This window comes from Arachis ipaensis, chromosome B1 (genome assembly GCF_059453495.1).
Source record: "Arachis ipaensis isolate K30076 ecotype BB chromosome B1, ASM5945349v1, whole genome shotgun sequence".
Lineage (NCBI taxonomy): Eukaryota > Viridiplantae > Streptophyta > Magnoliopsida > Fabales > Fabaceae > Arachis > Arachis ipaensis.
In genome coordinates this window covers 125,985,687-126,047,967 of record NC_142436.1, presented here as the reverse complement: position 1 = coordinate 126,047,967, position 62,281 = coordinate 125,985,687, and the positions used below count along the sequence as shown (strand labels likewise).

General features: G+C 37.5%; 1 long non-coding RNA gene and 2 other non-coding genes across 3 annotated transcripts; 2 read left to right on the top strand and 1 right to left on the bottom strand.

Annotated features, from left to right (window-relative positions):
* Positions 1-8,848: 8,848 nt before the first annotated feature.
* Positions 8,849-8,956, top strand: LOC148578277 (small nucleolar RNA R71). The gene has a single exon (XR_015902913.1). It is a non-coding gene; the product is annotated as a small nucleolar RNA R71 (small nucleolar RNA).
* Positions 8,957-30,921: 21,965 nt separating this feature from the next.
* Positions 30,922-31,028, bottom strand: LOC148578276 (small nucleolar RNA R71). The gene has a single exon (XR_015903126.1). It is a non-coding gene; the product is annotated as a small nucleolar RNA R71 (small nucleolar RNA).
* Positions 31,029-39,071: 8,043 nt separating this feature from the next.
* Positions 39,072-44,932, top strand: LOC107633358 (uncharacterized). Its single transcript, XR_001618723.3, has 3 exons — positions 39,072-40,127; positions 42,182-42,342; positions 44,301-44,932. It is a non-coding gene; the product is annotated as an uncharacterized LOC107633358 (long non-coding RNA).
* The last annotated feature ends 17,349 nt before the right edge of the window (positions 44,933-62,281 follow it).

Sequence of the window (62,281 nt, the reverse complement as noted above, 5' to 3'; positions counted from 1 at the left end):
TCTCACTGTGGTGACCAAACGTTCTCTGTGATCCATGCAATTGAGCATGATACCAATCCGTGTACTTCGAGGTGAAGCGTGGAACCTTATTGAACCTTGTGCACCAGCTCTGAGTACGAGCCATTTCCCTCTTACTCTTAAAGCCGCAGAGAGCTCTAAGCTGGCCATCTGTTTCTAGCAAACCGTATTCAAGTGAATAAGTGAAGTTATAAGTTAAGGATTGTACCCACTTGAAGCTTGTATTAGGTGGTAATGGCCTTGGGATAGGTGTTTTTGGTGGTTCTGCAAGTTCCGTTTTCTTGTGCTCTTCTGTGAATTCCTCCACTTCTTTGCAAAGATCTTCAATTGTATATGTGTCCTGGCCAAAGTCGTCTATGTCTTCCTCATCACTTGAGTCATAGATTGGAGGTTGAGAGAAATCTACCTCCACATCATCTTCATATTCACTTAGGGAAGATTTTTCGTTCTCATAGAATTCACTTGCGGATGCAAGTTCATCACCAAGAGAGCTAGACTTGTGACTATCATCATCAAGGGAATTTGCTCCTTGGATTATTCCGTCTGATTCCTCATAAACGACTTGCCTTGGAGATTGTACAGTATCCTCCTTAGCATCAACTGTAGCATCCTGGACGGAGTTTTCCTCAATTATGGATTCCCATGGAGGTTCAGCATCTCCTAGATCTTCAACCAACTCTTCTTCTTAAACAAAGACAGCTTCTTCTAATTGTTCTAGTACAAATTCATTTTCTGTCTTATCCACTGAAGTTTCTGGTAGCGCCTTCATGCTACACTCTTCATTGGGCTGTCCACATGGAGCTGTGGCTGATCCTTGTGTATTTGAGCGCCTAGAAGCCCATTGAATTATCGCTTGCTCCAGTTGTTGAATGGTTGTTTGAAATTTAATTACTGTTTCCCTTAGGCGATCCTCTGCTTCTCGGGTTGCTGGACTTGGACATGATACAAAGGAAAGTGGTGGTGATTGGGGGTGATTGGATTGGTATTGGGGTAAGGAAGGATCATATGGTGGCGAATGGTGAAGAGAAGCTTGTGAGTGTGGTGGTTCGAGGTTATGTTGAAAGGATGGTTTATATGCACGGGGTGGGGTTTGTTGGTAGCTACAAGGTTGTCCACCATGTCTTTCAGCTGGGTATGCACTGTAGAATGGTCTTTGTCCAGGATATCTCGGAGGGTGTTGCTGCCAAAAGGGTTGATTAGATCCTCTTGGTTTCATCCATCCTTGATTGGTCTGACCTTGATGCACATTCCTGCTGTAACTTCTATTTCCTTTAACAATATTAGAACCAAACTCAAAGCCAGAGGGGTGAGAGTTCATAGTAGCAAATAAAGATAAAAAGGAAAAACAAAAATAAATAAACAAGCAAAAGAAAAATATTTACAATAACCAATAACAAGGCTCACGTTAGCAGTTCCCCGGCAACGGCGCCATTTTGACGTCGGGGTTTTTACCAGTAAAGAGATTCATAGAAACAGTTGCGTTGTAGATATAGTCTCTAAACCGACAAAAATCCCTTCGTACAAACGTTTTGGGTGTCACAAGGAACAAACCCCTTTAAAAATTGTTAACCGAGTATTCAAACCTCGGGTCGTCTTCTCAAGGAACTGCGAGGAAGTATGTTCTTATTATTGGCTATAAAGGTTGTAATCGGGGTTTAGAAGATGAGAAGCAAGTAATTTAAATGACAAGTAAAGTAAATGGTAATTAAAATAAATAAATACTGTAAAGCAGGCTTTTGGCAAGGTAAGAGAAGTTGGAGGTCCAACGTAGTTATCTCTCTCAACTATAATGAAAGTTGAATCTAAACTCCACTTGGTCAACCTTTACTAGCGCAAAGGAAAGTCAGGGGACTAATTAAATTGACCTTTGAATCCTATTTATTTCCTAAGAAAAGGTTGGGATTACTTAAGTTCAGCTCAATTAGCAAGATAACGATTATCAGTTATGTTGAGTTTAATAACTGTTGAGTTACTGAATTCTTAACCAGGACCAAAAGGGGAAAGAGTAAAATTGCTGGAATAATAAAAATATCCTTAGATGGGAAGCAATGGTAACTTAAATCAAAAGAACAATCATAAACTGAAAATACCTCAATTATTATTAATTCAAATAACAGTCTGTAGCATGGAAGAAATTCATAAATTCAGTGATCAATTCAAGTGCTGGAATAAATAAAGGTAAAAGGAAGCTAAAACAAAGGAACGTAAAACCTGGATTGAGAGTCACTCTTAAAACAAGAAGAAATCCTAAATCCTAAGAGAGAGAGAGAGAGAAGATCTCACTCCTAACTAAATCTAAATCATTGAAAAATAAAAATATGCGAGCTCCCTTTGAATGGATGCATTCCCACACTTTATAACCTCTGGTCTATGCTGTATGTACTTGGATCTGGGCCAAAAAGGGCTTCAGAATTCGCTGGGGCGTATTCTGTAAATTCTGATACGTGGCCTCTGTCACGCGTCCGCGTGGGTCACGCGGTCGCGTCGTTTGGAGCTTTTCCTTACCACGCGGTCGCGTCAGTCATGCGACCGCGTCATGTGCATTCTTCTTAAAGCGCGCGGTCGCGTCAGTCATGCGGCCGCGTCGCTGCATCTTCGCTTCTGGCACGCGATCGCGTGAATACCAGTTTCCTTAAAGCTCCGTTTTGCTTTCTCCTTCCATTTTAGTATGTTTCCTTCTCCATCCTTTAAGTCATTCTGCCTTAGAAAATCTGAACCTACTCAACACACTAATCACGGCATCGAATGGAAATAAAGGTAATTAAAATAACTAATTTTTAAAGCTTAGGAAACATGTTTTTTCACAATATGACATAATAAGGAAGGGAAAGTAACACCATGCAATTAATGTGAATAAGTAGGTGAAGAATTGTATAAATTACTGAAATTAAGCACAAAAGAACTCATGAAATATGGGTTTATCAATACCACAGATAAGGTTTAGACTTTTCGGATTCTCATGAATGCCGCCATCAATCTAGCTTATACCACGAAGATTCTGATTAAGAGATCCAAGAGATAATCATTCAATCGAAGGTAGAACGGAAGTGCTTGTCAGGCACGCATTCATAGGGAATGATGATGATTGTCATGTTCATCACATTCATGTTGAAGTGCGAATGAATATCTTAGAAGCGAAATAAGTTGAATTGAATATAAAACAGTAGTACTTTGTATTAATTCATGAGGAACAGCAGAGCTCCACACCTTAATCTATGGAGTGTAGAAACTCTACTGTTGAAAATACATAAGTGAAAGGTCCAGGCATGGCCGAATGGCCAGCCCCCAAAACGTGATCACAGGATCAAAAATACAATCCAGGATGTCTAATACAATAGTAAAAAGTTCTATTTATAATAAACTAGCCACTAGGGTTTACAGAAGTAAGTAATTGATGCATAAATCCACTTCCGGGGCCCACTTGGTGTGTGCTTGGACTGAGCTTTAGCTTTCCACGTGCAGAGGCTTCTTTTGGAGTTAAACGCCAGGTTGTAACGTGTTTTTGGCGTTCAACTCTGGTTTGTGACGTGTTTCTGGCGTTTAACTCCAGACAGCAGCATAGAACTGGCGTGCAACACCCTTTTACGTCATCTAAACTCGGCCAAAGTATAAACTATTATATATTGCTGGAAAGCCCTAGATGTCTACTTTCTAACGCAATTGGAAGCGCACCATTTTGAGTTTTGTAGCTCCAGAAAATCCACTTCGAGTGCAGGAAGGTCAGAATCCAACAGCATCAGCAGTCCTTCTTCATCCTCTGAATCTGATTTTTGCTCAAGTCCCTCAATTTCAGCCAGAAAATACCTGAAATCACAGAAAAACACACAAACTCATAGTAAAGTCCAGAAATGTGAATTTAACATAAAAACTAATAAAAACATCCCTAAAAGTGACTAGATTCTACTAAAAACATACTAAAAACAATGCCAAAAAGCGTATAAATTATCCGCTCATCACAACACCAAACTTAAATTGTTGCTTGTCCCCAAGCAACTGAAAATCAAATAGGATAAAAAGAAGAGAATATACTATAAATTCCAAACTATCAATGAAACATAGCTCCAATCAGATGAGCGGGACTTGTAGCTTTTTGCCTCTTGAATAGTTTTGGCATCTCACTTTATCCATTGAGGTTCAGAATGATTGGTATCTATAGGAACTCAGAGTTCAGATAGTGTTATTGATTCTCCTAGTTCAGTATGTTGATTCTTGAACACAGCTACTTTATGAGTCTTGGCCGTGGCCCTAAGCACTTTGTTTTCCAGTATTACCACCGGATACATAAATGCCACAGACACATAATTGGGTGAACCTTTTCAGATTGTGTCTTAGCTTTGCTAAAGTCCCCAATTAGAGGTGTCCAGGGTTCTTAAGCATACTCTTCTTTTGCTTTGGACCTTGACTTTAACCGCTCAGTCTCAAGTTTTCACTTGACACCTTCACGCCACAAGCACATGGTTAGGGACAGCTTAGTTTAGCCGCTTAGGCCAGGATTTTATTCCTTTAGGCCCTCCTATCCACTGATGCTCAAAGTCTTGGGATCCTTTTTATTTACCCTTGCCTTTTGGTTTTAAGGGTTATTGGCTTTTTGCTCTTGCCTTTTGGTTTTAAGAGATTTTGGCTTTTTCTACTTGCTTTTTCTTTTTCTATTTTTTTTTCGCCCTTTTTTTTTCTGCAAGTTTTGTTCTTTGCTGCTTTTTCTTGCTTCAAGAATCATTTTTATGATTTTTCAGATTATCAAATAACATGTCTCCTTGTCATCATTCTTTCAAGAGCCAACATATTTAACATTCTTAAACAACAACTTCAAAAGACATATGCACTGTTCAAGCATTCATTCAGAAAACAAGAAGCATTATCACCACATCAATATAATCAAACTAAGTTCAAGGATAAATTCGAAACTCATGTACTTCTTGTTCTTTTGAATTAAAACATTTTTCATTTAAGAGAGGTGATGGATTCATAGGACATTCATAACTTTAAGACATAGTTACTAACTACTAATGATCATGTAATAAGACACAAACATAGGTAAGCACTTAACACAGAAAACGAAAAACAGAGAATGTAAGAACAAGGAATGAATCCACCTTAGTGATGGTGGCGTTTCCTTCTTGAGGAACCAATGATGTCCTTGAGCTCTTCTATGTCTCTTCCTTGTCTTTATTGCTCCTCCCTCATTGCTTTTTGATCTTCTCTAATTTCATGAAGGATGATGGAGTTCTCTTGATGTTCCACCCTTAATTGTCCCATGTTGGAACTTAATTCTCCTAGGGAGGTGTTGATTTGCTCCCAATAGTTTTGTGGAGGAAAATGCATTTGAGGCATCTCCGGGATCTCATGGTGATGAGCTTCATGCGTCTCTTGAGCTCCATGAATGGGCTCTCTTGTTTGCTCCATCCTTTTCTTAGTGATGGGCTTCTCTTCCTCAATGGGAATGTCTCCTTCTATGTCAATCCCAGCCGAATTGCATAGATGGCAAATGAGGTGAGGAAAAGCTAACCTTGCCATAGTGGAGGACTTGTCAGCCACCTTGTAGAGTTCTTGAGGTATAATCTCATGAACCTCCACTTCTTCTCCAATCATGATGCTATGGATCATGATGGCCCGGTCTATAGTAACTTCAGACCGGTTGCTAGTGGAAATGATTGAGCGTTGAATGAACTCCAACCATCCTCTAGCTACAGGCTTAAGGTCCAGTCTTCTCAGTTGAACCAGTTTGCCTTTTGAGTCAATCTTCCATTGAGCTCCTTCCACACATATGTCCATGAGGACTTGGTCCAACCTTTGATCAAAGTTGACTCTCCTTTTGTAGGGGCGTGCGTTCTCTTCCATCATTGGTAAGTTGAACGCCAACCTTACATTTTCCGAACTAAAATCTAAGTAATTCCCCCGAACCATGGTGAGATAATTCTTTGGGTTCGGGTTCTTACTTTGATCATGGTTCCTTGTGATCCATGCATTAGCATAGAACTCTTGAACCATTAGAGTTCCGACTTGTTGGATGGGGTTTGTTAGAACTTCCCAACCTCTTCTATGGATCTCATGTCGGATCTCTGGATACTCATTTCTCTTGAGTTTGAAAGGGACCTCGGGAATCACCTTCTTCTTGGCCACAACATCATAGAAGTGGTCTTGATGAGCTTTGGAGATGAATCTTTCCATCTCCCATGACTCGGAGGTGGAAGCTTTTGTCTTCCCTTTCCCTTTTCTAGAGGATTCTCCAGTCTTGGGTACCATCAATGGTAATGGAAAAACAAAAAGCTTATGCTTTTACCATACCAAACTTAGAATATTGCTCGCCCTCGAGCAAGAGAAGAAAGAATAGATGAAGAAGAAGAAGAAAATATGGAGGAGAGGAGGGAGAGGTGTATTCGGCCAAGAAGAGAAGAGAGGGTTGTGTTGTGTGAAAATGAGGAAGAATGGAGGGCTTTATATAGGGAGGGGAGGGGGATTAATTTCGGCCATATAGGGTGGGTTTGGGTGGGAAATTGATTTTGAATTTTGAAGGTAGGTGGAGTTTATGAGGTAGGTTTATGGGGAAGAGTGGATGGATGTGAGTGGTGAAGTAGTGATAGGGAAGAGAGATTGAGGTGATTGGTGAAGAGTTTTGGGGAAGAGTGTTTATTGGGAAGAGAGGATGAACATTGAGAAGAGGGAAGAGAGTGAGTGGTGGTAGGTGGGGATCCTGTGGAGTCTACAGATGCTGAGTTGATCCTGTGGGGTCCACAGATCCTGAGGTGTCAAGGATTTGCATCCCTGCACCCATTAGGCATGTAAAATGCCTTTGCATGCAATTCTGGCGTTTAAACGCCGAATTGATGCTTGTTCTGGGCGTTCAATGCCCAGATGCAGCATATTTCTGGCGTTCAGCGCCAGCTCTTCTTCACTGTGCATTTCTGCGCGTCTGAACGCCAGGATGCTGCTTGTTTCTGGCGTTCAACGCCAGAAACATGCTCTGTTCTGGCGTTGAACGCCAGACAGATGCTCCTTACTGGCGTTTAAACGCCAGTAAGTCCTTCCTCTAGGGTGTGATTTTTCTTCTGCTGTTTTTGATTCCGTTTTCAATTTTTATATTTATTTTGTGGCTCCACATGATCATGAACCTAATAAAACATGAAATAACAATAAAAATAAAATTAGATAAATAAAAATTGGGTTGCCTCCCAACAAGCGCTTCTTTAATGTCAATAGCTTGACAGTGGGCTCTCATGGAGCCTCACAGATGTTCAGAGCATTGTTGAGACTCCCCAACACCAAACTTAGAGTTTAACTGTGGAGGCTCTGGTTGACTCTGTTTTGAGAGAAGCTTATTGTGCCTTTTTTCCATATTTACAGAAGGATGCCCTTGAGTTTTAAACTCAAGGGAGTCCTCATTCAGTTGAAGGACTAATTTGCCTCTGTCAACATCAATCACAGCTCTTGCTGTGACTAGGAATGGTCTTCCAAGGATGATGGATTCATCCTCATCCTTCCCAGTATCTAGGACTATGAAATCAGCAGGGATGTAAAGGCCTTCAACCTTTACTAACACGTCCTCTACTTGTCCATAAGCCTGTTTTCTTGAATTGTCTACCATCTCTAATGAGATTTTAGCAGCTTGCACCCCAAAGATTCCCAGTTTTTCTATTACAGAGAGGGGCATGAGGTTTATCCCTGAACCAAGGTCACACAGAGCCTTTTCAAAGATCATGGTGCCTATGGTACAAGGTATTAAGAACTTTCCAGGATCCTGTTTCTTCTGAGGCAATGTCAGTTGATCCAGATCACTTAGTTCATTGGTGAACAAGGGAGGTTCATCTTCCCAAGTCTCAATACCAAATAATTTGGCATTTAGCTTCATGATTGCACCAAGGTACTTGGTAACTTGCTCCTTAGTAACATCCTCATTCTCTTCAGAAGAGGAATACTCATCAGAGCTCATGAATGGCATAAGGAGGTTTAATGGAATCTCTATGGTCTCTAGATGAGCCTCAGATTCCTTTGGTTCCTCAAAAGGAAACTCCTTATTGATCACTGGACATCCCAGGAGGTCTTCTTCCTTGGGATTCACGTCCTCCCCTTCCTCTTTGGATTCGGCCATGATGGTTATATCAATGGCCTTGCACTCTCCTTTTGGATTTTCTTCTGTATTGCTTGGGAGAGTACTAGGAGGGATTTCAGTGATCCTTTTACTTAGCTGGCCCACTTGTGCCTCCAAATTTCTAATGGAGGACCTTGTTTCATTCATGAAACTTACAGTGGTCTTAGATAGATCAGAGACTAAGTTTGCTAAATTAGAGGTATTTTGTTCAGAGTTCTCTGTCTGTTGCTGAGTGGATGATGGAAAAGGTTTGCTATTGCTAAACCTGTTTCTTCCACCATTATTAAAGCCTTGTTGAGGATTTTGTTGATCCTTCCATGAGAGATTTGGGTGATTTTTCCATGAGGGATTATAGGTGTTTCCATATGGTTCACCCATGAAATTCACCTCTGCTATTGCAGGGTTCTCAGGTTCATAGGCCTCTTCTTCAGAAGGCGCCTCTTGAGTACTGTTGGATGCAGCTTGCATTCCATTCAGACTCTGAGAAATCATATTGACTTGTTGAGTCAATATTTTATTCTGAGCCAATATGGCATTCAGAGTATCAATTTCAAGAACTCCCATTACTCACAGATTTCTCTCAGAAGTGTACATGAACTGGTTATTAGCAACCATGTCAATGAGTTCTTGAGCTTCTGTAGGCGTTTTCTTTAGGTGAATGGATCCACCTGCAGAAGTATCCAATGACATCTTAGCTAATTCAGACAGACCATCATAGAATATATCCAGGATGGTCCATTCTGAAAGCATGTCAGAAGGACACTTTTTGGTCAGTTGCTTGTATCTCTCCCAAGCTTCATAGAGGGATTCACCTTCTTTCTGTTTGAAGGTTTGAACATCCACTCTAAGCTTGCTCAGCTTTTGAGGAGGAAAGAACTTGGCTAAGAAAGCCTTGACCAGCTTATCCCAAGAGTTCAGGCTATCCTTAGGTTAAGAATCCAACCATATTCTAGCTCTATCTCTCACAGCAAAAGGGAAAAGTATGAGCCTGTAGACTTCAGGATCTACTCCATTAGTCTTAACAGTATCACAGATCTGCAAGAATTCAGTTAAGAACGGAAAAGGATCTTCAGATGGAAGTCTATGAAACTTGCAGTTTTGCTGCATCAGAGAAACTAATTGAGGTTTCAGCTCAAAATTGTTTGCTCTAATGGCAGGAATTGAGATGCTTCTTCCATGTAAATTGGAATTAGGTGCAGTGAAGTCACCAAGCATTCTCCTTGCATTATTATTATTATTTTCGGCTGCCATCTCCTCTTCTTGTTCAAAAATTTCTGAAAGGTGCTTGCTGGATTGTTGTAATTTAGCTTCTCTTAGTTTCCTCTTCAGAGTCCTTTCAGGTTCTGGATCTGCTTCAACAAGAATATTCTTGTCCTTGCTCCTGCTCATATGAAAAAGAGGAAACAGAAAAATAATAATAATTGGGATCCTTTTTACCCAGGTATAGAGGTCCCTGTGTGAGTAGAAGAAAAGAAGGAGAAAAGAATGTAATGTAAGGAAAGAAACACAAGGGTGAGGAGAGCAGAGATGTGAGATGAAGAGAAGTGTTAGTAGATGAATAAATAAATAGAAGGGGATGAGAGAGAAAGAGAATTTTTGAAGATTATTTTTGAAAAATGGTTAGTGATTTTCGAAAATTAAAAGAAGAAATAAATTAAAATTGAATTTTGAAACAATTAGTTAATTAAAAAGAATTTTTAAAAAAGAGGGAGATATTTTCGAAAATTAGAAAGAGAGGGTTAGTTAGTTAGGTAGTTTTGAAAGAGATGAGAAACAAACAAAAAGTTAGTTAGTTAGTTGAAACAAATTTGAAAATCAATTTTTGAAAAGATAAGAAGATAAGAAGTTAGAAAAGATATTTTAAAATCAAATTTTTGAAAAAGATATGATTTTGAAAAAGATAAAATAAAAAGATATTTTTTTGAAAAGACATGATTCAAATTAGTTTTTGAAAAAGATTTGATTTTTAGAATCACAATTAATGACTTGATTCACAAGAAATCACAAGATATGATTCTAGAACTTAAAGTTTGAATCTTTCTTAGCAAGCAAGTAACAAACTTGAAATTTTTGAATCAAAACATTAATTGATGATGTTATTTTCGAAAATTAGGAGATAAAGATAAGAAAAAGATTTTTGAAAAATATTTTAAAAATTTTCGAAAATAAATAGGAAAAGTGAAAAAGATATGATTTTTGAAAAAGATTTTGAAAAAGATAAAATTTGAAAATTTGATTTGACTCATAGAAAACAACTAGATTTTAAAAATTTTTGGAAAAGTCAACTCAAATTTTCGAATTTTATGAGAGGAAAAAGGGAAAGATATTTTTTTGATTTTTTTTGAATTTTTATGATGAGAGAGAAAAACATGAAAATGATGCAATGCATGAAAATTTTTAGATCAAAACAATGAATGCATGCAAGAATGCTATGAATGTCAAGATGAACACCAAGAACACTTTGAAGATCATGATGAACATCAAGAACATATTTTTGAAAAATTTTTGATGCAAAGAAAACATGCAAGACACCAAACTTAGAAATCTTTAATGCTTAGACACTAAGAATTCAAGAATGCATATGAAAAACACCATACAACACAGAACAATATAATATGAAGATCAATCAAGAAGGTTTATCAAGAACAACTTGAAGATCATGATGAATGCAATGCATGAATGCATTTTTTTTCAAAAAGTGCAAATGGAGATGCAATTGACACCAAACTTACAAATTGACTCAAGACTCAAACAAGAAACACAAAATATTTTTTTGATTTTTATGATTTTCTAATTTTTTTTGGATTTTTCGAAAATTATTTGTGAAAAAGAAAAATAAGGATTCCAAAATTTTTAATATGAATTTCAAGAATCTTGCACTCTTAGTCTAAAGCTCCAATCTGAGGGTTAGACATGGCTTAATAGCCAGTCAAGCTTTAGCATGTAAATCAAGTGGATCAGGAACAGCAACAGGTGGATCAGCAACAACTAGCTTGCTCTTGATAATGTTGGGTTGGAAGCCCCAGTCTAAATGAATTTAGATACGGCTTTACAGCTAGTCAGGCTTCAACATGCTTCATGAAACACTAGAATTCATTCTTAAAAATTCTGAAATAATTTTCGAAAACAGATGAGAAATTTTAGAAAGATTTTTGAAAAAAAAATTTGAAAAATTTTTGGAAATAAAACAAAAAGAAAATTACCTAATCTGAGCAATAAGATGAACCGTCAGTTGTCCAAACTCGAACAATCCCCGGTAACGGCGCCAAAAACTTGGTGCACGAAATTGTGATCTTAGGCAACGGCGCCAAAAACTCTGTACGCACGTCTTAATAAATCGTTTTTCATTCACAACTTCGATACAACTAACCAGCAAGTGCACTGGGTCATCCAAGTAATAAAACCTTACATGAGTAAGGGTCGATCCCACGGAGATTGTTGGTATGAAGCAAGCTATGGTCATCTTGTAAATCTCAGTCAGGCGGATATCAAATGGTTATGGAGTTTTCGAAAATAATACTAATTAAACAGAAAATAAAAATAGAAATACTTATGTATATCACTGGTGAGAATTTCAGATAAGCGTATAGAGATGCTTTCGTCCCTCTGAATCTCTACTTTCCTGCTGTCTTCATCCAATCAGTCTTACTCTTTTCTATGGCTGGCTTTATGTAAGGACATCACCATTGTCAATGGCTACTTTTCTTCCTCTCTGGAAAATGGTCCGATGCGCTGTCACTGCATGGCTAATCATCTGGAGGCATCACCTTGGTCAGTGGCTGCATCCCATCCTCTTGTGAAAATGGTCCAAATGCTCTGTCACAGCACGGCTAATCATCTGAGGTTCTCGATCATACTGGAATAGGATTCACCCTCCTTTTGCGTCTGTCACTACGCCCAGCACTCGCGAGTTTGAAGTTCGTCACAGTCATTCAATCCCAGAATCCTACTCGGAATACCACAGACAAGGTTTAGACTTGATCACAGGATCAAAAATACAATCCAGGATGTCTAATACAATAGTAAAAAGTTCTATTTATAATAAACTAGCCACTAGGGTTTACAGAAGTAAGTAATTGATGCATAAATCCACTTCCGGGGCCCACTTGGTGTGTGCTTGGGCTGAGCTTTAGCTTTCCACGTGCAGAGGCTTCTTTTGGAGTTGAACGCCAGGTTGTAACGTGTTTCTGGCGTTCAACTCTGGTTTGTGACGTGTTTCTGGTGTTTAACTCCAGACAGCAGCGTAGAACTGGCATTCAACGCCCTTTTAGGTCATCTAAACTCGGCCAAAGTATGAACTATTATATATTTCTGGAAAGCCCTGGATGTCTACTTTCCAACGCAATTGGAAGCGCGCCATTTTGAGTTCTGTAGCTCCAGAAAATCTACTTCGAGTGCAGGGAGATCAGAATCCAACAGCATCAGCAGTCCTTCTTCATCCTCTGAATCTGATTTTTGCTCAAGTCCCTCAATTTCAGTCAGAAAATACCTGAAATCACAGAAAAACACACAAACTCATAGTGAAGTCCAGAAATGTGAATTTAACATAAAAACTAATAAAAACATCCCTAAAAGTGACTAGATTCTACTAAAAACATACTAAAAATAATGCCAAAAAGCGTATAAATTATCCGCTCATCAAAAGCACATAATCTTTGTGACATTTCTTGTTATTCATTTTCTTCGTAAAATTAGCAGATGTTTCACATTATAGTATTAAAATAAAATGCAGATTGAAGTAAGTAAATGTGGTATTAATGACATAACTAATAAAAATAGGATCATAGAGACCAACAAAAAAAGAAAAAATAAACATTCCATCAAATATATTTTTCGAGAATGATAAAACTAGAAGCCAGCTTCTAATTTGGATCACCTGTAACCAAATCTTAAAAATGTTGATCGACATTGCAGTTTAGGTCCCCATCCAAAAAGTCATATTATTATCAATCACCTTTTCCTTTTTCTTTTCTTTTTTTTTTCTTTTTTTTTCTTTTTCTTTTCTTTTTCTTTTGAGAAAATGACAAATATGTTTTTGATTTTTTGCCACGCGGACATTTTAGGTCCCTGAGGATTGAAAAATATATTTACGTCCTTGACCTCCTTAAAACCAGGACATTTAAATTCCTCCGTTCAACTGAGCTTGTGAGACGTAACGGCGATGTCTGACACGGACTCCGTTCTGCTGATGTGGCCATTACGGTGTGCCGCATAGATGCGCAAATAGGTTTAGGCACAAAAAATTTCCCCACCCCAAGAACGACGCCGTTCGTGTCCCCCCCCCATGCTCATCCTTTTGCTTTTTTAAATTTCCTTTAAAGCCTATAAGACAGCAATATAATTACAGAAACCCCATAACAAAGATCAAAACTCAAAAGTCACAGTCATACTCTGTTTCTCCATAAAAAAAGTCTCAGTTTCTTATTCCTTGTTGCGTGGTGAAGTCATCGAAGGAGAAGGTGAAGGGACAACATTGTTTGCTTGTCGTCTCTCTTCGTATACGAAGGTAAGTTTCGTTGACCTCATTAATTCGTTTTCTGTAGAAGGATTTTAGTTGGTACATGGGTTTGGGAAGATGCATGTTGCGTATTGTAATGTGGGTTTATTTTGTTGTTGTTTAGGGTTTGATTCATAAACTGCAACCTATTACATAAATGATAGTGAAATCTGTGTTGGGGAAAAGTTGTTTTGTTCAATTGTTATCTCTGATCATGAGTAAAATTGCATGCGAATAGAACTAAATTTTACAGAATAGTGAAATACACGTTTGATTCATTCAAAATGGTAAGAATGGTTGGTTTATATTTTTCAGATGGATGATTACTATGTGGTGCCAGTTTTATATCATGGGGATAATTTTACCAGGAGAGATGGTGGTGAGCTTGTTTATGTGGATGGTAAGGTAGAGAAGTTTCTGAAGATGGACAATGATTTTGTCAACTTCGGAGACTTGGTAACCTTGTTCAAGGGCTTAGGATATCAATCATACAAGGCTGTCTACTGGTATGACCCAACTAGTCCAAACATTGAGTCAAGGCTGCATATTCTGACAGGGGATGCAGGGATCAATATGATGCGAGAGAATAAAATAAAGAATCTAAAAAATGATGAGTTCTACATTTACTTTGACTACCCCGTGGATAATCCTGAGATTGTTGATACTACGGTAAAGAGAGTAATAGACAAGTGGATATAGATGATGTTCTAGAAGAACTTCATACATCCTTCTCCTCCTTCTCCTCTGATGATGGGTACGAGAGCACGGAAGATGTTTGTATAAACCTCCACCACCAGGGTTTGAAGGTGATAGTGATTCAACTAACAGCAGTGAAGGAGATCAGAATGCTAAAAGAAAAAAAGCTTTAAAGGGAAAAAAGAAAATTGTGTCTCCAAAGAATGCAGCTGCAAAGAGGCAAGGGTTAAAGAGAAATGCTAACACAGAGAAGAAGAAGGTGAAGCATGGGAGGAGGGTGAACAGAAGTGGTGGACATAGTGGAAATGGAAGGATGGGAACAAGTGTTGAAGGTGTATATAATGTAGGTAATAGGCCTAATGTGCAGAATGATGGAAATGATGGGCCTAATGTGCAGCTCAATGTGCATCCCAACAGGGAACTAGTAGTTGGGTTTTATGTTAGTGACGTCCAGTCAAATAAAGAAGACCCCATATTTGAGTATCAGTATGAAGAATTACATACCCCCATCTCATCAGAGGATGAAGACAGCAGACATCACTTTCCTCAATTTGATGATGAATATGCTTTTGGAGAGGGAGATTTGAATTAGGGACTAGGTTTGCCACCATTGAAAGGTTTAAGAAAGTGTGAAAAATCCATTCATTACTGAGGGTAGGGAGCTACAATGGATTAAGAATGATAGGGAGAGAGTCAGAGTGGATTACAAAGATGAGAAGTGTCCTTTCTTAGTGCATTTGTCATACAATAAGACTCTGCAGTGTTACCAAGTGAAGACATATAAAGATGAACACACATGTGCTGGGATTTAGGGAGTAATGCTGCTGATCAGCATTGGATTAGTAAGAAGGTTGAGAAGAGGATGAACACTCAACCACACATGACCACAAAAGAAGCAATTGATTTTCTTAGAGAAGAATTTTCATTATGTGTCCATCCGGAAATGGTTTACAGGGCAGTAAGGGAGGCAAAGGAGACTATTATGGGTAATGAGCGAGATCAATACACTAAGCTCCGGGATTATGCATTTGAGATTTTATGGAGCAACCCAAGATCAACCTCACGATTAGAGCTAACCCCAATTCCACAGTCTCCCCCTGTCTTTGATAAAATATATATATGCTTAGATGCATGTAAGCAAGGTTTCAAGGGTGGTTGTAGGCCTTTTTTACATCTTGATAACTATTTTCTTAAGATATATTGGGGGGGCAGCTTTTAACAGCAGTGGCACAGGATGCAAACAACCAAGTTTATGTGGTTGCTTATAGTGTTGGAAGGTCTGAAACCAAGGATTTCTGGAAGTGGTTTCTGACTCTCCTTTAAGAAGACCTAGGAGATATAATCAGTCATGGTTGAAACTTCATATTCACTCAATAAAAGGTAAATTTTACATTGATAGTTAACTTTATATTATTCTATTTGCAATTTGTATGTAATTCTGATATGAATTTTACATTGGTTCTTAACTCTATACTCTATATTATTCTATTTGTAATGTGTATGTAAATCTAATTTGAATAATACATTGATTGTTAACTCTATATTATTCTATTTGCAATTTGTACGTAATTCTGATATGAATTTTATATTGATTGATAACTCTATACTCTATACTATTCTATTTGCAATGTGTATGTAAATCTGATCTAAATAATATATTGATTGTTAACTCTATATTCTATATTATTCTATTTGCAATTCGTATATAAATCTGATCTAAATTTTACACTGTTTGTTAATTTTACATTATCTTGTTTGTTTTAACTATTTAATGCATGGTTTGTTACCTACTCTGAAGGAGGTGATGCCAAATGTGCATCATCGCAATTACGTGATGCACATTTGTAAGAATTTTATCAACCAATTCAAAGACTTTTATATCAAAGAGATCATTTAGGAGTGTGCTAGGTGCACTACGAAACCCGAATTCAACAAATGCATGGAGAAGCTAAAAGGAGTCAATCAAGGTACATGGAAATACCTAAACAAGTTTGAGCCATCTACATAGGTCAAAGCTTATTTCTCCCATTGTCCTAAGCTAGACAACCTCACAGATAACATGCGTAAGGTCTTTAATGCAAAGATCGTGAACTAAAGAAGCAAGCCCATTCTCACAATGTGTAAGGAAATTATGTGTTATCTAATGAGGAGAATGGTGAACCATAAGCGGCTATTAGACAACTATCCTGGCAAGCTTGCACTAGTTTAGTAAAAGAGGATGGAAAGGCTTGTCAAACTTAGCACCAAATGGATGGCATAATGGACTAGTGACCATGAAAGGAAGAGGCTTGAGGTGAGTCGCAAAGCAATCAGGGTGGATGTAGATCTCATCAAGCATAGATGCTCATGCAACAGATGGTAGTTGACTGGTATTTATAGGATTATATTTCTACAATAAAATGTTTATAACTATTAGATTATATTTCATCCTAATGTGCTTTGATTATTTCATTCCCACGTTGTTTTAGAAATGCCTTGCTACCATGCAATTGCTTCCATTAGAAAGAGACATGATTCGTGATGCGTGAGCATCTTGTACCAATTTCTCCTTGTTTTCTAGTCATTTTCAGTTAGAATTATTACGTTTTATAATATTTTAGTGCAAAAATCATCTTTGGATGCTACTTTGAGTGTTTTAGTGTTTTTATTTATTTCAGGTGAAATTTGGAGCAATTAGGCAGAAGTTTGTGCAAAAAGGAGAAGATTTGGCACTACCCCTCTGGGCGTTAAATGCCTGGCTGGCGTTTAGCGCCAGGGAGCCTCACGAAAGAGGAAGCGTTCTGGCTCCTTAGGCGCTAAACGCCCAACTGGCGTTTAGCGCCAGGCAATCCGAACCAAGCCCACATCAATGAAGCATCTTCAAGTGGATTTAACCATTATTAGTTATCTTTTATTTTATTTTTGTAATTTTTATTTACAAACAATATCGTTTAGCTTTAAGATTTATTATTTTATTTTAGTTTCAAATCAAATTAGGTTAGATATAAAAAGGAAAAGAGCCTTCAAGGTGATCTCCTCACTTTCGCACTTTCACACTTTTCAGAACCCTTGTTTTCTCTGTAAGTCATGAGCCACTAAACCTCCTTGGTTAAGGTTAGGAGATCTGTTTATTTCTATAGATTGAGATTATTACTTTTCTATTTTAATTAATGTATGGATTCAGTTTCAAGGATTACTTTTGTTCTTCATTTTATGAATCTGGGTGGAACGAAAGTATGACTTTTATTCTATTTGCGTTCTTGTGACCCTTGGAAGAGGATCTCACCTAAACAACAGCTTGAAAGTAAATTCCTCCTAAACGGCTAATTACTTGAACTAATCGGGATATGTGACATATAATCCTCTTAGCTTTGGGTAATTAGGGTTTTTGTGGCCATAAACTAGAATTGAACTTAACCCTCTAATCGGAATCAAGTGACCAAGATATTGGCGGTTGATGAAGGTTAGAGGAGACTAAATCACTAAGACATTAGGGTTTAGTCAATTACAGTTTGCCATGAAATGAATCTTGCATAATTAAAATAGTTGGTAAGAAAACTTAATCCAAAAAAGTAAACATCTTCGATACCTTAACGGTTTTCTCTTATTAATTTCTCACCAATTCTCTTATTTGCTTTCTTTATTCTTGAATATCTATTTAATGAGATCTCAATTCACCAAACCAATTTTTCTGCCTTCCTAACTAAGACAATCATTCAACCGTTGTTGTTCAGTCTATCAATTCTCGTGGGATCGACCCTCACAAACCTGAGGTATTACTTGGACGACCCGGTGCATTTGCTGGTTTAGTTGTGGACATTCCAAAAATCCGCACCAAGTTTTTGGCGTCGTTGTCGGGGACTGACAGTGATTGACAACTACTAGTTGTCTGGTTATTTAGATTAGGTGTTTTTACTTTAGTTTTATTCTATTTATTTCTTTAATTTTCGAAATTAACTTACAATTTTTTCTTCAATTTTTGAAATTAAGTTTGGTGTCCCTATAGTAATTTTTCTCTTTAAATTTCGAAAATATTAGTGTTCTTCCTTGTTTAATTTTCGAATTAGTAGTTTAATTTTTCTTAATTATTTTTGAAACATTTAGGTCTATTTCTTGTTTTATCTTATTTTATTTCTTTTTACATAGGATACCTCACTGGGAATTCTCTGCACTCTGACGTAGAGATTTCCACTTTTCTTTGTTTTCTGTTTGTTTGTGAGCAGGAACAGAGACAAAGAACCCCTTCTTGATTTTGATCATGAACCTGAGAGGACCTTGAGGCGGCATTTGCAAAAAGCTAGAGCTTACAGAGCCAGTGAAAATCTCAGGGATACTTTTGAGAAGGAAGCCATGGATCCCAACAATCCCAATAATGCTGTTAATGTTAATGGTGGAAATTCGAATGGTAACAAGCAAGCTAGGAGGATGCTGAGTTCCTACACTGCTCCCACCCTTGATTTTTATGAGCGCAGTATTGCAGTACCTCCTATTGGTGCAAACAATTTTGAGCTGAAGCCACAATTGATCACTCTAGTGCAGTAAAACTACCAGTTTCATGGGCTCCTGCAGGAAGATCCAATTCTATTCATCTCCAACTTCCTGCAGATCTGTGATACTGTGAAGACTAATGGAGTGAATCCTAAAGTCTATAAGCTCATGCTCTTCCCATTTGCTGTGAGGGACAGAGCAAAACAGTGGCTGGATACTCAGCACAAGGAGAGCTTAGACTCTTGGGATAAGGTGGTCAATAGATTTTTGACCAAATTCTTCCCACCTCAAAAGCTGACTAAGCTGAGGGTGGATGTTCAGACTTTCAGGCAAAGAGATAGTGAGTCCCTCTATAAAGCCTGGGAAAGATACAAGCAGATGATTAGGAAGTGTCCCCTAGACATGTTTTCAGATTGGACCAAGCTGCATATTTTCTATGATGGCCTCTCTAAGATGGCAAAAATGTCTCTGGACAATTCTGCAGGAGGTTCCTTGCACATGAAGAAGACGCCTGAATAGGCTAATAAGCTTATTGAGATGGTTGCTAACAACCAATATCTATATTCTTCTCAGAGGAATCCTGTGAATCCTATGAAGAAATGGGTTATGGAGGTGGACACCCTGGATGCTATTCTAGCTCAGAACAAGATCATGTCACAACAGATCAGTATGATTACTCAGCACTTGAGTGGTATGCAAGTCTCAGCTGTTAATACTCAAGATGCCTCTCATGACATGAGTGGAAGCTTCAACTAAAGGGAGAATTATGATTATGCTCAACCCACTCCTGAGCAAGTTAATTATATGGGAAATTCCTCTAAAAATTCCAATAATGATCCTTATTCGAATACATTCAATCAGGGATGGAGGAATCACCCCAATTTTGGGTGGAGAGAGCAACCCCAGAAGCCTCAGCCGAATTTCAACAATAACTCTCAAGGCGATTTTAATCAGAATAAGTTCAACAATTTCAACAACTATCAATTTCAAGCTTTTTAGCCACAGCAGGCGTCCACTCAATCTCAAAGCAACCTTGACTTGGCTTCAGTAGTTGCTGAGCTCTCCAAGAGTACTGATAGTTTTATGCATGAGACTAGAGCTTCACTCAAAAACTTGGAGATGTAAGTAGGATAGTTGAGTAAGAGGATACTTGAGAGGCCTCCTTACACTCTCCCCAATGACACAGTGACTAACCCAAGAGAAGAGTGTAAGGCCCTCACAACTGCTAACGAATCCATGCTGAAGAAGGAGGTGCATATTGCTAAGGGGTCAGAGGAGAAATAAGCTCCAGAAAAGGCTGAAGTTACAATATCATAAGCCCCACTTAAGGCACCTATACAAGAGTCTAAAGTATCACACCCTTAGGAGCTCCAAGAGGAGACCAAGGACGAGCAATTCTCTTAGTTCTTGGAAGTCTTTAAAAAGATACAAGTCAATATTTCTTTTGCTGAGACTCTTGAGAAAATGCCTCCCTATGTGGCATTCATGAAAGGATTACTCTTTGAGATGAAGACCCTAAAGGGAAATGAAATAGTAGTCCTGACCAAGTAATGTAGTGCACTCATTTAGACTAAGCTGCTAAAGAAGGTGCCAGATTCAGGGAGCTTTCAGATTTCTTGTACTATTGGGAATGTCAATTTTGACAAAGTCCTTTGTGATCTTAGCTCAAGAATCAATCTGATGCCTTTGTTTGTGGTGAAGAAGTTACAAATTTAAGAGGCTCAACCTACAAGGAAAGCATTGCAGATGGCTAATAAATCTCTAAGACAGGCACATAGGCTAGTGAAAAATACCTTGGTCAAAGTTGGAGAGCTTTTTCTCCCTGCAGATTTTATAATACTTGATATGGGAGAGGATGCAAATGACTCCATAATATTAGGAAGACCATTCATGGCCACTGGGAGAACTCTAATCGATGTCGAGAGAGGTAAATTGATTCTGAGGCTAAGTGAAGGCTATTTGGTATTCAAGGTTTTTAAACCTTCATTACTCTCTATAGAAGAGGTACTTGCATGCAGCGTTCATTGCTTAAGCCTCCTCCCTTGGTGGGAACCAATACAATTCCCCCTGAGAACAAAGCTAAGTTTGGTGTTAGGCATTCATCACCCACTAAGGAGCGCAGAGGTCCCAAGAAGAAAGTACCCAAGGGCTGGAGGAACAAAAAGATTCCCACTGAGGACTTCTCACCTGGGATGAAAGTGGCGTTCAGTGTTCACTAGAAGTCCAGTCCTACCTCATACAGTAAATAGGATTCTGTCTCTGGAGCATATTGAGTTAATCCATAAGAGAAAGGAAAGAGATTCACAGTGAGGGGTGAAGACCAAAGCCCCTATGACCACCCTCCTCCTTAACGGAGATGACCATCAAGCTAGTGACGATAAAGAAGCACTTGTTGAAAGGCAACCCAACCAAGAGTATCCTTTAGTTTTAATTTCAGTTTGAGTTTCATTTATTTTTCATTGTTTTTCATAGTTTTCCTTAGTTTAATTTTGATTGTGATCATGCACAGTGCCTAGAACAAGGACAGGGGAACTCGGAAGGAAGAATAGAAAACCCTGGAGCAAGGAGAATTTGAAGAGCTCTGGCGCTAAACTCCAGGTTGAGCGTTTAACGCCAGGAATGGAGCAAGGGGACCTGGTGTTAAACGCCAGGAGCACGTTAACACCCAGAACAGACAGGCAGAGGCTGGCGTTAAACGCCAGGTGGGCGTTTAACACCCAACTATGGCACTATTTTGAAGCTTTGTCACCTCTCTTAAGGCGCTAAACGCCAGCTGGGTCATGGGTGTTTAGCACCAATACTTGTCCCTAAAAAAGTGCCATTGTTGGCGCTAAATGCCGAGGTTGACGTTTAGCGTTAGGCACACCAGTTTCGAATATGAAGGTAAGGGTGTTTAACCAATGGTTAAAACCCCAACTCTCACCCAATTCCTAAAATCACCTCCCATCAACCTATCAAATCCCTTTAATCTTTCAACATACCCCCACTCTATCCAATCACCACTCATCAATCTCTATTCCCCATTAACCACATTCAAATTTTATTTTCCCTCCCACCCTTACTCCCTATAACCGAACCCTCCCCCCCACCTATATAAATATGGATAAATACCCATTTTCTCACCTCTTATCCCCACACCTCCAACTACCATCTTCCATCTTACTATCTCCTTATTTTCATACACTATCTTTTTCCCCACTAAACCGTAGCTCCCCTCCTTCCACTTTTCTTTCTCTTTTGCTTCCCTATTACCATATTCCCTTTTTCTATCTTTTCTCTATTTTATCTTTTACTTTGTTCGGGGACGAGCAAAACTTTTAAGTTTGGTATTGGATGCTCCGCTTTTTCCTCATTTTTACTATCCCAATGGCACCCAAAATCGGTGAATCATCTTCAAGGAAGAGGAAAGAGAAGGCACCTGCCTCCAGTCCTTATAATTTCATCCAGTTTTTCTCCAAGACCCACGAGGATCACTTCCATGAGATAATGAGCAAAAAGAAAGGGATCCACAAGGTCCGCTTTGATCTTCAGCCGGAGGAGTACCCGAAGATCTGGGAATAGATTTTGAGGAGGGGTTGGGAAGTTCTGACCAACCCCGTGACTGAAGTGGGTGTGCTTATGGTCAGGGAGTTCTACGCCAATGCTTGGGTGACCTATAAGCATGCCACTAACGTTAACTCGGATCTAAATAACTGGCGCACCTTGGTTCGAGGGGAGATTATGGAGTTTCGTCCAAAGAGGGTGGGGGAGATACTTCACCTGCCACCATATTGAGACGACCCTCACTCTTACACGCAGAGTGTCAACACTGACCAGAGACTGGACCAGGTCCTTGCTGATATTTACCTCTCCGGAGCACAGTGGAAGAGGGAAGCCAAAGGTCAGTCGTACTAGCTGGTTATGCACGATCTGAGGCTAGTTGCTCGGGGGTGGTTGGAGTTTATTTACCGCTCCATCATCCCTACAAGTAACCGATCTGATGTTACAGTGGACCAAGAAGTGATGATTTATTGCATCATGCTCGGTAATGAGGTGGAAGTACACCGCGTGATTCCTCAGGAGCTGTACCGAATAGCCGAGAAGGCCTCCACCTCTACGAGATTGGCCTTCCCTCACCTCATCTTTCGCCTGTGTGCTGAGGCCCGAGTCCGCTTGATGGTGATACCCCTATTGACATTGACCGACTTATCACTAGGAGGGTATGGAGTATGCTAGGGAGCATGGGCATTCACCACTGTAGGAGCCAGTTCCTCCTCCTCAACAGGAGCTTCCGAAGATGCCTCAGGGATTCTATTTCCATCTCTGTGACTACTGGGACCAGTTAATGACATCCATTAAGAAGATAACATCATCTGTTGATCAGCTGAGGATTGAGCATCAGGACCACTTGGCCTTTCTCCACCAACTAGTGGAGGAGCAGCTGAGGCAAAGACACGACATAGATAAGCTGAAGCCCCAGAAAGGATTCCCATGAGGGAGCAGCAGCCGCCATGACTGAGGTAGTTGAGTTTCTTTATCTTTTGCTTATCTTATTTTCTATTTCTCAATATTTTTATCTTATTTTCTGTCTTCTATTAAAGCTTTTGCATGATCACTAGTAGTCTTTTATTGCTTTCTAGTTTAATTATTTATCTTGTATTATGCTAAAGATGTCTCATGTATTGCTCACTGAGCTCAAAAAATAAAAATAAAAAGAAAAGAAATAGTAAAATACATGAGGCTTGAGTTATATATTATGAGTTTTTCTAGTTACTTGATGTGGTGGCATTATCTTTAATTCTGAATGTATGAATAAACAGTGCATATTTGATATTGAAATTAAGAATATTAGTTCTTAAGGTACAGGAACCTAGAGAAATATTATGGATTCTCTAAAACTCAGTGAGAAATTGACCCTTGAAGCAAAACAAACAGCAAAAAGAAAAGAGAAAAAAAAGAAGAAAAATAAAAAGGCAAAGTCCAAGGCTCTGAGCATCAATGGTTAGGAATGTTTAAAAGGATTAAAAGCTCATAAGAGTTGTTTTCCTAACCATATTCTTGTGATGTAAATGTGTCAAGTAATCCTTGAGACAGAGCACTAAGAGTCGAGATCAAGTGCAATTATAGAGTATGCCTAAGGCTCTGAGCACCACTAACTAGGAGGAAATAAAAAGAAAAATTAGAACTCAAGGAGTTCCCCAGTCAAGTGCTTGTGGTGTTGTTGTATCAAGTTAACCTTTAAGACAAAACACTTAGAGTCACAGCTAGGCTCAAGGTGCAAAGCACCAAAAGAACAGAAAAGAAAAAGCTGTGTTCAAGGATCAATTAGAGCCTAAGGGAGAGAGTCCATAATATCATCCGAGTTCTAGTGCTGAAGGTTATCAATATATCTGAACTTCAAAGGATAGTGAGATGCTGAACCTATTCAGAGTTAGAGTGTCATTAGCCCCACTCAGTACTTAGACATTAGCTTAAATGAACACTCAAGACTTAGGCATTTTTCTCTTCTTTTCTCAGTCTTATATTGTTTTAGTTCCTTGAGGACAAGCAACAGTTCAAGTTTAGTATTGTGATGCATGAGCATCTTGTACCCATTTTCCCCTTGTTTTCTAGTCATTTTCCAATAGAATTTATTAAGTTTTATAATATTTTAGTGCAAAAATCCTCTTTGGATGCTACTTTGAGTGTTTTAGTATTTTTTATTTATTTTAGGTGAAATTCAGAGCAATTAGGCAGAACTTTGTGCAAAAAGGAGAAGACTTGGCATTACACCTCAGGGCGATGGCATTTAGCGCCAGCGAGCCTCACGAAACAAGAAGCTTTCTGCCTCCTTGGGCGCTAAACGCCTAACTGGCGTTTAGCACCAGGCAATCCAAACCAAGCCCACATCAATGAAGCATTTTCAAGTGGATTTAGCCTTTATTAGTTATTCTTTATTTTATTTTTGTAATTTTTATTTACAAATAATATCTTTTAGCTTTAGGATTTATTATTTTATTTTAGTTTCAAATCAAATTAGGTTAGATATAAAAGGGAAAAGATTCACCCTTCAAGGGAATCTTTTCACTTCCACACTTTCACACTTTTCAGAATCCCTGTTTTCTCTGTAAGTCATGATCCACTAAACCTTCTTGTTTAAGGTCAGGAGCTCTATTTATTTCTATGGATTGAGAATATTACTTTTTTATTTTAATTAATGTATTGATTCAGTTTCAAATATTACTTTCATTCTTCATTTTATGAATCTGGGTGGAACAAAAGTATGACCCTTATTCCATTTGTGTTCTTGTAACCCTTGGAAGAACAACTTGAAAGTAAATTCCTCCTAAATGGCTAATTACTTGAACTAATCGGGATACGTGACATATAATCCTCTTAGCTTTAGGTAATTAGGGTTTTTGTGGCCATAAACTAGAATTGAACTTAACCCTATAATCAGAATCAAGTCACCAAGACATTGGCGGTTGATGAAGGTTAGAGGAGACTAAATCACTAAGACATTAGGGTTTAGTGAATTACAGTTTGCCATGAAATAAATCTTGCATGATTAAAATAGTTGGTAAGAAAACTTAATCCGGAAAAGTAAACATCTTCGATACCTTAACTATTTTCTCTTATTGATTTCTCACTAATTCTCTTATTTGCTTTCTTTATTCTTGAATTACTGTTTAATGTGATCTCAATTCACCAAACCAACTTCTCTACCTGCCTAACTAAACCAATTAGTCAACCATTGTTGCTCAGTCCATCAGTCCTCGTGGGATCGACCTTCACTCACCTGAGATATTACTTGGACGACCCAGTGCATTTACCGGTTCAGTTGTGGACATTCCAAAAATCCTCACTAATTCACCACAAGAATATGTGCATCCCTGTCTATATATGGAGTCAATCCATAGGACCTATCCGCATTGCATAAACATGTGCCAAGCGAAGAGTACTGGTCAAGATCTAAATTGACAAAGCCATATCCATCCATAATCAAGAGTACTAGTGATTCTGTTTTCCAGCTTATGTGTCTTGTGATGCTTTTCAGCGTTTTCGATATCCTTCTCTCCCAGGATCCTTGTATCAGAGCTCCCGTTTCTCACAATGTGGTCATCAAGCCAGATAAAAAAACTTGCAATACGGTTCTCTTACCTACACAACATACTATGCAACTTGAAAATCATATAATATTTCAGGTGAATCCTAATTCAAACCCAACAAAATTCTTTACTTACCTTATAGAATTGGCACCCAAAGAAGGCTCTGTTAGGGTTCTTGTTAGTCTTCGACATGAACATGATCGCATAAACTCCACAAAATCACTTTGGGGAGATGTCACCACCTTTCTCATCTCTTGCATGCAATGCAATTGGCCCTGAGCTCGCAGTAGACCGATCTTGTCTTTCTCCTCCTCCTCCACTTCTCCTTGAACTCAAGGATACACCATCAGTGGCTATGAAAAGCATCAGAGACCCTATTTTCATTCACCCTTTAGTAGGATTAGAGCTAACACTTGAACGATGTCATTTTTGGGATGGGGGACTTTTTTATCCCTAGAAATTTTTGCACGTCCACGTGGCACACTGGAACGACCATGTCAGTAGAATAGAGTCCACATCAGATATCGCCATTACGTCTCACAAGCTTAGTTGAACAGAGGGATCTACATGTCCTGGTTATGAAGAGGTCAGGGACGTAAATGTATTTTTCAATCCTCAAGGACCTAAATGTTCGTATTGCAAAAGATCAGGGACCTATTTATTTTTTTCTCTTTTCTTTTTCCTTTTATTTAAGCACCCACTAGGTGATGAAAACCTAATTAGGGCCGAGACAGTACACATGCATACACATACAAACAACTGTGAGAGAGAGTGAAAGAGAAGAAGAAGATGACAAAGCAATGGTGGACAAGAAGAAGTGGAAGTTGTCATTGTGGTTGTGCATGGTAAACGGTATCTTGGGTGAAGAACGTCACTCACGGCAAGACGACGGAGAATGCATCAACAGTTTTGGAGAAGGAAGCATCGACCGACAGCTCTTGGACATCGGAAGGTTTGGATCCAATGATGAACACGAATAACGATTCAGAAGAGTGGACTTCAGCCACTAGGAAATGATCCTATAGGGTCGGATGAGTATAATAGGAGGCAAAAATGAGATCTAATCTTTTTGACCATTTTGTTATTATAGTGGTTTCCCTTAGTGTTTCTATGACATTAGGCATAGGAGAAGAACTCATGAAAAATGAGATCTTATTTGCTTTTTTTCATTTTTTTTTTGTTTTCGGTTGTTCTATGCTTGCCTTTGTAGCCTTTTAATTTTCTACATTTTTATTTTTTGTCATTTATGCATAGTATTTTTTTACAATATTTGAATTTAACTGGCAAAGGAATATCTTCTCCATCCATTGTTGTAAGAATCAAATCTCCTCCAGAAAAGGCTTTCTTTACAACATAAGGTCTGCCATAATTTAGTGTCCACTTTTCACATTGATCTTTTTGAATTGGCAAGATTTTTTTGTAAGACTAAATCTCCTTCCTGAAAATGTCGGGGATGGATCTTTTTTCCATGGGCATTTATCACTCTTTTTTGATAAAGTTGCGGCCAATCGTTTTTTATCAATTAGATTTAATGGTCAAATCAATTTTGAATTCATTCCGACTCTTTCAATTTTGTTTCCATTAATACTCTCAAGGATGGAATTTCAACTTCAATAGGAAGTACTGCTTCTATCCCATAGACTAAAGAGAATGGCATTTCCCCTGTTGAAATGTGAATAGAAGTTCGGTATCCATCCAAAACAAAAGGGAGCATTTTCATGTCAATCCTTGTATGTGATTACCATCTTTTGCATAATTTTCTTGATATTTTTATTTGCTGCTTCGGCTACCTCATCCATTTTTGGACGATAAGGCGATGAGTTATGATGTTGGGTTTTGAACTTTTCACATATTTCTTTCATTGACTTATTATTGAGATTTGTCGCATTATCGGTAACGATCATGCTTAGTATACCATAACGACATATTAACTCCTTTTTTATGAACTTAGTCATCATATTTTGTGTAATATTAGCAAAGAAGTAGCTTTCACCCATTTTGTGAAGTAATCAATTGCCACTAAAATGAAACGATGCCTACTTGATGCTTTTAGTTCAATAGGACCAATAACATCCATTTCCCACATAAAAAATGGCCATGGTGCAGTTAAAACATATAGAGATCCTGGTGAAACAAAGTTGAGTCAAAAAGTACAAAGTTCACAAGAGGAGAATAACCAAAGTCAATGGCATCGTTCACAAAATTCAAGAGAATGCTTAGGAACACAATAGAATAAAATGTCTACAGGGAACAAGAAAACATAAGAGGGAATTATTTCATCTTCTAAAAAGAAAATATATGAAATAAACATTTTTCAAAAGGAATAACAAAGGCATAAATGTTTACGTTACATTGAAACATATTCAAGTTGAAATAAGTTATGTGGGATTTGTAAAATGAAGGTTATTTAGAATAAGGACAAAAATCTTCCTTCAAGGATAACCTATTAGTATTCCCGTATACATAATTCATTAGTATCAAGCTAGCCAGACCTAATACCAAGAAATATACAACGGTAAACTAAGAGCATTAATCAATAGACAATCATACATATATAACTTAAACTCTTGTCATTATGATAAGTCTTACTATATGATAGACACTCAGAGTATGTAGTGAAGCATAATCATTGCACTCCCAAGGCTCTACAGGAAAGACTACTCTGATATCAACTTGTAATGATCCAACTGATGCATCTGCATCTTTTGTAATTTTCCTCTTAAAGATTTCATTTAATAAGCTAAGGATTCTTTATTTATAAGCAATTAATTTATGGTTTAGTGCATATTTCTTTGAGTTGTTTGAATTGTTTGACTACAGGAGATTATGAAAGGAAGTAAGCAAAATAGAGGATTGTTGAACCAAACAGAGAGCTTATGGAACACCTCCAGTGTCCTCACCAAGCCCCCACATCCAACATGCCCCTACGTGCCATCTGAGGCCTCCTCCATAGCTTCTCCAAGCCTCACGTCCAACATAAGAAGCCCCATGTCCAATGTATTTAACCTCATGTTCAACTTGCTTCGCTTCACATTGAACGTGCCACTCAAAGGCACCTCCACTGGCTTTAACTTGCTCCTACATCCAATGGACATGCCTTCACATTTAACATGCTTACCCCCACGTCTAACGTGCCATTCATGGATAGATCCAAGACTTGCCTCCAAGCCTCACATTCAATGTGAGCACTTGCACGTCCAACTTGCCACTTATGGAGTACCTTTAGGAGCCAATCTCAAGCCCCATATCCAACGTGCATTAAGCATCACCTCCAATAGCTTCTCTAAGCCCTCTCCAAGCCCTTGTGTTAACGTGGATCTTGTGAGTTGAATGTGCCACTTGGGCCAACCTCCAGGGCCTCTTAATTATTTTCACTAATCTCTAAACCTCTAAGCATGATTGGATGAGTGAAAACTAAGCACAAGCCCATGTTATCTAGCATTGATTGACAATTATGAGGAGAATCACATTTAGCTTGACTTGAGAGGAAAATCATAAGGGGAACATTAATTATTTTAGATTTAATTATATTTTAATTTGATTTAGTTTTGAATTCTGAATTTTTTAGGTTTTAAGTTAACATATATCAGGAAGGGGAAACACACGTAATTTTCCTCCTCTGGCCATTTTAGAATTCATAGTTTTTATTTTCAACACATCATGAGCAACTGATCTCCTTTGTTAAGGTTAGGAGCTCTGTTTGTTCTAATGGATTAATGTTATTACTTTTCTATCTTGATTAATGCATTGATGTTTTCTTAACAAAAAAGTTTTCGTACTTCATCACAAGGGTTTGAATCTATTGAAAAATAGTTCTAATCTAAATTGAATTCTATATTCATTTTGGAAAAGTTGTTTGTTAGAATTGAGCTTGAAAACTTCTTCTCTTAATTCTTTAAGTTTTGAACTTGACTTGATAAGTGACATTAAATCAACTAGGTTTAAGTTTTGAGAATTGTGTGGCTTTTAAATCAGTGAACGCATTTCACCTCTTATCTTAACTAATTGATCAAGGAATTGGCGATTTATTAGGTTAAGAGAAACTGAATCACCAAGGAATTGGGGTTTGATTAATTATGATTTGCCATAAGATACATCTTTGCATGATTAAGGTGGATAGTGAAAAGCATTCTTCTTGAAGTTTTAAACATCTCTAAAGCCTTAACATTCCTCCATTCATATCACTTTCTTAATTGTTTACAAATTGCCTTCAGTTAATTCTCTATTTTTGTTATTAGGATATCTTTGAAACCTTAATTTGCAATTGTCTAGTTAGAATAATCGATTAACTCTTGTGCACTCAGTCCGTTAATCCTCGTGGGAATGATAACTGACTCCCATGGTATTACTTGATACGATCTGGTGCACTTGCTGAGTTGTGGCGTTGCGAAATTCCGTATCAAGACCGAGATTGACATCAAACCGGTTAATTGATTACTTATATTAGACCTTTATTTTTCTGTCTTTTTAATTTGTTATCTCATCCGGAATTTTCATCACTATGACATTCAAAATTCTAGTTTTCTTTGTTGTCTCTGTGTTTATACAAGGCAATAAGGACAAAGAACTACTCCATTTTGATTTAGAAATTGAGAGAACACTCTTCCAGATAAGGAAGAAATCTAGAGATCAAAGAGAAGAAGCTAAGGCAGTGGAAGAGATTGAAGAGTTTGAGGAGTTAGGCACAATGGCTGACAATACCAACAACACAGTTAATGCTAGAAAAACTATTGGCTCTTTCACAAAACTCACTCCTGAAAATTGTGGAAGTAGCATTATAGCACCTAATGTGGAGGCAAAAAACTTTGAGTTGAAACTTCAACTCATCACCTTGGTGCAACCAAATTGCCAATTTAGTGGGAGACCATAGGAAGATCCTAATATGCACATATCTAGCTTTCTACGAATATGTGACACAGTCAAGATCAATGGCGTCTCGGCTGAAGCCTATCGATTGAGGTTGTTTCTATTCTATGTAAGGGACCAAGCCAAGCAGTGGCTTGAAACTCAACCAAAGGAGAGCCTAGTGACATGAGATGATTTCGTCAATAAGTTCATAACTAAATTCTTCCCACTGTAGAGGTTGGAAAAAGCTAAGATATAATATCCAGACTTTCATATAAAAAGATGGAGAATCCCTTTATGAAGCCTGGGAGAGGTACAAAGAAATATTGAGAAAGTGCCTCCGGATATGTTTGTCGATTGGATGCAACTTCAGATTTTTTATGATGGGATCACTCCCACTTCAACGAACTTATTGGACTCTTCAGCTGGAGGATCCATGCATATAAAGACTACTGAAAAAGCCTTGGAATTAATTGAGATTTGGCTACAATAAGTATTTGTATTCCTCTGAAAGAACAATGAAGAGAGATGTGATAGAGTTAGATACTTTAGATACTATTTTGGCATAAAATAAGGCTATGTCTCAACAAATCAGTGCACTCACCAAGCAACTAGGGCATTTACAAGTCTCTGCAGTGGAAACCCAAAGCTTAACCTATGACATGAGTGGAGAAGGCCATCAAAGTGAAGTTTCTGAGCCATTCAATCATGATCAACCTCCTGTTGAACAAGTAAATTACATGGGCAACTTCTCTAGGTCACTACACAATAACCCATTTTCCAAAACTTACAACTCTGGCTGGGAAATCAAAACCAAAGAAACAATAACTTCAACAACTTCGACAACCTTCACCAACCACAAACACCTCCTACACAACCATCACAAAATTCACAAAAGGCCACCCCTCTTGAAAATGCCTTGGAGAAACTCACCGAATATATATTCACATTTATTTAATAAACCTCCAGTTTTATGCAAGAGACCAGAGCTAATTTTAAAAATCAAGAGGCCTCCATCAGAAACATGGAGGTGCAAGTTGGCCAACTTGCCAAGCAATTTGTTGAAAAATCCACAAATGCCTTTTCCAATGATACCAAACCCCAGAGAAGAATGTAAAGCTATTAATTTGAAAAGTAAAAAGGTGGTGGAAAAAGAAGCCACAAGAAATAACAAGCAATCTGAAGAAGCCATGGAGGATGCCAATCAACAAGAGGAACGAGTCACTAGAGCACTGGAGAAGGTAAAAGTGGAAGAGTACAAGCCCAAACCTCCATTCCCTCAAAAGTTTCAGAAAGAGACCAAGGACAAGCAATTCTCTAAGTTCTTGGAAGTGTTTCAAAAATTACAAATCAATATTTCTTTTTCTGAGGCATTGGAACAAATGCCTCTTTATGCCAAGTTCACGAAGGAGTTGATGGCAAAAAAGAGAAATTAGAAGAAGGATAAAATAGTAGTTTTCATAAAAGAATGTAGTGCAATAATCCAAAAGAACTTGTCCCAAAAGTTGAAAGATCCTAGGAGCTTCTTAATTCTTTGCACCATTGGTGAAATCACTATAGAAAGAGCTCTCTGTGACTTGGGAGCTAGTAATAATTTGATGCCTCTCTCTTTGATGAAAAAAATCAAATAGATGAAGTTAAGCCCACAAGAATATCTCTCCAATTAACGGATTATTCCATCAAATTTTCACACAGAGTAGTAGAAAACTTGTTGGTTAAAGTGGAAAAATTCATACTCACTACCAACTTTATTATTCTTGATATAGAGAAGGATACAAATGCCTCAATAATTTTAGAAAGACCATTCTTTTCCATTGGGAGAGCACTAATTGATGTTTAAAAAGGAGAGCTCACTATAAGAGTTCATGATAAGCACATTGTGTTCAATGTATTCAAAGCTATGTAATATCCTAGTGACTTAGAGGATTACATGACAATTGACTTAATTGATCCTTTGATACAAGAGACTTTAGAAGAGGAGGAGCCAAATTCCCTAGAGGATCCTGAAGAACGGAAGATTGACGGTTTAGAATTCAGAATAAATTCCCGTTGTAAGTATTGTTTCTGAACCAAGCAATCATCCTTTCTTACAAACGTTTTGGTTGTCACAAGTAACAAACCCAATAAAATTTATAAACTGAAGTATTCAAACCTCGGGTCGTCTTCTCAAGGAATTGCAGGGAGGTGTTCTTATTATTAGTTATAGAAAACAGTGTTTTGGGTTTTGAAAGGTTTGAACAAGGAAAATAAACTGTAGGAATTAATAAATTAATGTCTAATAAAATTCTTGGCAAGGTATGAAAATTCGGAAGTCCTATCCTAGTTATTCTTATGAGAGTTGAAGTTAATCTCACTTAGTTAACTTTTACGAAAGCAAGGGAAAGTCAAGTGAACTAATTAGTTAGATCCCCAAGTCCTAGCCAACTCCAAGGGAAAGACTAGAGTTAGTGGAATTCAATTCAATTAGCAGACATAACAATCAATAACGATAAGTTTGATAACTCAAGAGCCTCCAGTTAATCAATTAAAGCCGAGAATATAAAAAGCTAAATAAGAACCATAAATCTGAAATACCTCAATTGCATTAATAAAAGGATATTAATCCAAACATAAAGAGTTCATAAGCTAAATTGATAAAATAAATAAAAAGGACATTGAACCTGGAACTTGGAAGAAATTGTAAGTTGAAATAATAAAGTTGAAATAATAAGAAATCCTAATTCCTTTAAGAGGAATCCTAATCCTAAATCCTAAGAGAGAGGAGAGAACCTCTCTCTCTAAAAACTACATATAAATTATTAAAAGTGAATAATGGAAGGCATCTCATGAATGGATGTATTCCTCCACTTTATAGCCTCTAATCTGTGTTTTCTGGGCCGCAAACTGGGTCGAAAATAGCTCAGAAATCGCTGGAGAAGAAATCTGCCATGCTGATTTTCGTCACTGCGATGCGTCCGCGTGGAGCACGTGTTCGTGTCATTTAGCGTTAGGGCAACTATGGCATATTATATATCAAATCGAAGCCCTGGACGTTAGCTTTCCAATGCAACTAGAACCGCATCGTTTGGACCTCTGTAGCTCATGTTATGACCGTTTTAGAGCGAGAGGATCAGGCTGACAGCTTTGCAGTTCCTTCAACTTCTTGTATTCCTTCCACTTTTGCATGCTTCCTTTTCATCCTCCAAGCCATTCCTGCCCTGTAAATCCTAAAATTACTTAACACACATATCAAGGCATCGAATGGTAATAAGAGAGGGTTAAACATATAAAAGTTAAGACCAAAGAAGCATGTTTTCAATCATAGCACAAAATCAGGAAGGAAAAAGTAGAACCATGCAAATAGTATGAATAAGTGGGTAAAGAGTTGATAAAAACCACTCAATTGAGCATAAGATAAACCATAAAATAGTGGTTTATCAGAGCCCTATAAAGAAAGCCACGTGGGTGAAGAAGAAATTGTCCAGCACCACAAAATGAAGCAATTTTGGTCCCTGATAAGGAGGAAGGGACAGCAAAACTTGAATTGAAGCCCCTGCCTCCAGCCCACAAATGCATTTTTTGGTGATGACAACAATTTTCCAGTGATCATAAGTTCCTCTTTGAGCATATCTAAGGAAGTTGAATTGCTTAAAGTGCTAAGAGACTATAAAGTTGCCCTTGGATAGACCATCAAAAATCTTAAGGGAATAAACTCCAGTGTGTGTATGCATAAAATCCTTTTTGAAGATAGTTCTAAACCGGTGGTGCAAGCACAACAGAGGCTCAACCCAGTTATGAAAGAGATGGTTCAAAAATAAGTAATGAAGTTGTGGGAAGCAGGGGATAATTTACCCAATTTTTAACAATCCTTGGGTGAGCCCGGTTCAAGTTGTTCCCAAGAAATACAGAGTCACAATGATCACCAATGAAAAGAATAAACTCATTCCTATAAGAACCGTCACAAGATGGCGCATGTGCATTGACTACAGGAAGCTCAACACTGCCACTAGGAAAGATAACTTTTTCTTCCCTTTTATTGATCAGATGCTTGAGAGATTGGCGGGACATGCATTCTATTGTTTCTTGGATGGCTATTCGGGATATAATTAAATTTCAGTGGACCATGTGGATCAAGAGAAGACGCATTCACTTACCCGTTTGGTGTCTTTGCTTACCGCTGCATGCCTTTTGGGCTTTGCAATGCTCCCGCCACTTTTTAAAGGTGCATGCTTTCTATTTTTTCTGACATGGTTGAAAAATTTATTGAGGTATTTATGGATGATTTCTTTGTTTTTGGTGATTCCTTTGATGATTGCTTGCAACATCTATCCTTAGTTTTAAGAAGGTTCCAAGAGACAAACCTTATTTTAAATTGAAAAAAATATTTTTTTATGGTTACCGAAGGCATTGTTCTTGGCCACTGGATCTCAAACAAAGGCATAGAAGTCGACAAGGCCAAGGTGGAGATAAATGAGAAATTACCACCTCCTGTAAGTGTCAAAGCCATTAGAAGTTTTGATGTAGGATAAATGTCGGTTAAGAATTTTCACAAAAATAATCTCATTGCAAGTATAGATCCAAACTAACAATTAACCCTCAATCAAAGTTTAATTTGTTTGTCATAAGTACAAACCAATAAAAATCGAGAGTATTTAAACCTTGGGTCGTCTCTCAAGGAATTGCAGGGAAGTGTGCACATTATTTGTTATGGAGTGTATATTTTTGGGTTTTGGGTTTGATGAACAAGAAATGTAAATTGCAAGCAAGTAAAAGAACTCAAATGGTGAAAAGGTCTTCGCAATGGTTAATGGTTAGGGATCTCTATCATTGCCACTAACCACAACATGATAATTATAAGGATCATTCCCACTTTATCATCCCCAAAATTAGAAGAAAGTCAAGTGAGCTTAATTGATCCTAGTCCATAAGTCCTAGCCACTCACTAATTAATTTAGTGACAACTAGAGTCAATGGAAACAAATTATCAATCACTTGGACATTAGTAACTCAAGGTTACCTAAGTTACCAACCCAAGTCAAGAACCCAAAAATCTACTCTAAAATCTAACCAAGCATTTTATCAAACACTTGAAAGGCATAATAGGAAAGCATGGTAAAATGACAAGAAATATAAAATCTAACAACTACTAATTACAAGAAAACAATAATAACAACTAAATTAAACAAGAAGAAACATAAAACATAAATTGCATTAAATGAAATTAAAATCAACAAAGAGTTTATAAACATAAAAATGACAAAATAAAGGAGATAGCAAGTAAACTAGGAAAGCAAAGAGGTAAGAACAATGAATTGCAAGGAAAACCAACATAAAATAAGAATTAAACCTAAATCTAAGGGAATTCTAATCTAAATCTAACATAATTCTAGAGAGAAGAGAGAGCTTCTCTCTCTAGAATATGACCTAAAGCATGTTACTACTCTACTCCTAATTGCCCTCCCTTGTTCTTTCTTGAGTTTGGCCTCAAATACTTCAGAATTGAGTTGGATTTGGACTTCCATGAGCTCGGAAATCTCCCCCAGCGTGTTGCCTTTAATGAGGTCACGTGCTGCTTGTCACGCGTACGCATGTGATGAAATAATGAAAAGGGGGACAAAATTACCCCAATGAGAAATTCAATAATAATCAATGCATATGTAATGGAATTGAATTTGATGCATGAGTGTGTGTATATGTAAAAGTGAGATTATGGGTAGCTAAGCTTGATATTAGAATTGTATAGGTTGTGTATGTGTTAGGTGAGAGCTTAGGTTAATCAAAGATTCAAATGCAAGCTCACTTAGCCATATGTATATCCTTATCTTTACCCTTAGCCTCATTACAATCTTAAAACGACCTCATGAATTTTGCATATGTACATTAAATACTTGTTGATTGGTTAGATGAAGAACAAACTTTTGAAAGCATGATTAGAGGAGAATTGAGTGAATTGACCCTAAACACTTGAGTGACTAGAGTGCATACACATATCCGGTGAGGGTTCAATTACTCAATTCCTTAATTTCACCTATAATTATTGCTTATCTTGCAAGTTTGGTTAAATTCTTTTATATGACTCAATTCAATTGTGAATAGGATTTGGTTATAATTACTTTAGCCCTTGGTTATATATAGATGCTTTCTTGGAAATTGATTTCTTTGGACTAGTTAAATACATATAGATAGATTACATATAGATAGCTACATACATGTAGATAAATTGCATATAGTTAGCAGTTAGCACATTGAATAAATGTTGTTTCCCCTTCTTATCTTTCTTTGGTATAGCATGAGGACATGCTATTGTTTAAGTGTGGGGATGTGATGAATCCACATTTTCTGGTATTTATTTGCTCTATTTGGGTGAATTTCATTGACTTTTCTCACACTTATCCATTGAAATAGCATGCTTTTGTGAATTCTTTCCTAATTGTGCTTAATTGTGAAAAACATGATTTTCATGCTTAAATTACTCATTTTAATTCACTTTTCTCCCATTCAATGCCTTGATATATTTGTTTGAGTGATTTAAGATTTTAAAGGCAAGAATGACTTGAAGAAGTGGAAGTAAAGCATGCAAAGTGGAAGAATTCAAGAAATGAAGGATTTGTAAAGCTGCCAGTCCTGACCTCTCGGTACTAAATTGATCATAACTTGCGTTACAAAGGTCCAAATGAGGCGGTTCTAGCGGCATTGGAAAGCTAACATCCGGGGCTTCAAAATGATATACAATTTGCTATAGTGGACATAAGTTTAAGTGTGCGTATGCACAAGTCGGGATTCAGCATGTGTGCGTACGCACAAGTCCTGGCACGTGACCTCATTAATTGCAACTCGCTGGCAGTGATTTCTGGTCCCCCAAAACCCAATCCAACACATATCTAAAGCTATTTTAAGCCAAATTGAAGAAGGATGAAGGGGGAAGCAATTAGGTTTAGTTTTTTTACATGTTTTGTTTAGTTTTCTAGAGAGAGAAGCTCCCACTTCTCTCTAGAATTAGGATTTTTAGCTTTATTTTCTCTTTAATTTCTCTTTTTAATTCTTGTTTTATTGTAGTTTCATTTACATTTTCATGTTTTATTGCCTTTAATCTCTTAGTTTCCTTTGTTAATTTTGCTTTCATGCCACTTTAGTTCTTTGAACACACTTGTCACTTTTAATTTCATTTAATGCAATTTTGACGTTTTATATTTCTTTAATGATTATTTGAGTTGTTATTATCATTTTATTGCAATTGGTAGTTATAGAATTTATTTTTATTGCAATTTATGACATTTTTCTTTTTATGCATGTTAGGTATTTGATAAAATGTCTCTTCTAATTTTTGTATAGTTTTTCACATTCTTGACTTGGAATTGGATAATTAGGTGACCTTCAATCATAGATGTCCGTTCGATATTGTGATTAGGATTGTTAGTTGGTTTGGTTTCCACTAACGCTAATCTTTCACTAAGTTAATTAGTGAGTTGATTAGGACTTGTGGATTGAGATCAATTATGCCCTTTTGACTTATTCTTAATGTTAGGATAGACTAATTGGGATTAATTCTTAGCAATTATCATGTTTGTGGTCTATGATTATGATAGGAATCCTCAATTCCCCAATCCTTACCAAGAGTCCTTTTTGCCACTTGAATTCCATTTTTGATTTACTTGCTTTGAGCTTTAATTCTCTTGCATGTTTATTTAATTTCTTGCCTTTTAAATTTCTTGTCAATTGCCATCAAAACCCCCTTGCCCTCATAGCCAATAATTGAACATTTCATTGCAATTCCTAGGGAGAACGACCCGGGAGTTTGAATACTCTTGGTTATTTGCTTTGAATTGTGATATCTTTGATTTAAACTTTGATTGAGAGTTAATTGTTGGTCTAGACTATGCTTGCAACGAGATTCTATTTTTGTGAAATTCTAGATCAACATAAATTCTCACATCAACTTTTTGGCGTCGTTGCCGGGGATTGGAATGGTATTACATTGTTGGCTATTGTTAATATGTGAATTTGTGAATTGTTTGTTTTTGATTGGCTGCTTGTTTTTGCTTGTAAATATATCTCTTAGTTGTTAGCTTGTCTTAATAAATTTTTGTTTTCAAATGCTTATGTGAATAGTTAGTAATTTTATTTAAATTGTCTTTTTAACTTAAATTGCATGTTTAAAATTTTTAATTAAATTTTAAATGGTTAAAATAGTTTTGATAGACTTTTGTTTGTGCATATTACTAGTACATTGTCCCATGATTTTGATTTGAAAAATAAAATTTTAGATTAATTTTAAAATTAATGTGAATAATTGCATATTTTTGTTAATTTTTTATTTATATGCATATTAGAATGTTGGGTTAAATCTTTTTTGAAAAAAAAAAAAATCACTCTGTGCATTCGCACATACCTAGTGCGAACGTACACTCTCATGCACACTTTCTGCTCACAACGTTGGCACAACATATGCATACGCACTGTTGCCCATTTTTCTGTCCGTGCGTACGCACGAATGAACATTAGTACGCACCCCCAATTCATCCCCTTCTGCTGGGAGCACCCGCAGAGTTGGTGCGTTCGCATCCCCCTACTCTTCCTTCCCTTCTCTTTTCCTATTCCCTGAGCCACCATAAGCCCTCCTCTTCTCCGTTTCGAGTTCTCCAACCACCAGAATCACCAGCGTCGAACCACCCGCCACCACAACCGCCGGCGACCGCCGTGCCCTTTCCCCTCTCTTCTCTCATCTCCTCTCTCATCCCTTTTCTGTTCCCCATTCCTGAATCTTCGCGGTACCCTAGTGCCGCCCAGAACCACCTTCCCTGTCTCACCTTCCGCCAGAGCCCCACCTTCCCCCTATCCGAACTCCGAACCCTAGCCTCGCCTCAGCCTCCAGTCATCACCACCGCAGCCGGCGTCTGTCACCCACAGCCGACACAGAGCCACCACATCTCTCTCTTTCTTCCTCTTCCCCTCACCACTGACCCATGGCCGAACCACCATCGCGAGCCGCCTCCAGCTCGCGTCTCTTCCCAGCCACCATAACCTCCATCGTCTTCACCATCATCATCACCTCAGCGCCGCCACAGCCACCTCCCTTCACCACAATCGCCGGCGATAACCCACATCGCCACGCCCCTTTCTCTTCCCCTTTCCCTCTTCTAGCTTCCACCGAGCCTAGTGCCATCGCGACGTTACCCTCGCGCCTCCTCTCCCGGCCGAACCACCACCGCGAACCACCGTAGCCTCCTCCATCGACGAGCCACGGCGACCCAACCCTCTTTCCTCCCAGACACGAGCTTCTTCCCCCTGTTGCTCTTCACTGCCTTCGAAGGCTAGAACAGGGTAAGGCCCCTGTTTCTTTGCTGCGCCCCTCCTCCGCTGCTGCCATTAGAGCAGCTCCACCACCAGGCCAGCTGAGTTGCTCCAGCCGTTCACTGACCATCATCAACCTTCTTCTTCCCTTCCCTTCCTCTGTTCCAATTCTGCTTCCCAGGTTCACGTTTTTCTTTAATTGAGTTCTGTTTCAATCATTAGTTTACTGCTAGTTAATTTTTTTAGCTTAATTTAGTTAGAAATGCATCTTTAGTTGATTAGGGTGTTAGAGAATCTGGCGTGGATAGTGGATTTAGGTTTGTTTTGATTAATAATGTTGTTTGGAATGTTGCTCTTTCATTGATTTGCCCTGTGCTGAATTGATTTGTTCATGCTACTGCATAGTTTTATTGCTGCTCTACTCTTGCTGAAGGCTGTTGTAAATTTCAATTGTGATTGCTGCTGAATTCCTATTTCAATTTGAACTTCATTGTTTGATTCAGTGATGCTTAGTTATTTAAATTCATGTTGAATACTTGTGATTGGTTGTTAAAATCAAAGAACAGAATGCTGCCCTGTTGTTAATTGTTGCTTTTTCTTGTTGGTGGCTGGTTTTTGAAACAAACGATTCCTAGATATGGCTGTTGCAGTGATGATGTTTTTGATAAATTTTTGAATTCGAGTTGCTCATTGCTGCTGGGTTGTTCATTTTACTGTTGTGGGTGCTGTATGATGGGCCATTGATTGCTGTTCTGCTGAGTGCTGCTATGCTTCTTGCTGGTTGGATTGGTTTTAATTGTTTTCTCATGTTTTCTTGCTGGAATTGGCTTATTTACTTACTTCTTATGAATTCATTATGATTTTTTGTGTTTTTAACTGTCAAAGAATTCATATGGAATTTGATTTTGATTGGTTGAATTGGAAAATAGGCCAATTTACTGCTGAAACTGAAATGCTGCCGGAATTTATCTTAATCTGTTTTCAATATTCATCTTTGATTCAATTAATTGATTGAGTTGGTATTTCATTGCTTTTGGTTTTCAACTGTTGTTAACTCAATTAAGTGACTATCCGGTTGATTGCTTCTTTGTTTTGGTTGTTGGATGTTGAGGTTTTTGCATTCACTACTCCGCTGCTATTCTATTTGGTTGCTCAATTAAGCTGCATTGTGTTGTTTGAACCAACAAGTTCTATTTGACGAATTTCTGTGTCAAAAGAGACCCTTGTTTGCTACATGATTTCTGATTGCCTCAAGAACTTCTTTGCAAGTTTTGGTCATGCTTCTAACATTCTTTGCTTGTTTGTAATGCTAATTTACTTCTATGCATTGAATAGTTCAAGTGAATTTTTTTTTTTTAAATTGACCATAAACTTGAATTTTTTTGAGATTTTAAACTTTTTTTGCATAAACTCACAAGATTGAAGGTTTTAAATCTAAGTGGCTGAATTGATTCATTTTATTTTTGCCTAACTTTCATTAAGTCACTTAGATCATGAGGTTTTCAATTCTTGTTTCAACTTGTGACTTTTATGCTTCATTGGAATTTGGTGTTTGAATGTTCCTTGAGTAACTTATTCTCAATAGTTTTAACTTGCCAACACCAAATTGCTTCAAATTATGCCAATTTACTTGTGATTGATATTTACTTGATTATGTGCTCTACACATACATGTGCATCACTTGTTTTGGCATTTTGAATTGTTGAGAAGTGAATACAAACTTGCTTGTTTTGAAACTTTTGAAACTTTTTGGAATTAAGGAACTTTTGACTATGCACCTAATTTTTGAATTTTTGCTTGTTTTCATTTCTTTAACTAATTTTTTTCCCTCCTTTTCACTTGATTTTCTACCTTTGTTTCCTTTTCAACTAATTTTTCTTTTTCTTTGCCTAACTTTTAACTTTGCTTGTCTTTTTCATCTAACTTTTCTTTTCACTTTCAATTAACCATTTTCCTTTTTACTAACATAACTTTTAACTTTTAACTTTCTTTTTACTTTTCAACTAACATTAACTTTTAACTTTTAACTGTTTTCTTTCTCGTTGTGCATAGTAACAATGCTCCTTCCTTCTTTTATTCTTTGATAAACAAGCAAGTTAGCTTTCCTCATGTCCTGAATTTGATTGGAAGTTGTTTGTGTTTGATTTAATTTGATTCTCATGTATGCTTCCATTCAAATTTTTATTATCTGTTCACTTCATATGCTGTTTTGTGACTTAGCTCTTTCGTTTTCAGCACCACCATCACTCTTGCAACCACTCTATGGCCTAACCCACCAGCTGAAGGTGGAGGTGACCCAGTGACGACTCTTTCCACTCCGCATGATCTTGAGCACCGAGGACGGTGCCACATCTTAAGTGTGGGGAGGTTGTGCAACTTCAACAAGCATATTTTGGGTGACAATCTTCATTTTCAAACACTTTTAGTGTAGTTTCTTTTTATGTTTTTTTTGTACTTTGTATATATTTTATCCTTTTGAGAAACTTTTTACTTAGTTTATTGCACTTTTTAATTTTGCTTGTACATAACTTAGTATTATATAGTAGTTATGCATATTTTGACATTTTGCTTTTAATTTTAGCTTTTACATATGCTTTTTGGTTCTTAGTCTTGATTGTGATTTGGGATGATGTGATAATTGCACCTAAGTTTGATTTCCTATACACTTGCTATTTTGGTTTGATTGAAATTAGGAATTTAACTTAGGATTTTTTACCTTTTCCATCCAATCACATTATATACATATAGAATAAATGCTAGTCAATTTAATGAAATTTTCAAGAAACTTACTTTTTATGAAGGGCATTGAAATTCAAATTGAATTGAGTTAAAATTTTTCATGGAAACTTGCATGATTTATACATTGTGGAATATGGTTTTTGAGTTAAAGAACATACAACTTGTGAGATTCTGAGCCTTATTGTGTGGTTACACCATTTGACCACTTATTTCATTTTTGTGTGTTGCTCTTCTCTATGATTGTAATCTTTGGTTTTTTAATTCTATATATCTATTGTTTAATGTATATTTATGCAATTATGTGATTGAGGCCATTATTTCTTTATAGCTCACTTAACCCAAATAGCCTACTATTTCATTCACCTTTGTTTGCCACTTTGAGCTTATGAATGTCCCCTTTTTGTTCTTTATTTTGCCACATCATTAACCTTGAGTGAAAAATAATGAAATGTCCTTTATTTGAATTTTGAGTAGCTTAAGCTAGTGAGAGTGTGTGATGTTTAAGTGTGGAAAAAATGTGAGAATTTTGGTTGATAAATAGATGTTTTATTCTTGTTGAAAAATTTTGGAAATTTGGGGTGCATACTCATGTAATATTATAGAAACCATATGCATTAATGTGTTGGTATATATATATTACGTTCTTGAAAAAAAAAAGAAATAAAAGAAAGAGGAAAAAAAAAGAAATAATGAAAAGAGGGACAAAATTACCCCAATGAGAAATTCAATAATAATCAATGCATATGTGATGGAATTGAATTTGATGCATGAGTTTATGTATATGTAAAAGTGAGATTATGGGTAGCTAAGCTTGATATTAGAATTGTATAGGTTGTGTATGTGTTAGGTGAGAGCTTAGGTTAATCAAAGATTCAAATGCAAGCTCACTTAGCCATATGTATATCTTTATCTTTACCCTTAGTCCCATTACAACCTTAAAAAGACCTCATGATTTTTGCATATGTACATTAAATACTTGTTGATTGGTTAGATGAAGAACAAACTTTTGAAAGCATGATTAGAGGAGAATTGAGTGAATTGACCCTAAACACTTGACTGACTAGAGTGCATACACATATCCGGTGAGGGTTCAATTACTTAATTCCATATTTTCACTTATAATTATTGCTTATCTTGCAAGTTTGGTTAAATTCTTTTATATGACTAAATTCAATTGTGAATAGGATTTGGTTATAATTGCTTTAGCCCTTGGTTGTATATAGATACTTTCTTGGAAATTGATTTCTTTGGACTAGTTAAATACATATAGATAGATTACATATAGATAGCTACATACATGTAGATAGATTGAATATAGTTAGCTACATTAAATAAATGTTGTTTCCCCTTCTTATCTTTCTTTGGTATAGCATGAGGACATGCTATTATTTAAGTGTGGGGATGTGATGAATCCACATTTTATGGTATTTATTTGCTCTATTTGGGTGGATTTCATTGACTTTTCTTGCACTTATCTATTGAAATAGCATGCTTTTGTGAATTCTTTTCTAATTGTGCTTAATTGTGAAAAATATATTTTTCATGCTTAAATTGCTAATTTTAATTCACTTTTCTCCCATTCAGTGTCTTGATATATTTGTTTGAGTGATTTAAGGTTTTGAAGGCAAGAATGACTTGAAGAAGTGGAAGTAAAGCATGCAAAGTGGAAAAATTCAAGAAATGAAGGATTTGTAAAGTTGTCAGTCCTGACCTCTCGATACTAAATTGATCATAACCTGAGTTACAGAGGTCCAAATAAGGCGGTTTCAGCGGCATTGGAAAGCTAACTTCCGGGGCTTCAAAATGATATACAATTTGCTATAGTGGACATAAGTTTAAGTGTGCGTACGCACAAGTCTTGGCACGTGACCTCATTAATTGCAACTCGCTGGCAGCGATTTTTGGGCCCACAAAACCCAATCCAACACATTTCTGAAGCTATTTCAAGCCAAATTGAAGAAGGATGAAGGGGAGAGCAATTAGGTTTAGTTTTGTACATGTTTTGTTTAGTTTTCTAGGGAGAGAAGCTCCCCTTTCCCTTTAGAATTAGGGTTTTTAGCTTTATTTTCTCTTTAATTTATTTCTTTAATTCTTGTTTTAATGTAGTTTCATTTACATTTTCATGTTTTATTGCCTTTAATCTCTTAGTTTCCTTTGTTAATGTTGCTTTCATGCCACTTTAGTTCTTTAAACACACTTGTCACTTTTAATTTCATTTAATGCAATTTTGACGTTTTTATGTTTCTTTAATGCTTATTTGAGTTGTTATTATCATTTTATTGCAATTGGTAGTTATAGAATTTATTTTTATTGCAATTTATGACATTTTTCTTTTTATGCATGTTAGGTATTTGATAAAATGTCTCTTCTAATTTTTATATAGTTTTTCACATTCTTGGCTTGGAATTGGATAATTAGGTGACCTTAAATCATAGATGTCCATTCGATGTTAGGATTGTTAGTTTGGTTTCCACTAACGCTAATCTTTCACTAAGTTAATTAGTGAGTTGATTAGAATTTGTGGATTGAGATCAATTATACCCTTTTGACTTATCCTCGATGTTAGGACAGACTAATTTGAATTAATTCTTAGCAATTATCATGTTTGTGGTCTATGATTATGATAGGAATCCTCAATTCCCCAATCCTTACCAAGAGTCCTTTTTGCCACTTGAATTCCATTTTTGATTTACTTGCTTTGAGCTTTAATTCTCTTGCATGCTTATTTAATTTCTTGCCTTTTAAATTTCTTGTCAATCGCCATCAAAACCCCTTTGCTCTCATAGCCAATAATTGAACATTTCATTGCAATTCCTAGGGAGAACGACACGGGAGTTTGAATACTCTTGGTTATTTGATTTGAATTGTGATATCTTTGATTTAAACTTTGATTGACCTTTAATTGTTGGTCTAGACTATGCTTGCAACGAGATTATATTTTTGTGAAATTCTAGATCAACATAAATTCTCACATCAGCATGGCTCACGCGTACGCGTCGCCTTAACGAGTTTCTTCTTCACTCGTACGCGTCGCCCTGAATCTTCCAAATCCTTATTTTCCATGAATTCTCCATCTTGCATGCTTTCCTCTTTACTTTCTTGATCCATTCCTTGCCCTTTTAATCCTGAAATCACTAACAAACATATCAAGGCATCGATTGGAATAAAAAGTGAATTAAATTTGACTAATTAAAGGCCTAAAAAGCATGTTTTTTACCATTAAGCACAATTAGGAGAAATTCATGAAACCATGTTATTTTAGTGAATAAATGGGAGAAAAATTGACAAAATCCACCAAGGGTTCCTATCCAAGTCATTGACCACAAACATGGCAATTAAGAAGAATTGATTCACTTCTTCATCCCCAAACATCGAAAAAAAGTCAAATAGGCATAATTGATCTTAATCCACAAGTCTTAGCCAACTCACTAATTAGACTTAGTGAAAGACTAGCGTCAGTGGAAACAAAACCAACTAACAATCCTAAATTATAAATCAATATTGGACATCAATGACTCAAGGTCACTTAAGTCTTCAATTCTATGCCAAGAATGCAAAATTCTAATCTAAAACTAAGAAAGGCATTTCAACAAACACTTGGAATGCATAAAAGGAAAACCTGGTAAATTGCAAGAATTATAAAATCTATAACTAATAACCTAAGCAAGAAAACAATAATAACAACTTAAGCAAACATCAATAAACATGAAAACATAAAATTGCATTAAAGGAAAATAAAATTCAAACAAGTGTTCATAAACTAAAATTGATAAAATAAAGAAACTAACCAGTAAAGAAAACATGAAAATATAAAGAAAACTACACTAAAATAAGAATTAAAACCTAAACTAAGGAGAAATTAACCTAAAAACACTAAATTCCTAGAGATAAGAGAGAATAGAGAGCTTATCTCTCTAGGATTTCTTCCTAAAACATGGTTCTACACTACTACTATGCTACTTGGTTCATCCTCCTTGAGTCTTGCCTCCATATGCATCAGAAATGAGTTGGATTGAGCCCAAAATGAGCTTGAAATCATAAGCCACATGTTTACTTAAGTAAATCACGTACTACTACTCATGTGTACACACAAGCCATGTGTACGCACAAATTCAAGGAAATGCGTACGCACAAGGCATGCGTATGCACAACCATGAAAATGTCCAACCTTTATTTCTTCATGAATTCTCCACCTTTGCATACTTTTTCTTCATTTCTTCAAGCCATCCGTCCCTTCTAAACCTTAAATCACTCAAACAAACACATCAAGACATCAAATGGAATAACAGTGAATTAAATTTGACAATTTTCAAGCATAAAAAGCATATTTTTCACAATTACGCACAATTAGGAGAAATTCATAAAACTATGCATTTTCTATGAATAAATGAAAGATAAGTTGATAAATTCTACTCTTTTCAACCCAAAATTCATCATAAAATATGGATTTATCAACCTCTTCACACTTAAACAATGGCATGTTCTCATGCTAAACATCAAGAAAGATAAGATCAAGGGATATTCAACATTTATTAAAAGTACACTATTTATATCTATTCTATCTATATACTTGTATCTATATATGTATCTACTTGGTCAAAACAAATCAATTTCTAAGAAAACATATAAATAAAGAGGGCTTAAACAATGTAGCAATCAATACAATTCCCATAAATCCATTTGAGCTCCAAAAGATTGTAACAACTTGCAACAAAATAAGTAAAAGGTGGAAACATAAAATTGAGCAATCAAACCCCTCACCGGATGTGTATATTCTCTAATCGCTCAAGTGTATAGGGTTAATTCACTCAGTTCTCTTCTAATCTTACTTTTCAAGACTTGTTTTTCATCTAACAATAAACAGTTATTCAATGTATGCATACAAGTATCATGAGGTCTTTTCAAGGGTTGTAATGGGGCTAGGGTCAAGGTAAGATTGTATTTGGCTAAGTGGACTTGAAATTAAATTTTTGATTAACTTAAACTCCCACCTAACCTATGACAACCTATTCAAATCTAATGCAAAACCTAACTATCGATTATTCACTTTTTTCATACACTCATGCATTCTTTTAATTCATATCACATATGCATTTATTTCTCAAACTTTTCTTTTTGGGATAACATATGTTCCCTTTTTATTGTTTTCTCGTTTTTTCTCTTTTTCTTTTTTTTTTCTTTTTTTTAATAACATAATATATACAAGAAGGTTGATGCATATGGTTTACATTCAATGCATGAGTATGTACCCAATTCCTAAAATATTTCAATAAAAAAATGCAAAATATCCATTTTTTCTCTACCAATGTTTCCAAATTTTTCCACACTTAGATGATGCACACCTTCACTAGCTTAAGCTAATCAAAGATTCAAAATAAGGACATTTATTGTTTTTGATTTAGTGTTAATAATGTGCTAAAAGTAAGAACAAAAGGGGATTAAATAGGCTCAAAATTGGTTAACAAAGGTAGATAAAAGGGTACGGCCATTTGGATGAGTGAGCTCAAATAAAATAAAGGCCTCAATCATGTAAATGCATTCATACATAAAATATTGGACATAAAGAATTAAACAAGTCAAACATTGCAATTATAGAAAGAGAATAACATACAAGAATGAAAATAGTGGTTAATATAATGCAAGCACACATAAAAGCTCAAATCTCACTTGGGTGTGTATTCTAGTTCTCATCTATGTTCCACAATATTTTTCAAGCAAGTTCAATAAAAAGCTCTAACTCAAATCAATGGGATGCCCTATAAAAAAAATAGCTTGGAAATTAATTATTTTGACTAAGCTTATTATGTATGTATGTATGTATGTATGTATGTATGTATGTATGTATGTATGTATGTATGTATGTATGTATATACATATACATACATACATACATAATAAGCTTAGTCAAAATAATTAATTTCCAAGCTATTTTTTTTATAGGGCATCCCATTGATTTGAGTTCGAGCTTTTTATTGAACTTGCTTGAAAAATATTGTGACCGGCCTTAGCTTCGCAGGTCGAGTCTGGAGCTTGATATCTATATTTTTGGAACTCTGATATATGTATATATATGTTTTAGCTTTCTTACTATCTTGCTTATCCTTACGAGAGTGATCCGATCTTCGGTTTCGATTTTGTTTAGCTTGTTCTTTAAGGCTCCTCGTTATGGTTTTCTTTCAACTATATATATATATATATATATATATATGTATGTATGTATGTCTTCTCTTCTAAAGGCCGTAATACCTCGCCACCTGTGCTTTACGACTTAAGCATAAGGCTCTGTGTGGTAGGGTGTTACATTATGGTATCAGAGCAGTTCGTTCCTGTAGAGACTGAGGGATGCATTGACTATGCATATGGGCATACTCTGGGTGTGTGTGTGTATATGCTAATTATGATATCTAACTGATATATGTGACATACTTGTTCATGAGCATGTATTTGGGACTTTAAAGCACTAGACTTGAGATATTGAGACTAATCACCTTGATATCGATTGTTTGGTGTGAATAGGGACCAGATGACGTCTCATGGACGCGGTCGTGGTCGAGGGAGAGGCCAGAATAGTAATGCAGAACCTGAAACAACTGCAAATAATCCTGTTAACTTCATGAATTACCTGGAAAATATGGCGGCTGCTATACAGGCAACGGCTGAGGTCCTTGGTCAGCAAATTAACAACGAAAACGGGGGTAACGGAGGAAATGGGCCGATGACCTTAGCGACTTTCATGAAGATAAATCCACCGATATTTTGAGGAACCACAAATCCCACAGAGGCTGATAATTGGTTTTAGGCGATGGAATGAGCTTTGCAAGCATAGCAAGGGCCTGAGGACCATTGTGTTGATTTTTCTACTTACCAGCTGGTGGGTAAAGCTCATCATTGGTGGCAGGGAACCCGATGCCTTCTGTAGCGAGACAATGCCGCAATACTCTAGGATGTCTTTCAAGCTGAATTTTATAAGAAGTATTTTTCCAATTCAGTCAGGACAGCCAAGGAGCTCGAATTACTACAGTTGAAGCAGGATTCGATGTCAGTATCAAAGTACACCAATCGATTCATGAAATTGTGTCGGTTCTCTAGGATCTGTCAGGGTGCTCCAGGGGATTTTGAAGAGTGGAAGTGCATCAAGTACGAAGGTGGACTTCGAAGTGACATTCTGAGAACAGTGGGCCCAATAGAGATCAGAACTTTTTCTAAACTGGTAAACAAAAGCCGAGTTACTGAGGATTGTGCAAGAAAGGCCATGTCAGACAAGGGCGGTCACTGAGCTTTTGTTAGGAGAGATCAAGGGAGAAATTGTGCGCCTAGAGGTCGAAACTTCAAGCGAGGAGGCTATATTCGCAACAACCTCAGGGTTAGAATAATTTCTGAAGATTCAATAATAACAACAATCAGGGAAGAGGCAAAGGAAAGCAAGCTCAGATTCCACCGAATGACTTGACTTATAGGACGTGTGGCAGATACCACCCAAATACTCTATGCAGAGATGGTTTGGGTGTATGCTACTACTATGTAGGAGCTAGGAATTTGTCCTAGAATTGTCCAGAGAGGAAGAGACAAGAAGCTAGGAGAGTTAAGTAGCAGGGACGTGTGTTTACTATGTCGACGGATGGTGCTGAGAGGTCAGACACTCTGATTAGAGGTAATTTGGAAATTAATGGTAAAATATTAATTGCTTTGTTTGATACTAGGACATCACATTCATTTATATTGTTTGAGAAAGCCAGTGAGTTAGGATTGAGGATAACCATGTTAGCCTATGATTTACAAGTACATACTCCTGCCTCTGAAGCTGTCGTGACTAGATTAGACTGTCAGCAAGTCCCGTTTCAAATTAAACACTGAGCTTTTATCCATGATTTAATTTTCTTATTGATGACTGGACTCAATCTAATTCTGGGTTTGGATTGGCTATCAAAGCATCACGTATTGCTCGATTGTTCTGAAGGATCAATGCGATTTATGTCTGAAGGGTCAGAAGGACAGGTGGTGACGAAGGAATATTACTTGAATTTAGTTATGGTGAACTGTAGTTGAAGTAAGTGTCATGGTTTCATGCTTTTAGCGGCAAGTGTGTCGGGTGATGAGCAGAGATTGAATTGTCTTATGCTTCACAATAGTTGAGACTGCAAGAAGTAAACTATCCAACTCACAACCTGGAACTCGCTATGGTTGTGTTTGGCTTAAAGGTATGGAGGCACTACCTGTATGGGGTTAAGTTTTAAGTCTTCTTTAACCATAAGAGCTTGAAATATCTTTTTAATTAGAAAGAGCTTAACATGCACCAGAAAAGGTGGATGGAGCTGCTGAAGTAATATGATTTCGAGTTGAGTTACCATCCAGGAAAAGCTAATGTTGTGGCAGATGCTTTGAGTCAGAAATCATTATACGTTGCTTAGATGATGCTTAAATAAGAAACATTACTGAAGGAGTTTGAGAACTTGAACTTGGGCATTAGAGAAGTAGCTGGAGATATGTGATTGAATCAGTTACATATCTCCATTGATTTCAAAGCTAAAATTTAGAAGGCTTAGCAGGATGATGAGGAACTGCAGAAAATGCTGCAAGTAATTGAGTAAAAGCAACAAGGAGAGGTTACTCAAGACATAGAAGGAGTTTGGAGGTACAAGGAGAGGATCTGTGTACCAAATGTGGGAAATTAAGGAATGACGTGTTAACAGAAGCTCACAAAAGTCAGTTTTCAATCCATCCAAGGAGTACTAAGATTTATCATGATCTGAAGGCAATGTTTTGGTGGCCGGAAATGAAGAATGATATGGCATGTTTCAAAATGTATGACCTGCCAGAAAGTAAAGATTGAACACCAGAGATCGTCTGAAACATTACAAACTTTAGAAATTCTGCAATAGAAGTGGAAAAATATCGCAATGGACTTTTTGTCTGGATTATCGAAGACTCGGACAGGATTTGACGCAATATGGGTGATTGTGGATCGATTGACGAAGTCTGCCTGTTTATATTTCAAGGAGATTGTAAGACTGCATAGTATGCCTACAACTATAGTTTCTGACAGAGATTCTCATTTCACTTCAAGATTTTGGGGAGCGTTTCAGAGAGCATTTGAAACTCAATTGAGCCTAAGTACTACGTACCATCCTCAAATCGATGGATTATCAGAGAAGATGATACAAACTCTAGAAGATATATTGATGGCTTGTGTGCAGGACCAACTGGCAAATGGGATTGTTATATGCCGTTAATGGAGTTTGCATACAACAACAGTTACCATGCGAGCATTAGAACGAATCTGTATGGAAGAAAGTGCCAATCTCTATTGTGTTGATATGAAGCTGGAGAGTCAAGTTTATTTGGGCCTGAGTTAGTAGCTAAGACCATAGAACAAATTAAGAGAATCCGAAACAAAATGCTTATCGCTCAGAGTTGCCAGAAAAGCTGTGCCAATCAGAGACGTAAGTCGTTAGAATTTGATGAAGGAGATCATGTATTCCTAAGGGTTACTCCAACAACAGGAATAGGTGGAGCGATCAAAGCAAAGAAATTGAATCTTCGATATATCGATCCGTTTCAGATTTTGAAGAGAATTGGGCCAATGGCATATTGAATAGCTCTACCACCGCATCTTTCAAACTTGCACGACGTATTTCACGTCTCGCAACTTCGAAAATACACTTCTGATGCCAGCTGGTACACAAATCCCCACACCTTCATACAACTGTACCAGCAAGTGCACTGGGTCGTCCAAGTAATACCTGAGCGAGTCAGGGTCGATCCCACGAGGATTGTGGTTTGAAGCAAGCTTATGGTTGTCTTGCAGATCTTAGTCAGGCAGAATCAGAAGATTTTATGTTGGATGTGTAAAGCATGTGTTTTCAGGGATAGAAATAGATGATAGAATTAGATTGAGAGTTGGAGTTGCTTTGTCTTTGTGAATTAACTCTGGTACTACTACTCTCCTTGCTTGTGAGTGATTTCTTCAATTGCAGGCTGTATGTGATTGACACTGGTTTGAGCAGCTGCCAATACTCCTCCAGATCTAAACCCCAAGTTTAGTGCGGATCCATTCTGATTGAGGATGAAGCTTCTTAGGATTCTAGCCTCTACCACAGAGACCCTAATCTCCCCGTAAATCAGCTGAACTGATGTCTCGAGAAGTCCCCAACGAAGTCGTGGATTTGCCGTCTGAGAGACGTATATTCAAGCTGGTGGTTCATCATGGTCCAATGAAAGACACACTCTGAACCCATGTAGAATGTGATAACCTTATGCCAGTTCAACGCATTCATATTGATGAAGAACGAATATACATCTTTGAATTGATCAACACGAATCGAAGAGAAACAGTAATACTTTTATTAATTCATAGGATTCAGTAGGGCTCCTCCCCTCAACCTAGGAGGTTTAAAAACTCATGCTGAAGAGAAAATACAATGGAAAAACGTGAATGGTGTATGATGTGTTCGAATGATTATGTAAAATACACTTTCAATACTAAACAGATGAATAGTAAGGGTATAACAGTTTATTTAGTACTAAAATCCACTTCTTAGGCCCACTTGGTGAGCGTTTGGGCTGAGCTTTAATGAGATCCACGTGCTATGAGGCTCCTTGGGAATGGAATGCCAACTAGGGGTCCTCTCTGGGCCTTTGGACACTGGGCTCTGCTCTTTGGGCGCTGGACGCCTGGAAGGAGGCAGGAAGATGGCGTTGGACACCAGTTTTGGGCCTTCTAATCTGAAGCAAAGTATGAACTATTATATATTGCTGGAAAGCTCTGGAAGTCAGGTCTCCATAGCCGTTGAGAGCGCTCCCTTTGGACTTCTGTAGCTCCACAAAACCTCTTCCGAATACAGGCGGGTTAGATTTGGACAGCATCTGCAGTGCTTTCTCTGTCTTTGAATCAGACTTCTACTCTAGCTCTTCAATTTCAGCAGAAAATACCTGAAATAGTCCAAAAATACAAAAACTGATAGTAGAATCTAAAAATGTGAATTTAACACTAATACCTATAAAAACTTAATAAAAACTAAATAAAACACACTAAAAACTATATGAAAGTGATGTCAAAAAGCGTATAAAATATCCGCTCATCACCAGCCACATTCTAGAACCTGAATTAGTTCAACTGAGAAAGGATCTGACACTTCAAGTAACTCCGGTTTGAATTGACGATACCAGTATTAAACGGTTGCATGGAAAGGAAGTGACATTAGTAAAAGTTGCTTGGAGTCGAGCTGGAATTGAGGAACACACTTGGGAACTTGAATCAGAAGTGAGGAAGGACTACCCGCACCTATTTTCAGGTAATCAAATCTGAATTTTGGGGACAAAATTCTTAATTTGGTGGGTAGGATGTAAACCTTGCAAAACAGATGAATAATTTGCTAATAAATTAAATATTATTAAAAAAAATTAGGAAATTAAATTTTATAATCTAGAGAAGTATAAATATTAAAAATATGAACTTTGACACTAATTTTAAAGATTCTAGTCAAAACCGGGTTAACGGGCCAACCGGGTGGACCGGACCCAAATCGGGCCCAAGACTCACTATATAAGGCCATGAACCAGCCTTCCCTCCCTTTCATGCTGGAAATTGGGGAAGGAGGAACCAAAGCACAAACCTTAACTCCCAAATCTTCTTGTAATCATATTTCTTAATTCTCAACTCCGGTTGATGAGCCGTCAGCGGCCACGCGTTCGTCTCGAAATTCTCTTCAAAACAATCTAAACAACGAGGTAAGGAAAATGCATTTTCTCACCCAGCCTTCTCCTCTTCAATTTCAAAAATATTGAGTTTTGGTATTGATAAATTGAATGATTTTGATAGTTTAAGTAAACTCTAGTAGCGGGTAATCACTGGGTTTTGTCCAATTGACCCGTGGGTAAGGTAAGAAACTGTTGAACCCTTGAAAATTATTGAGATTGGGAACCCTATATTGATTATTGTGATATTGTGTGAATTAGATTGTGTTTCTTGTTTATTTGGAGTCCAAATGGTGGTTTAGAATGAAATTCTAGCGGTTGAGCTTGTGGAATTAACAATTGGAAATTTGAATTTGTGAAGGAGAGGCATTTTGAGGTATTTTTGGCTTAGACAGGAATCGGCAAAGGTATGGTTTTGGTTTCTCGTCGTTAATGTTTAATATCACATGAAAACTTAGGCTAGAAGATGGTGCACAAAATTGTGATCACACTTTTCACAACTCCGCACAACTAACCAGCAAGTGCACTGGGTCGTCCAAGTAATACCTTACGTGAGTAAGGGTCGATCCCACGGAGATTGTCGGCTTGAAGCAAGCTATGGTCATCTTGTAAATCTTAGTCAGGCGGATTCAAATGGTTATGAGGTTTTAATAATTAAAAGATAAATAAAACATAAAATAAAATAAGATACTTATGTAATTCATTGATGGGAATTTCAGATAAGCGTTTGGAGATGCTTTGTTGCTTCTGAACCTCTGCTTTCCTATTGTCTTCATCCAATCATGCGTGCTCCCTTCCATGGCAAGCTGTATGATTCTCTCAGTGAAAATGGTACAAGTACGGATTCTGCACGGCTAATCAACTATTGGATTTCTCGTCTCGGATGAAAAATACCAGGTACAGCTACCGCACGGCTAATCATCTGTCGGTTCTCACTTTTATTGGAATAGGATCTCTCTATCCTTTTGCACACTGTCACTGCGCCCAACATTCGCGAGTTTGAAGCTCATCACAGTCATCCCGTCCCAGATCCTACTCGGAATACCACAGACAAGGTTTAGACTTTCCGGATCTCAGGAATGCTGCCAATTGGTTCTAGCCTATACCACGAAGGTTCTAATCTCATGGACTCAATCCGTGGATTAGAGACCCAAGAGAATATACTCCGGTTGTCGTCCAATGACTACATTGAACATCATGTAGACCGCTTGTGGTTGTCAGGCACACGGATCTTGGCTAAGTGAGTAACGAAGATAGTGGGTGATTGTCACGGGTCATCCCTTCATTCTGACTTAACTGAATTAATTACGAGATTATATCTTGGAGAAGAAGTAAGCGTGAATTGAAAGAGAAACAATAGTACTTGCATTAATTCATCAAGAACAGCAGAGCTCCGCACCTTAATCTATGAGGTGTAGAAACTCCACCGTAGAAAATACATAAGAGAAAAAGGTCTAGGCATGGCCATGTGGCCAGCCTCCCAAATGTAAACAATGGAATAAGCTCCCCGAATACAATAGTTAAAAGTGGTATTTATACTAAACTAGTTACTAAGGATTACAGAAAATAAGTAACTAAGTGCAGATAGTGCAGAAATCCACTTCCGGGGCCCAGTTGGTGTGTGCTTGGTCTGAGCATTGAGAATTACACGTGCATAGGCCTTTTCTAGAGTTAAACGCCAGCTTGGATACCAGTTGGACGTTTAACTCCAGTTCTGGTGCCAGTTCTGGCGTTTTACGCCAGAAAAGGGTCTCTGGCTGGCGTTTAGACGCCAGTTTGGGCCATAAAATCTCGGGCAAAGTATGGACTATTATATATTTCTAGAAAGCCCAAGATGTCTACTTTCCAACTCATTTGAGAGCGCACTAATTGGGCTTCTGTAGCTCTAGAAAATCCACTTCGAGTGTAGGAGGGTCAGAATCCAACAGCATCTACAGTCCTTTCTCAGCCTCTGAATCAGACTTTTTTTTCAGGTCCCTCAATTTCAGCCAGAAAATACCTGAAATTATAGAAAAATACACAAACTCATAGTAAAGTCCAGAAATGTAATTTTTTCATAAAAACTAATAGAAATATAATAAAAAGTAACTAAAACATACTAAAAACTATGTAAAAACAATGTCAAAAAGGGTATAAATTATCCGCTCATCACAACACCAAACTTAAATTGTTGCTTGTCCCCAAGCAACTAAAAACAAAATAGGATAAAAAAAAGAGAATATACAATAAATTTCAAAAATATCAATGAAGATTAGTTTCAATTAGATGAGTGGGACTAGTAGCTTTTTGCTTCTGAACAGTTTTGGCAACTCACTTTATCCTTTGAAGTTCAGAATGATTGGCATCCATAGGAACTCAGAATTCAGATAGTGTTATTGATTCTCCTATTTCAGTATGTTGATTCTTGAACACAGCTACTTTATGAGTCTTGGCCGTGACCCTAAGCATTTTGTTTTCCAGTATTACCACCGGATACATAAATGCCACAGACACTTAATTGGGTGAACCTTTTCAGATTGTGACTCAGCTTTGCTAGAGTCCCCAGTTAGAGGTGCCCAGAGTTCTTAAGCACACTCTTTTTTCTTTGGACCACGACTTTAACTGCTCAGTCTCAAGCTTTTCACTTGACACCTTCATGCCACAAGCACATGGTTAGGGACAGCTTGATTTAGCCACTTAGGCCAGGATTTTATTCCTTTGGGCCCTCCTATCCATTAATGCTCAAAGACTTGGATGTCCAGCCTTAGCTGTGTCATCCGTTTTGGGGGAAAGTATTGATTCAGGAATTTTTCTGTCAGCTGTTTCCATGTCCTTATGCTGGCCTTAGGTTGGTTATTTAACCACCTCTTAGCTTGATCTTTTACAGCAAATGGAAATAGTAATAGTCTGTAGACATCGTGATCTATTTCTTTATCATGTACCGTGTCAGCAATTTGTAAAAATTGTGCCAGAAACTCTGTAGGTTCTTCCTGTGGAAGACCGGAATACTGGCAACTTTGCTGCACCATGATAATGAGCTGAGGATTCAACTCAAAGCTACTGACTCCAATGGAGGGTATGCAGATACTACTCCCATATGAAGCAGTAGAGGGGTTGGCATATGACCCCAGAGTCCTCCTGGACTGTTCATTTCCACTTAAAATTTTTAGATCTAATGCTCCTTGTTTTTGAAAATTTTAGAGGGAAAACACCAAGGAACACCAAACTTAAAAATTTTAAGATCAAGACACAAGGAAAACTCAAGAACACTTTGAAGACTCACAAGAACACAAGAACATGAAGAAAGAACACCAAACTTAAAATTTTTAGAAAACCAAACCAAAATTTTCGAAAACCAAAGGGAAATCAACAAGAAAACACCAAACTTAAAGTTTGGCACACAATTTAATAGAGAAATTATTATTTATGAAAAAGAAGGTTTTGAAAAGAATATAAAAGATTCTAACCCAATTACCAAGAACACAGATTAACGCTCTAGCCAAATGAGTTATGAATGTAACACTTGTTTTGAAGAAGTATATATATATATATATATATATATTTTAACCGAGAACAATAATAAGAGACTCTAAATAAAAAAAGAAATTTTTCCTAATCTAAGCAACAAAATAGACCGTTAGTTGTCCAAACACGAACAATCCCCGGCAACGGTGCCAAAAACTTGGTGCACGAATTGTGAATCACACTTTTCACAACTCGTACCACTGACCAGCAAGTGCACTGGGTCGTCCAAGTAATACCTCACGTGAGTAAGGGTCGAATCCCACGGAGATTGTTGGTTTGAAGCAATCTATGGTTATCTTGTAAATCTTAGTCAGGAAGTCAATTATGTTTATCAATTAAATTGCAAATAAACAAGAGAGCATAAATTAAAGGTTACTTGTTATGCAGTAATGGAGAATGTGTTGGAGTTTTGGAGATGCTTTGTCTTCTGAATCTCTGCTTTCCTCTGTCTTCTGATTCACGCACGCACGTCCCCCTATGGCAAGCTGTGTGTAGGTGGATCACCGTTGTCAATGGCTACCATCCATCCTTCCAGTGAAAAGATTCCCAATGCGCTGTCACCGCACGGCTAATCATCTGCAGGTTCTCAATCATGCCGGAATAGGATCTGCTATCCTTTTGCGTCTGTCACTACGCCCAGCACTCGTGAGTTTGAGGTTCGTCACAGTCACTCAATCATTGAATCCTACTCGGAATACCACAGACAAGGTTTAGACTTTCCGGAATCTCTTGAATGCCGCCATCAGTTCTAGCTTATACCACGAAGATTCTGATTAAGAGATCTAAGAGATACTCATTCAATCGGATATAGAACGGAGGTGGTTGTCAGGCACACGTTCATGGTTTGAGGAAGGTGATGAGTGTCACGGATCATCACCTTCATCACAATTAAGCGCGAATGAACATCTTAGATAGGAACAAGCGTGTTTGAATAGAAAACAGAAATACTTGCATTAATTCATCGAGACACAGCAGAGCTCCTCACCCCCAACAATGGAGTTTAGAGACTCATGCCGTCAAAGAGTACAAAGTTCAGATCTAAAATGTCATGAGATGCCAAATAAGTCTCTAAAAGTTGTTTTAAATACTAAACTAGTAGCCTAGGTTTACAAAAAATGAGTAAACTATGATGGATAATGCAGAGATCCACTTCTGGAGCCCACTTGGTGTGTGCTGGGGCTGAGATTTAAGCAATTCACGTGCAGAGGCCATTTGTGGAGTTGAACGCCAGTTTTTGTGCCAATTTGGGCGTTCAACTCCAGCTTTTGATCCTTTTCTGGCGCTGGACGCCAGAATTGGGCAGAGAACTGGCGTTGAACGCCAGTTTACGTCGTCTATCCTTGTGCAAAGTATGGACTATTATATATTGCGGGAAAGCCCTGGATGTCTACTTTCCAACGCAATTGGAAGCATGCTATTTCAAGTTCTGTAGCTCCAGAAAATCTACTTTGAGTGCAGGGAGGTCAGAATCCAACAGCATCAGCAGTCCTTTTTCAGCCTGAATCAGATTTTTGCTCAGCTCCTTCAATTTCAGACAGAAAAATACCTGAAATTACAGAAAAACACACAACTCATAGTAAAGTCCAGAAATATGAATTTTTCCTAAAAACTAATGAAAATAGACTAAAAACTAACTAGAACATACTCAAAACTATATGAAATTAACCCCAAAAAGCGTATAAAATATCCGCTCATCACAACACCAAACTTAAACTGTTGCTTGTCCTCAAGTAACTAGACAAATAAAATAGAAGACTAATAGGTTGAGAAGCAATAATATCTCAGAGTTCTTGAGTGAAGTTCAGATTCTAATTAGATGAGCGGGACTAGTAGCTTTTTGCTTCTGAACAGTTTTGGCATCTCACTTTATCCATTGAAGCTCAGAGTGATTGGCATCTATAGGAACTTAGAATTTAGATAGTGTTATTGATTCCCCTAAGCACTTTGTTTTTCAGTATTACCACCGGATACATAAATGCCACAGACACATAATTGGGTGAACCTTTTAGATTGTGACTCAGCTTTGCTAAAGCCCCCAATTAGAGGTGTCCAGAGTTCTTAAGCACACTCTTCTTTTTGCTTTGGACCTTGACTTTAACTGCTCAGTCTCAAGTTTTCACTTGACACCTTCACGCCACAAGCACATGGTTAGGGACAGCTTGGTTTAGCCGCTTAGACCAGGATTTTATTCCTTTAGGCCCTCCTATCCACTGATGCTCAAAGCCTTGGGATCCTTTTTAATTGCCCTTGCCTTTTGGTTTTAAGGGTTATTGGCTTTTTGCTCTTGCCTCTTGGTTTTAAGAGCTTTTGACTTTTTCTGCTTGCTTTTTCTTTTTCTTTCTATATTTTTTTTCGCCTATTTTATTATATATATATATTTTTTTTTCTGCAAGCTTTGTTCTTTGCTGCTTTTTCTTGCTTCAAGAATCATTTTTATGATTTTTCAGATTATCAATAACATGTCTCATGTTCATCATTCTTTCAAGAGCCAACATATTTAACAGTCTTAAACAACAAATTCAAAAGACCTATGCACTGTTCAAGCATTCATTCAGAAGACAGAAAGCATTGCCACCACATGTTACTAATTAGAATTTTTCTTATTAAAAACTCAAAATTTTATTGCCTCTTATTCAAAAGATCTACTATTTTATTCATGTTTGCTGACGATGAGAAAAATAGACTATAACTTAATTGGGGATAAAATCAAAATAGACACTAATTACTACTAATGATCATGTAATGAAGACACAAACATAGATAAGCACTTAACATAGAGAAAACGAAAAACAGAGAAAGTAAGAACAAGGAACGAGTCCACCTTAGTGATGATGGCATTTCCTTCTTGAGGAACCAATGATGTTCTTGAGCTCTTTTATGTCTCTTCCTTGCCTTTGTGGCTTGATTCCTAGTGATTTTTGGTATTTCTATCCTCAGTTGCTTCCAATAATTATGTGGAGGAAAGTGCATCCCCTGAGGTATCTCAGGGATCTCTTGATTTGCAGCCACATGTTCTACTACTGAGCTATAGATCCTTCACATAATTGTTTTACCACACCAAACTTAGAATGTTGCTCGCCCTCGAGCAAAAGAAGAAGGAATAGATAAAGAAGAAGATGTGGAAAAAAAACTAGGATTATGAGGAGGGAAGGTGGGGATCCTGTGGGGTCCACAGATCTTGAAATGATCCTGTGAGGTCCACAGATCTTGAGGTGTCAAGGCATTTACATCCCTGCACCAATTTAGGCATGTAAAATGCCCTTGCACACAACTCTGGGCGTTCAGCGCCAGGTTGGTGCCCATTTTGGGCGTTCAACGCCCATTTACTAGCCATTTCTGGCGTTGAACGCCAGAACCATGCTTGTTCTGGGCGTTCAGCGCTAGGATGTTGCCCATTTTCGGCGTTCAGCACCAGAACCATGCTCTGTTCTGGCGTTGAACGCCAGACAGGTGCTTCCTCCAGGGTGTGATTTTTCTTCTGCTGTTTTTGATTCCGTTTTCAATTTTTAATATTTATTTTGTTACTCCACATGATCATGAACCTAATAAAACATGAAAAACCATGAAAATAAATAAAAATTGGGTTGCCTCCCAACAAGCGCTTCTTTAATGTCCTTAGCTGGACCTTGCTGAGCTTTTAATCTAGCTTCAACCTTGAGCACTCTTGCTCAACATTGCCTTCAAGATAGTGCTTGATTCTCTGTCCATTAACAATGAACTTCTTGTCAGAGTCAATATCTTGAAGCTCTACATAACCATATGGTGATACGCTTGTAATCACGTATGGTCCTTTCCACCGGGATTTTAATTTCCCGGGGAATAGCCTGAGTCTAGAGTTGAACAGCAGAACCTTCTGTCCTGGTTCAAAGATTCTAGATGACAGCTTTCTGTCATGCCACTTTTTTTATTTCTCTTTATAAAGCTTGGCATTTTCGAAAGCTGTGAATCTGAATTCCTCTAGCTCATTTAGCTGGAGCAATCGTTTTTCTCCTGCTAATTTGGCATCAAAGTTTAGGAATCTGGTTGCCCAGTAGGCCTTATGTTCCAGTTCCACGGGCAGGTGACATGCCTTACCATACACGAGTTGGTATGGAGAGGTCCCTATAGGGGTCTTGAATGCTGTTCTGTAAGCCCACAGAGCATCATCCAAGCTCCGTGCCCAATCCTTTCTACGGGTATTTACTGTCCGTTCCAGGATTCTCTTTAATTCTCTGTTAGAGACTTCAGCTTGCCCATTAGTTTGTGGATGATATGGAGTAGCCACCTTGTGGCGAATCCCATACCGAACCATGGCAGAGTAAAGCTGTTTATTGCAGAAGTGGGTGCCCCCATCACTGATTAGTACTCTAGGGACACCGAACCTGCTAAAGATATGTTTCTGGAGGAACTTCAGCACTG